The 51,516-nt window shown below is 36.3% G+C and overlaps 2 protein-coding genes across 11 annotated transcripts; one reads left to right on the plus strand and one right to left on the minus strand.

Annotated features, from left to right (window-relative positions):
- The first annotated feature begins 2,082 nt into the window (after positions 1 to 2,082).
- Positions 2,083 to 27,749, plus strand: LOC102686469 (ras-GEF domain-containing family member 1A). 5 transcript variants are annotated; one of them, XM_015347512.2, is made up of 13 exons: positions 2,083 to 2,189; positions 13,722 to 13,901; positions 15,499 to 15,627; positions 18,152 to 18,289; positions 19,650 to 19,871; positions 20,559 to 20,633; positions 21,246 to 21,335; positions 21,971 to 22,073; positions 22,586 to 22,665; positions 22,928 to 23,119; positions 23,718 to 23,841; positions 24,644 to 24,716; positions 26,120 to 27,749. In XM_015347512.2, exons 2-13 carry the CDS (start codon positions 13,728 to 13,730, stop codon positions 26,139 to 26,141), a joined length of 1,422 nt encoding a protein of 473 aa, XP_015202998.1. In that variant the 5' UTR covers positions 2,083 to 2,189; positions 13,722 to 13,727; the 3' UTR covers positions 26,142 to 27,749. The 5 variants fall into 5 exon arrangements, with proteins under 5 accessions (XP_015202998.1, XP_015202996.1, XP_015202999.1 ...); XM_015347510.2 differs by lacking the exon at positions 2,083 to 2,189 and adding an exon at positions 5,488 to 5,772; XM_015347513.2 differs by lacking the exon at positions 2,083 to 2,189 and adding an exon at positions 5,959 to 6,099.
- Positions 27,750 to 30,311: 2,562 nt separating this feature from the next.
- On the minus strand, positions 30,312 to 51,268 carry csgalnact2 (chondroitin sulfate N-acetylgalactosaminyltransferase 2). 6 transcript variants are annotated; one of them, XM_015347507.2, is made up of 11 exons: positions 51,115 to 51,268; positions 49,358 to 49,486; positions 47,844 to 47,989; positions 46,395 to 46,533; positions 45,061 to 46,355; positions 40,467 to 40,683; positions 40,071 to 40,172; positions 39,345 to 39,523; positions 38,379 to 38,473; positions 37,742 to 37,823; positions 30,312 to 35,460 (listed from the first exon to the last, which is right to left on the minus strand). In XM_015347507.2, exons 5-11 carry the CDS (start codon positions 45,710 to 45,712, stop codon positions 35,168 to 35,170), a joined length of 1,620 nt encoding a protein of 539 aa, XP_015202993.1. In that variant the 5' UTR covers positions 45,713 to 46,355; positions 46,395 to 46,533; positions 47,844 to 47,989; positions 49,358 to 49,486; positions 51,115 to 51,268; the 3' UTR covers positions 30,312 to 35,167. The 6 variants fall into 6 exon arrangements, with proteins under 6 accessions (XP_015202993.1, XP_015202990.1, XP_069045217.1 ...); XM_015347504.2 differs by having other exon boundaries at positions 45,061 to 46,533; XM_069189116.1 differs by having other exon boundaries at positions 45,061 to 46,533; positions 47,427 to 47,989.
- Positions 51,269 to 51,516: the final 248 nt, after the last annotated feature.

Genomic DNA, 51,516 nt, shown 5'->3' on the forward strand with positions numbered 1-51,516 from the left:
TCAGTTATATCTATGTTCAGCCTCTGATTGAAAAGAATATCCAAAGTTGTCTTATTCCATCCATTTTTAAACGACTTTATTCCAGGGTTTCTGGAGAGCCAGAGCCTGTACTGGCAAGCAATGAGTGCAGATTTCAGTCTACACTCTGGACTTGACACCAGCCCATCTTTGGGTACACACAGGAAAAAACACACATACACACTCACAACAAGAGCCAATTAATTTACCAGTATGTCTTTGACTGTGGGGGAAAACCCAAACACAAAGGGAGAGAACATACAACCTTCATTCAGGTAGCACCCCAGGAAATGGACCCAAGGACCCAACACTGCATGGCAGTGGCGCTAACTACTGTACCACCCTCTTTTCTTTTTCATTAAATTACATCTAGGTTTAGTCTGGTCTCGTCATAAATCAGTGTACTCTGCAAATGGCTAAATTTGTCAAATGTAATCAGGGTTGAATGATTACCATCTAGACAACCATATTAAAAAGGATTTCTGGGTGTGAGTTCTGGTTAATTCATACAATGACCTTCGTCAAACTATAAAACATTATTTGGTTAAAAAAAAACCACCCGATGAGCACATTTCAAACTTCATCTGATCAGCCGTAACTGAGATTAGATTTACAGGTCAAGTACATCTTGAAATTTGGTGGAGCAGAAAGAACCAGAAGGGATGGAAAATCAATAATGCACAGGAATGGAATAATTTAAAGACCTCAACATGTCTGGAGATCGCAGGGTTCAAAAGTAAAGTAGGTGGGTTTTACATAAGGCAAAGTATGAAAGGGGCTTATACATTTAAATAGATCATTTAATTCAGATTTAAGGTGATTGAGTAAGTCAACACTATTAAATACTGTATTCCTAGTCTTTCATCAGACTAAATAATTTGGTAGCCTGTAAAGTGTTCACTCAGTTTGTGGGTTGCTAAGGTTCAATCCCTGATCGTTTTGATACAAAATAAAGAAAGCCTCCTTGTTAGATAGCTGGGTGTAATGGATTGGTGCTGGGGTAATTGTTCGTCTCTTGTGGGTGGCAGATTGTCAGGTCTCTGGACTCCATTGACACTTGATTCCATGATATGAGCCTACCTGGATCAGATTCTGATATATGACTAGCTGTTGTAAAGAACACATGAACAGTGACGAAATAAGATGAGACCCACCTAGATTGTTTGGTGGTTAGAATCTCAAATGTCATGCTAGACTAGTTCCTGGGAAAACAAATGTAATATAGCATACTTAATGTACACTATTTTAAGTTACGAAAGAGGAAGCTTTCAGTGAGTATTTACCTGAAACATACACTACATGCAGACCAAAAATGAAGTATTGCCAAACAGCCCTGTGGCCCAGGGGAAATTAATATGCAGGTAGAACCTTTGTACCAGAAGGTACAGAGTGGCATCAGTGGATGAAAGAGGCAAAAAAAACATTTTCTGGTTTAGGTTTAGCACATGTCCTCTTTAGACTAGGTTACAGTTTCAATTCTGGTCTACTTGTTTACAGCACCCAGATACGTATTTTTACTACCCTGGGAGATTGGGGGGGGGGGGGGGGATGTTAATACATAAAGGTCCACTCTCACCTTACTCCAGTAAAGCACATCAGTTTCAGTTTTTCAGTTCAGTTTCAGTTTCAGAATACATGAATATCAGCCCTCAAAAGGAAACTGTAAGAATACTGTACCACTCTGCTTTGATCGAGTACTTTCCATTACACACATTGTATGTGAGTCGGGTATTCCATATTGCTGTAATGAGAACTCTTTCCTTTCTCCATTCAGTACTTTTAATGTGATGGTACTGTACATTCTCTAACTTTTATACTTATTTCTGCACAAACAATAAGGGTAAGGGATAATGTTTAATCGGCCCTCAAAATGCTTCTTTAGCCATGTAATAAGTAATTATTTCAGACCCCACAGCCCACAGAAACTTTCAAAACTTTCAACATTAAATTTGATACGTGATATATATCAACCAGGAAATGTGTGGTTGACAGACCTTCCGTTACTGTTGCACAAGGCAATGACACAGTTTGTACGCTTTAAGGATGGTATAAATAAACGTGCTTGAAAACATCTGTCATGTAACAAGAAACAACTAAAGTTTGTAAAACACTAGCAGCAGCTTGGCTTGGATTATTGCATACTGCAGTGGCAAAGAGCTATAGAGAGTGGGGTGAGTAATTTAAGCATTTTAAAAGACATTTTAAAATAGATTATGGAAAATAATGGATTTCAGCTATTAAGGTGACAGTCTGACGTTTCCCACTTGCAAGGCTCTTGACAACTGCCATCCTCTGTAAAAAATAATTAAAAAATCTGGAAAGTGCTCTGCAAATTATTTCATTCATTTATATGTACTTTGCAGCAGGTGCTGTCTGTTCTTAATAATAGGAAATCAATAAAGTATTACTGTATCTTAAGAATGTAATTTTAATCTTTGATATTAGTGTTTGTAGTACATGACAGAAATGTATCTCTTTCATTTTCTACTTTATTTTCTTGGTTGTGTTTTTGAAAAAAAGCCATACCTGATAGAAAGTAAACCTTGTGTAAAAGGCAAAAAGACTTGATCATATTCTTGGTCATTCAGTTGCAGTACATTGAGTAAATGAAAAAAAGGAAGTTGGTATTAAAAGTTTCCTCCTCTGTTTTTTTTTTCTCTTAGTATGTTGTTATATTCCATTTGGGTAAATTAGTGATGTCTTGGTTGGTAATAACAAGTAACAGTAAAATTACATTGTGGTGCTAAAACTGCATTTTTATATGGATTAAAAATATATACAACATTGATATATTCTTAAATTCAATCTGAAAAGCTATTAACTTTTCTGGTCATCCTAGCAATTATCTGTATTCCCAAAACTGAAGTTAAAGAACTTTGAAGCAGGAGGACATTGTTCAGTAGTAATGGCAATTGGTAGCTCCATCACTAGCTGTGATGCTGGTTTTGAACCATTGGTATTTCATAATCCAAAGGACAGCACCTGTTTACAGTATAGTGTCCCTGTCACTATACTGGGGCATTAGGACCCACAGGGACTGCAGGGTGAGCACCTCCTGCTGGAGCCACTAACACCTCTTCCAGCAGCAACCTTAGTTTTTCCCAGGAGGTCTCCCATCCAGGTACTGACCAGGCTCACACCTACTGAGCTTCAGTGGGTTGCCAATTGTGAGTTGCAGGGTGACATGGCTGCTGGCATCCCCAGGTGCCAAACTGTTGCCATGATTTGTTGAATCTGGAACAACCCTGCTTCGAAACAGTTTGTGCCCCCATCACATCAACAGCTCAGACTATGTTCTATACTATACCAAATTATTGTTTTCATGCAATTAAAAATTAAATGTATACTGCACCTGCCAAAACAGGCACATTTCTGAGAGCAAACAGACTGTGCCACCCTTCCACGCTTACTTATTTTCTCAGATACTGTATGTTTTCTTTGGTTTTTAGGTCTAGTACTGTTAACGATGCTGTTTTTTTCTTAGTATAGTGGCCTTACATTTAAGGTTGGCTATGTATAAGACATCTGTTGTTAGATCTAGTAATGTTTTATATACTACAAGTGAGTCACTGAGTATGTTATTCTTTTTTAATAGAGAGTTGCATTAGGTTTTGTTAGGCTGAAATCAAAATCCTTAATGTATTTTACGTACTGAATGCATCCTTCTTGCCATTTCCTGTTAATTTGGAGCAATTTGGAAATACTCTTTAATCTGGCATCTTATTTAACAAGCAGAATGTATTTTGAAGATGGGGAGGCAGAACATAGGGTTAAATACAGAATCTGATTTCTGTGATGCTTTTTGAGTTCCGCCATAGTGAAACTGAAGATTAGAGGTTTGATTGTAATGAGAGACAGACAGCCTCTTAAAAAGTATTGGTGATTGTATCCATTACAAACCTAGAAGTCTGGTTTTAATGCAAAAGCAGGCCTGTGCCACATTGAAGAAGTGGGTATATTTTGGACCCTTAGAAAATAACATTGAGGAAATCACAGCAAAATCAAAGATCAAAATTAGTAACAGTTCATATACAGTATGTACAGTATCAGAGCACAGATCACACTTCTACCACAATGTATCCATGTGTTGCATACGTATGACACACCGGTGCATTGAAACAACTGTATTTAGAAAACTATGCACCACAGCAGTGGAATTTGGGAAGTCACACTTCCTCATCTGCAATCAATGTCTGAGTGTCAGACCAAATATGACATCCTCAGATGCAACAGTATCTGCTGATTACAGGCCTTCAGCAGAGTTTCTGGTTCTAATAGTTATCATAGTTGCTTTATTGAACTCATACGTTGCAGAATAATGGACATGGTTATGAATAAAAATGATTAGATGTGGTGGTGGCGCAATTAACTAAGGTCCTGGCTTTCTTTCAAGCTGGTAGTGCATGACATACTGTATAGGTTAATTGGCATCAGTAAGCTGTTCTCCTTACATTTTGTGAGTGCCCTGTGATGGACTGGCATCCTGATCAGAGTGTGTCCTGCCTTGTGCCCACACTCTGCTGGGTTAGGCACCAGCTCATCCTGATCCTGTATAGTATTAAATAGGAAGTACATTATAATTTAGACCATGCTACGATCAGTGTAATAAACAGGTATTTCTGTTCATTGTTTCCTGAACAGGGAAGTCGTTTTCATTTTACACTTCACTTAAGATTAAACCAGTACAATTTACTATTGTCTTTTTCTCCACTGGTGTGTCTGCTTCTTCAACTTTGTCATGGTTTTGAAATAAAAGACTTGTGATTCATTAAAGCTGAGCTGTTATTTTTAGTGGGTAGGTTGTGACCCCGTCACAATAACAACTGGTGCTGTCTACCTGTTACCAAAAGAGTTGACAGTTCTTCATGGCCTGGCCTTTTCGGCTTACTAGTAGCAAATCATGTATAACTTGTTTTTCCGGTGTGGTAAATTCAGTGTGGAATTTGTACAGGTGACATCACGTGGTTAAAATATCCATCAGTCTCTTGCTGTAAAAGTATGCTTGATTCTCTGAATGTTTTTTTTTTTAAATTTTCAAACGTTTGCTAATGTATTTGGGTGAATTTCGTCTCGCTTGTCAGAGAAAAAGTCCACTTTCCCAAAATTCTCTTTAATGATCACTTTCAATGTTATTGTCTTTTTCATGATTCATTGTTTTTCTTTTTAATATTTTATACATTCTTCGCGTGATTTTTTACGATATTCATACCTTTCCCGTATTTTTTGCAAATTGCTTTTTTACTTTAGTATTAAACTGGGATGTTTTTTTTTCTTCTAATTGGACATTCATAATCTTCAAACAATCCAATCTGCGTAGTGATAAGAATCTGTCTTTAAAATGAGGGTGAGGAACATTTTGTGTATATATACAGTCAGTAGCATAGAGTATTTCCAAGCTAAATGGCACTCTTGGCTTCGAGTGAATTATTTTCCCACGCACAGCTCGTTTAAAGTCGCAGAGGTGCGGAGGCGTAGGTTAGCTAGCCTTGTTGATGTTGTGTGTCAATGCTGTACCTTTTAGGTAGATAATTCACCTGAAATAAAGACGGCGAAGTATTAATGCATGTTACATAGCTCGAGCAAGCAGTATGTTTTGCACCTCCTTTTTTTAGCATAGCCGAATGGTTTGCAGCGCGTATTTTCTTCTGAGAGACAGATTAAACTAGGAACAGTACAGACGGATGCCTCGAAAAATTGAAATGAAAGTAAATGAGTGCGCCGATGGATTTAGATTTTATTCCGCAAATCCCGAAGGTGAGATAACGACGCTTTGGGGTGGGGGGTGATGGCAAGAAATATCCTTAACGGGGATTTCTGGTAGAAAGGGATTTGAGAAGGTAGGGATCCTATTAGAGAAGATTACTGGGGCCTTGATAACAGCGAACAAGAGAAAGGGAATGAATGAAAAAAATCGTGCACAGTCTCCCTGAGTGCGGTCCGGCTGTGGTGATAGCAAGCAGCACCTCAACTCCTCTAAAATCCCACGGATCATCATGGGGCCATTAAAATGATTGCTAATTCGGGTGTACTTCTCGAAAGAGCTGTTCTTAATGGTTTTCTTAGGACCGTAGTGAAGATAAGGTAAGACCCAGCTCTCTCAACTTCAGGCACTTCACAAGAAAGCCCATAATCGGACTTCAGTACCGGTGTTTTGATAAATGAAGGTAAAATAATGCAAGCGAGTGACCTGATTAAGGATTTTTGAAACGCAATTTCCATGGAGATTAAAAGCAACTGTTCTATCAATCAGGGAAGATTACAAATAGCAACGTATTTTTGTTTAAATTATCAGTTGAGTGTTAAGAAGAAAATCTTTTAATTATTATTCAGACTTTTTGTACCTGTAGCGATTCTTCTTTTGATTTGACAATGTGATTATTTTCATGAGGATTAGTGTTAGTAATATTCGAGCATTTGAATCTCAACACACTCGTCTATATGTGCAAAAAAAGAATTACATTTAGAAACTTTTAATTATTCAGGAATAATGAAACCGTTCCCCATCACTTCATGAACATTGCATAGCTTTGACCATTTTCATTTGTGTGTTTGTAATATATGTTTGAAAAGAATGGAAACTTGTTACCACTTTCAGGTCTGAAAGCCTAACCATGAAAGTAATACTCTTAAATCGCAGCAAAAATAGAATATCCAGAAATAGTCCTGTTCCATTTTTACCTATCGAAAGCTGAAGTGTCGCGCCTTCCGTAGTCAACGGTTGCATGTTAATCACGCAAGTACCTTGAAATTGAGGCCCCTTTTAAGTATAAATATTTTAGTGAGGCAGTCAAATGCAGAGATAGTATTAATTTACATGTTGTCAGTTTGGTCAGGATAGTGCCCTCTTGTTGTGTCTTTCGGTTGGTTTGTCTGGTTTTACTCCAGCAAGCGGGGATACGAACTTGATACGAACTTGATCATGGAAGCTGAAGAAAACCAGTGAGGAAAAAAAACAAATAACAGAGAAGTTGGTTCACTGTGAATGTGGCAGCAACTTGCCATTGGGTCCGAATAGAAATTTGTATCTTGTCACTTTACAAACGCACCTTGTTCTGAACTTGACTTGAAAGCAATCTGGCAACAGTTATCTCCTCTCCTGCTTCTCACTATCATCTAGTATGTCTCTGGATTTGAAATACATTTAGCACGTTAGAAGCTCACTTTTTTAGGGTGACATTTAAGAGCTGCACTGCTGTTTACTACAACAGTAAAATTGTTAGAAACAACATCTACTGTGTAAGAACAATAATAACAAATTCTCTGCAGCTGGGTTTGTAAAAATAACCATATTTGGAAACTAGATACATTTATTTCTGCTTATAAAATAAAATATCTAAACCTAGTTATATACTGTTTATATTGTATTCATAAAAAACGTAACTCTGATTACACAACAGGTTTGTAATAGGCTAGTTCTGAACTAGCCGTTCTCATCCATGGTGCTATCATGGACCAATGCCACACTAACCACCTCACGTTATGCCAGTATTCTGAGCCTGTGACGCCTTCGACATGCATATATCCTACTGGTAAAGGATATAAACTTTATCAGTAAGATATATATAGTACTGTACTTAGAATATCTATTTATGTTTATGCATAGACATTTTTTTTTACCTTATCTGTAATTGAGTCATGCAGCCAGGAGAGGTCAGTTTAATCTCCACAGTATGCAAAGTATTTGCAAATCATCGAAGTGTCAGACTTTTATTCTCACTTAATAAAATGTATAATTTATAAATTAATAAAAAAAATTCAAATTCATTTTTTTTAATTCCTGGCCTTTTTGCAAGTCTATTTAACAAACAAATTTACTTTACCGTGATATTTTAAACTTTAAATGGATCTATTATAGTAAATACTGTATGTGTTTATGTTCTTCAAGAAGGTCGTGAGAATTTGGCTACCAGAAGATAATAACTCATTTTATAGCACGTTTCCTCTAGTTTTAGATTTTACACAGTTTTGTTTTTGTTTAGAATAAGATAGATGAATTAATTCGTGAAATGAACGTTGCATTTTAAAAAGTTTGTCCCTCCAATAGGAAGCCAGACTAAACATTAGAAATCGGAAGTTTCTGATATGAAAGTAAACCGGTTCATTTTTTTTAACAGTGACTGATTTCCATTTATTTCCCAAAGTTGCTTACTGCTTACTTCAACAGTTTTTCGCTGTTTCTTAAAAACTGAATAATTTTAAGAAAAGGAACCAAATTATTTTCATCCTCCTGTTTTACAGAAAGGGGAATATTGTCTTATGACAGCCAAGGCGTAGGGGTGGTTCCATTCAGTGCACGCTTGGGGAATGTAGCCATACAGAAATTCAATACTGGTGGGCTGGACTTAGCTTCTTTAAAACTTTTGCTTGCTTTCTACTTGTTAGCGGGAAGCAGCCTGAACTACAAGCGTGGAGGATCGCGTCTTTATTTTTAGTTAAGCAGATTATTAGGATAAAAGCTTCGCAGTAAGATTTTATTTTGTGCACGGAAAGAAAATGAGGGTAAGTTTCAGTTGTGTGCTTTCTTTTTAGCCAAATGCGAGCTACAGTTCTCATCATTGTGGAATTACAAGTACATAAAGTAATTAAAAGCGTAAGACCGTAAACCTACAAATGAAGATTGAAGGATTTCATTAAATTAAAATAAGGTTTTCGCAGAAGTATAATTTCATATTAAGTGCCAGATTGATTTCTGTTGCTTGAGATTTTACCTTTTTTTCTTTGTTTAGAAACGTGAATCCTATTTTCAGTCCCTGGTCGAAATGCGCTGCACTACGGAAGCTTTTGGCATTACCTTTAGTTTTTTATTACAATGTCTCATTCAGTGGTTATCATAAGCTTCAAAATTAACTTCTTCATAGATGGTTATAAACATTTTTAAAAGCTAAGTATCTCCTACCTGATCCTGTAATTAAGCTTGCATAGGTTATGAAAACAACATCCCGAACAGGATACATATGTGCAGAACAATAACAATGACGGTAGCGATAGTGAATGAGTCAGTGATTGTTCTCTGAAAGTCTGGAAATATTGTTGTGACTTTAGCGTTGTTTGTCTGCACTTATAATTAATCTTAACCAAAATCCAGTGCAAAAACACTAAACCAAGTACAATGTCTGATTTTTTATTTGTGCTCCGCATCGTCGCTTGTGCTTACCTGATACTTTTCTATGTTTTCTGAGGTCTTCGTTGTCAAATGTAGTCCAACGGCTAAATGCATTTCACTTAAATAGGTTATTTGATCCACGGTTCACATGGACAGTTTAATAGTATTCCTAACATGATTTTAACAGAGTGAAAATATATAAAATTAGATCTGACATTACTGACAAAGACAACATACTGTAGAAGTTAATGATTTTTTTAAGTTTGGGGGGGGGGTTGTACTTTGTCATGAAAAAACAAGTGGAAAGATAAAATGGCAAACATGAATGAAATGAAAAACAAATTCATAATGGAATTATCTTCACATCTCAGAGAATTATTTTAGGATAACATAGCCCATATCTTTTCTCTATCCATTTAATTTAATTGCTGGTGTTTGTTTAGAGCTTCTCATCCCAAAGGATCCTAAAGTGCTTTGCAGATAATACGGGAATCACTTCATTCACCTCTGAGTTACAGCACCCACCTGGGTGGCATAGCCAGCACTACACAGGAGTTATATCACAGGTGGAGAGGTCAGAAGCTATTTCACCAGCTCAGTTAAAGTGCAGATTTATGGAAGCCAGATTGTGCAAAAATGAAGTTGAATTTAGCTAGGATTCTGGGGCTAACATCCCTACTCTTAAAAACTGTGCAATGTTTCTTAAATGACTAAGTAGGTACAGTAGTAACTTTATTAGACATCTGTTGTGAGCTATAGCACCTCCTACAGCATAGTGTCTCTTATCCCCCTACTTGGCCAGTGGTTTGGAAATACTCTTCTTTCTTGTCCAGAGTTTCCTAATGGTCCACAAACACCACTTGCCAAATCCTTTGTTTTCATAGTTTCTGGAAGAAGATAGTATCTTCCACAGAACAAAGGAGAAGGTTAGATATGAGCTAAAGTTTCTATGAGGAATTTTGTTCTGTGTAGACTGAAAACTGTCTTAAATCATCCCACTGGAAAAGGTCAGGAAGGGACACACTAGCCTAGTAACTGGTGTGATTTCTGATTCACATGGCTTCTCAAAACGTGGTGTTTGGAAAGTCCATCTGTCAGAAATATCCAACTGGGGACTTCCTTCCACCCAGAGAGCAGAATCTGCTGAAGTAAGCAGTGCTGGTGCAGTAACATTAAAGTGTTCCATTACTGATGATAGGACTAGTTCTTCTGTTGGTTCCACCAGGTCACAGTTATCAACAGTGCTTTTACAAATGGTAGATATGGTACTTGTCTCAGGTTCGTTTTGAACAGAGCAAGACTGAAACTAAAAGATGTTTTGTACCGGTAGCTACACTGCTTGCTTTGTGATCTATTTTGCTTTTGACTTTTCCTCCCCAAAAAAATAGCACTTAAGCAATTTGGTTACAAACAAAACCCTCTGAACTGGACATTTTTGAGCATGCGAAAACTGACTTTATTTCTCTTATGCTAGTATGAGGAATCTGGTAATAGAGGCTCGAAAACCTTAAAAGTGACAATTCTTAAAATACGAGGAGGTATAAAAATTAATGCTAGCAAGTTATGAAAAGCGGCCTGTTTAGCCAATTTGGCCTTAGCTGGAATTGTGGTTTTCTTTTATAAAATGACGTTCTCTCATGATATATCTTCATATGTGATGCAGTGTCATATGTCACTAGATATATACTGTATGTACAGTACTGTATACATATGTATGTATGTTGTGACTATTACTACTTGCAGACATTCCTTTTCTATGACTGGAACTATTGTTTTAACAAACATGGTTTTCATTTGTTTAACAAATATGCTGGAGTAAACAGGATTTTTGTGGGCACTTCCTTTGTATGTTTTTCTCTTATTCTGAATGCCCAATTACAAATTCACTCCAGAAGTAAGTGCTGAGGATTGAACATATTGGAGTGTCTGAAAAGCCATAAGCAGGCCAGGAAATGTTTACTCCTGTGGCGCATACAGTATATGACCAATGGCTTTGGCAAATCTGTTGAGATCAGGAGGACTTTGGTCAAATGGGTGTAGCTGTTTTCTTCACTGGGCATGATTTCTCAGTAAGAGTGAGTAACACGAGTTGACACTAATCATTCCAAGCCGCTTCTCTCTCTCTAACCTGATTCATTAACAAAGCCAACTTAGAACATCCCCAGAGGCCCCACTGCCAGGATGTTATTCCACTACTTGAAACTCAAACCGGGAAAGTCTTGGACATAAAGCATTACCAGTGCATCAGATCATTCCATGGTTATGGAGGCTGGCCTTTTTGGGGCCCTGCGAGTGTTTACTTTCTCAGTTCTTGTCAGAGTGACTGCATGTGTGGGAAAGCTAGATGGTATTAATTATCTGCAATAACTTAAGAGCATTAAAAGACATACTGTACTCTGAGGTTTGTAAGAAGATGGCTCAGATGGCTTAGCTATTTTCATTTCTTTTTATTTATGCCTGCACTAGCAACATCAATGATCATGGGGCACTTTCATAACTTCCAACTGGAATTTAATATTTCTAAACCAAGGTCATTGGTGATATATAAGGTACAGTATTTGATATTTGTGTTCCATAACAATGCATCTATTCTCATTGTTTGAAAAGGGTGTGCGAATGTTTCCCCTGAACTACATTTACATTATGCAAACCTTTTCTTTCCACTCAATGTGGAGTACATAATCTGAGTAAATACTCGCAGCCTGTTTTGAACAAGGACATTCATATTTTCTCTCATATGGAACACACTGTAGCTAAAATGAATGTGGTGGAATGTCTGCAATTTGGGAAAGGGCGTGGGATGTCATTTTGCCAGTGGTACAGAAGGTTAGTGAACTGCAAAGGCAATACTGACCGAATGCCAAAATTAAGTACTAAGCGCTCACAGCTGTAGGGAGATAAAAACTGTACATTTTGTCAGTGCCAAAAAACTTGCAAAATGTCTGAAATGCACGTAACTGCTCTGAAACATTTTGTTCCAAGTGTTTTCAGAATGTTAACTGGTCATTTCAGAGTTCAGTTTAGTTAGCCTGTACTTTGCGATTTTAGACTGGGGCGAGCTTGTTTGTTCTCAAGCAAGGGGTGTCGCAATAGAATTTGACAAACCTTTTGGTTCACCAACCACTGTGCCTCACTCATTGTACAAATTAGAAAATGGAATTTATTCATAAAACTCTGTTCCATTACTATTTTTAAATATAAAATGTTGACTATTGACTTGCCTGTAAGAGAACAAACACATCTTTGGTGAAGGTAGTAGTCTAGAACTGTAATTAAACAGACTATGATTATATTCAAAATATGAACAATGTGAAATAAATATAGTCAGTGTAATGTTTGGTCTACAGTTAACTGTACAACTAATGTTTGCAACAAGTGTGTTTTTCTTCACCATATTGATACAGTATCTACAGTATAAACATGGAGGCAAGTTAATAGGTTTAGTATGTCAACGTGTTTTCACTATCACTCATCAGAACATACTTCCTGTTCAGAGGCGTGAATTAATGAAAACTAGTGCTTGAAATGTGAGCCGTGTGTTTTGGTTTTAGTGTGTTCTGACTGGTGTAGCTGGAAACTCTGAAATGGCTTCAGGAATGGGTTCAGTCACCTGACACAGAACAAAACTCCTATGATCTGCAGCATGACAAAATGGCTTTCCTTTAATTCACTTATCTGTGCTAAATGTGTTTATCAGTAGGACTTCTTCACATTTTCATGGTTTTTCACTAATGTGAAAAAAAAACATTTTTTGTGAAACACATTCATGGCTCTCGCTTCAAACTGAGTTCTCTGGAGTGTGTGTAGGTGTACAATCTCTGTTTGAACAGAAACAACCAGGAAAAAAAGGAATTAAAATTACAGAAGTATCATGTAATACTCAAATGTCTTTGTGGCTGGGAGAAATGTTGGCATTTTGTATTTTTTGGGGATTTCCATTGGCATATACTGGAGATTCAAATGGGTTTCAACCTGTGTATGGGAAAAATAAATGTTAGTTACTTCTGCAAAGCTGTGGTGATATCAGTTTCGTAATAACGTTCCCGATCATGTGATTTAATTAAATGCTGCAGACGTATCTTTTGAACTGACATTGGAATTTCATATAAAGAACAAACTCTTAAGTGTAAATATTGTTAGCTTGTTGGTGTGCTGTTTTTGTCAATGATACCTGGAAATTCCTAACCTGTGGGGACATTTCATAGTTGATTTTGTATTTTGATATAAAGGGGAGACACTTAAAATACATGCTGAATTCTCTGAAGAACACATCATATTGTATATGGTTAAGTAGTGGGTTTATGTTTTTAATGCAGACTAATCCTCACACCAGTATTTCTTCATGATGGGTTTTTACCTTTGTATCTACATTATGACATAAAACAGTGTTAAATAGTAAATCGTATTAGGTTAATAGCTTTGAATGAAAACTGAAGATGAAAATAATTTTAAAATCAAATTCAAAATAATGATTAAAATAAGAAGACTAACATAAGCTGTTTTCTGGTTTATTAGTAATGGCCGGTCTTTGGCTCTTGGAAGTTTTAAGTTTATTATTGGTATCCTTAATGGCTTTTTATTTTTCCTTTATGTTCCACAGGAGACGATGCCCCAGACAGCACTCTTTCCAAGTATGCTTGGTTCAGAGTGCAGTGGACAAGTGCCAGTTGATATGAGGGAGAGGTCTGTTGATCTTATTTTCCAAGATGGGTCTCTGGTTTCTGGGTCCCTGGAGGCTCTAATTGAGCGACTGGTGCCAACCTTGGACTATTACCCTGATGTAAGTGTTTATCCCTCTGTCTTTATCATGTTGGTGTCAATGAAGGTGACATCAGAGGTCTGTAGCCGTCTGCCCCTGACTTAAAGATTGAAACTGCTGTCAGTTCTTCAGCAGTGTTACGGGTCTGTAGCTCTTGTGGGTACAAGTAGTCATCTTCCCTTATCTGAATGTGTTAAATTCTTTGTGGAAAGATTTTGAATGGCTTGCTGTTCCTCTTTCAGCTAGATTACAGCAGCCTAATGGTTTTCAATCTAGGTCATTGGGTATATTCTTGGGAAAACAATGTTTAATCTGTTTTTCTTTTTAGTATTATTAAGCATTTTTGTTGACTTACTGTGTGCTGTATTCATGCTCAATTTATGGCACTGCAGATGGAAGAGTTAAGTACAGTAACTCGTCTTTGTTTTAGGGTGGAGGGGCAGCAATGTGTTATCCATGGTAAATTACTACCTATTACTGTACCCTGTTTTTGTCCTTATACCACTCCTAACTTTTTTTGTGAAAGAATGTGACTAAAGTATAATGTTTATGCAAAATAAGAATTTTGTTCTCTTCTCCACCTTCTTTAGTCATGTATTTGTCAATGAACCTGGGGTGAAAACTGATGTATTGATTTTGTTGCAGACAGTTGTATTTATACTTAATATACCTACTATTTATTGTTAGCACTTAGAGTCTTAGTGTCACAGCAAACCACTCAACCAACTAACAAAAACATCAGTAATTGCATTTTTGCTTACTAGACAGACAGTTTTCCTGTATAGTTACCGTTAAAGCTCAAACACCAATGTACTTTATTGTGTGCAATGTGAGACCTCTACTGAATCATCAGAATTTGATATGTTCTTTAGCTGAATTATATCTTTGTCTGTTATGTTAAATATGACTTTGAAAACGTCAAACGTCACACCTAAACAGGTTTTGGCAGATGCTTCGGAGAGATTATTTGAAAAAAACCCCAACAAATTAGGCCCCGTCATTCTTTTGAAGCAGTACAAATTCATTTGAAGGTTGCAGTGAGTAGGATTTGTTTAGTTCATCTTAACATTTTGACATTCTGATTTTTAGAGTCAGCCCTTGGTAATTATATACTGTATTTACAATGAATGTACTGTACATGATGTGAGGAAATGTATTTGAAAGTGAGAACAGAAGACTTGTTTGCAATGAGTTGTGGGAGTCTGGAAGACGCTACCCAGCTATGCCGTTGAAGCTGGTACCATGGTGTATTTCAAGAAACGGCTGAATGAGATCTTTGGGTCAGTAAGCTTTTAACAGAACACAGCTACTGTAAATGAGCTGCAAGGCCTCGTGTCATTTGCAGCCTTTCTAATGTCCACATATTTTATAATGGTGTTGTACAGCCCTCTCTGCCTTCTTTATACATGTTTTTATGACATGATGACCCAGATCTCTTCATTTTATCCAGTCATTTACTATGCCTCATCACAGTAAAATAATAAAGGATTTTAGACTCCACAGGATTGATCCTTCTCAGACCCAATTAAGACTGCCTTCTCAGTGCTGCAGGGCTCTATGTTCAGTAGACTCCTTGCTTCATGGTGGGAGGCTTAAAAACCATCTTTTCTCTCTCCAGCGGACATATATCTTTACATTCCTGCTGACCACCAGGATCTTCATTCATCCATCAGAGCTTCTGGCCAGAGTGGGTCAAATCTGCCTGAAACAGAAGCAGCAGCTGGAAATGGGCCCTGAGATGGACAAGGTGAGGTCCAGCATGTCTCTGCAGTTCAGTTTGTGCAACAAGTGCTGGTCGTATCTGTTCAGTAGATAAAAAAGCAGCCTGAAGGAAACTTGTTTTTCAATAATTAAGAAACATGTTTTCAGGGCATGTTGTTTTTATCTCCATGACTCATTCTTTTTCTAGTCATTAAAGATTTTACAGTTATTGTGTTTGCATTAAATTACATTATTCTCATGTTTGTGAATACCGTGGTTATCAATGGCTTGTTACTAATATTAGTGCTAAAACGGTCATTTTGACAGGTCAGAGAAGTACTTGGGTTAAAAAAAAATTGCTTGTGGAGAATATAACTATATGTCTAGCTTACAAAGCATTTGTTAGCATTTGTTAGCACTGCTATGCTTCTAAAGCTAACCTGTTGTTTTTAATTGAAATGTAGTCCCAGAAGCAATACTGCTTTGGTAATGATCTGTTATTTCCTTGTTAATCTGCCAGACGTTTTTTTTGGTATGTGGATATTCAAATTCCTTAACATAGAGAAACCTGCTTTGCATCTTCTCCTGCAACAGCTCTGCCTTTTCCCTTGAAAATTTGCAACTGTTTTCCTGACCAGTTGCCAGCAGTTAAACATATGATGAGAGATTTTATGGCGCGTACTGTATAATTCTGACAAACGGAGCTCATAAGCAGAGGAGCCAATATGAACTGGCCGAGTAGCACAGGGTGAGGTCACTCCTTGAGCTAAACTGCACTTCTTGCTGACGTCAGACACCTCAGTAGAAGCCATTTCTGAAACCCAAATGAAAAACATATGCTGTTTTGACAATATTGTAGCCATGTTTGTCATGTCGGAGGGCTCCATTGCATAACCATGCATACTTTACATTTTAAATGCACTTTTTTCCCTGGCTATTCTAGGAACCTTGCCAAAACAGTCCACATTTTATACACAGCAAATAATAAATAACAAGGCACATCAGCAGTGGAATGCATGAGCTCTCAATAACCTATGAAAAGTAGTTATTTTAGTTGTGTAAAACAATGTATCTACTGTAGTTTAAGAATTTTAAAAACATTAAATATAACAATAGGTTATCCTGTAATGTTATAGATATAATACAACACGTTAGAAAAAGCTGTAGCTTTTAAGTGGTACAGTATTTCCAAGTTATGTAGCATTTCTTTGAAACACTGTTTTACAATAATATTAACTGTCAGGGAAGAAACATTTGAGCAATCACAGATTGAAAACACCTGAGAAGTGTCATAACTAAGTCTATTTTAATTCTGGAAAATCAATATTATTGAAGTTATTCTGTGTTGCATTAATGTCATTGCTTTGCAAAATGTGCTAAAGCACAAACATGTATTCGAACCGTTTTGCTGCTTAGTAACCACATAGTCTGCTGCACAAAAATTAACCAGGCGCATTCCACCAGAGATATTTCTTGGTATTTTGATGAAAGTACAGGCAGGAGGTGTTTGATGTATGTGTCGATGTTTTAACACTTAGTGTTTAGACTTCCGCAGGATATGTAGAAGGTACAAATGCAGACATTTCTTAAAATGCTCTCGTTCAACAGATGGTTTTGGCTGTCAGAATAGCCTTGGTGTATAATTAAACAGAACTAAAACTATTTTGTGAATGTAGATTACATCATTCCTGAGGTATTCGGTGTTCTAGGGGTTTCAGGAGGTCTGAAGTTCATGTAGCTGTTATACTAAAACATGATACCTGTAATCACACCTGTGATTTATCAGTGACAGTGTAGTGAGAGATCAGCTTTCACTACAACAAGCTGATTTTTGTAAAGCTCTGACTGTACTTATCGTGATCTGTTTTGTTGCGCGTAACCATAATTTCTCACAAGTGTGGCACTGCTCTCTCGTTGTGTTGCTAGGATACTAAACATCCATTCTTTACTCCAGTGAAACGCATAGTGTCTTGGCACTGTCTTGCACCCACTAGCAAAATAATCCCTTTGTTTTTTTAACACAATTTATAAAACAGTTTGTTAATTTGTTAGATCAGGGTCCCCATAATCATAGCTCAAAAGTTGTGGTCCAGCAGGTATTGTACTTCTTTAAGTCATGAACAATTTGAGACCTGTAGAGAAGGGGTGGATTGGAATAAAGAAGCCTTATTTAGCCCAGTAAGACAAAGACATTGTTCTTAGCTTTCAATTGGTGGATGATTTCAACTTGAGAGACATAGCAAGCTTACTGATTTGCTGCTATTGAAGACTTATGTTTTGGGACCTGTGTGTAACTCATGTGAGTGAGGTGTGTAAATTAAAAAGTAATACCATATTGATATCATGGAAGGTTTCATTAATCCAGCCTGCTGCTTGATTAATCACCTTCTGCCCATAGGTAAATGGCTGTTTTCTGAACACACAGCTCTTTTTATGCAAATTAAGTACAATATTTAGTAATGAAATGTTTTTAAATGAACCACCAAGCAAGCCTCCAAGCAGAGTTAAGTTTTTAACTCTGAAACTGAAAGCTGAAACAGAGCACTAAACCTGGCTTGATTTTTTTTCAGGTGAAGTTGAAACTATTTTCAGCCAAAATTGTTCAGCTCCTCCGAGAATGGACTGAAACCTTTCCGTGTGACTTTGAGGACAGAGTGGCTAGGAAAGAACTGAAAGAAATTGTGTGGAAGATCTGCCACTGTGATGAGGTAAGGAAGAATTGTACTGTCGTAGAACAATGTGAGCTATACTCTCCTTTACGTGCCTGGCATTCAAGTGATAAATCTTGGTAACAGTGGGCATATTTTGTAGCAAAATTCTAAAGTCCCGGAAGACAATCAGGGTGCTTCCACCTCTTCATATTTTAACGTGGTTAGAGTTCACAGTATTAAATGCAAAATTAAACTTGTTTGCAGTGTTTAGTTCAAGGTAGCGTGTATTGCTTTCACTACAACAAGCTGATTTTTGTTTATGGCAACAGTTAACCATTTAGGGAAGTGAGCTACACGCAATCACTGACTATTGCATACTGCATGTAGCCAGTGTTATGTAATGGATAGTAAGAACGCAAGATCAGCATTTGTTGTTTTTTTTACATTTTGGGCTCACGCTTCCATACAGCAGTTCAAATAATTGCACTAATTATTTGTAGTCAAGATAATAAACAATAATTATTGATGCTCGTTCTTCATACCCTAAGTACCAATAAGGCCTGAGGCCAGTGTATTCAGAACCTCCTTTTCTTTCAAAGTGAGATGTTATCATCTGTTTTTGCTTGTACTTCCAACTGGACATTTGTACATTTTCTTTTCCACTTTAACAGTTTGGAGTATGCCAAGAAGAGTATATTATGTGGGAAATGTTTTCTGATTTCTTTTAGTCACCTGCCTTCTTTCATTCTTTAAATTGTCTGTAGTTGCAAAAATATATATGTATAACATACTAAATATATAAAACATTTTGTTTGACAGTTATTATTGTAAGTGCAAATGTAAAACTAAGAATTTTTAAGTTACTATATTTCCTAATGACTAATACCTTTAATGTAAAGGGCACTGAAAATGGAAGGGTGTGCAAACCTTTTCATATGACCAAGGTATTTTTTCATCCAAAAATATAAATTTGCAATTGTTTATTCAAGTATTGTAGTATTTTTGAAAGCTTACCTGCAGCACTATATAATGTACTAGAAGTCTGCCTTTTATTTTGATTCTTAGCTTGTTAAAGGAGAATGACTGATGGGAAACACTGAAGGGACACGTCAAACAGGAGCTCTGTGGGCATACCTTAAAGACGTTGTGTGTGCTGTGTAATTACAAAACTGTCAAAAATGCACTTTTCTCAAGGAGAAATGTAATTAAAAATGCACAACAGCATTCTGTGATCAGCTTCTTTGCATAGCTTCAAGCTGAGGTTTGAAATTTTCACTTTGAGTCCCGTTTAGCTATATTTCAGCACTTAACAGGTCTGGACTTGAAAATGTGACACCTGATATGTGGTCTTCTGTAGTTATTTACCTACTGTATAGAATAACCCTGCACATGTGGTGTGTTCTGTTTTTTTTTCCAGGGGAATTCCACCATTAAGAAGAGCTTGAATCACATGATGGAGAGTCTGGATGAGGCCCTGTCCACCCGTGACCAACACAAGGAAGTGCGGGGCAAGATCACTCCAGGCCTCTCTGAGAAGGGCACGCTTCTAAAGGTCAAGTCCCAGTCGACCCACAAGGACATCCTCAGTGTGTGCAGCGACGCCCTGGTCTTCGCCCAGCAGCTCACTCACATTGAGCTGGTGAGTGATGGCGTGAGAAACGCCTTATCCTTTTCCTGTGGCAGTGCTCTCGGGCTGTAGGAAGATGCCTGCAGTTTCACTCCCAGCACAAAAGTTTCATTCCCACCCTAACTGATGAGATCTGGATGACCTGATGTTTCCAAAGTACAAGGAATAGTACCCCACCCTTGCTTAGAACTGCGTAATAAAAGTACAGCTTTTATCTGACCACCGTTAGCTACCGTGTGCAGTTTTAAAACAACAAAAGACCGTCTTTTTAAACATTGTTTTTAAGAACTTTCACTGCCATTCAATATACATTCTTTGTATGATGAGGTTGTATCCTTAATTAGTCTTATAGCTATCTCCAGACAGCTGATTTGTAACTTAATCTTAATTTAAAGACAACATAATCTAGAATTTGTCTCTTTTAACAAATTACAGAATACTGGTGTTTAATATGTGTATAAAGATAAATGCTTTGCATAACAGGAAAAGTGGTCTTTTTTAATGTAGTTTTTATTGTAATATAATAGTTTTAATAACGCTTTATTGATTAATGCTTTGAACAACGTTTTGTTCAGACAAAAGAAAATCAATAGAGCAAATCAGTCTTTAATGAGCTAAGAAGCAGGAAATTTCTTTCTTCTCTAGTGCACTCAAATATGTTGAATGTACTAGCAAATGCTAACAATAATTTTCTCATAGGAAAAAATACGGAATATTCAACCTGAGGATGTAATACATCTGTGCATTCAAACAGGAAACATACCAAATCACAAGGTAAACCACAATTCCATTGCAGTTTTATGGATAAATTGAACCTTTATGACTTTCTCTTGAAATTGCTTGCCTTGATAAATGGATTTCATTAAGTAAGTGACCAGGATTCTGCAGGGAAAGGTGAAATTCAAACTTGCTCTGTGAGCAGTGTGTAGTTTTGAAAATCCAGTCCTTTTCCATCTTCCAAATCTATTAATCTAATCAATTAATGCATGCCAGTGGCAGAAACATTTGAAATAAAAAATGTAATTAAAATAATGAGATAGGGTAGTAACTTCTTTTTGTAGAAAGATCTTTTTTATTCTAAACCATAGCTTAATCACCATTATATAATACATTTGTATTCTTTGTGGTTCCAAGCTGTAGGTGAAATACAAAATAATGCTAAACCTCTCTGAGGTTACCTCAAGTTCCCTTTTCAAATGGTTTGTTTGCTAAATATGCTAAAATCTTAAATTTTAAAACTATATTTCTCCTACCACAATCTCTTCAGAATATACAATGCATTTGATTTAACAAATTATTTAATAAAGTATTTTTTATTTGCACTGCAGAAGTAAATGCTACAAATGATTGCTAGAAACTCAAAACTCCTTTTCTTCTGGTTTTCAGTGCTGTGATAGCAAGAAGACCCAGAATGTGGAAGCTTATGAAAACTGGTTTAATCAGCTGAGCACACTTGTGGCTACAGAAATTTGTCGGGTGAGTAAAAGAGAATGCCAGTACACATGAAGTAATTTATTCATACAACTATCTCTGATTTGGATGCAAATCCAAAGCCAAAGCCACTCTTCCCTTCATAACTATTCCTTTAGCCTGTTAGAAAATGAAATCTAAATATTTTTAGATTTTAAAATACCTTTTGTGCACGCTCTTGTGCAAATCATTTGGTGTGAAATTTTTATTTAACACCCATTTATCAGACTACAGGAGCTGTATGCATTACAAACCATTCTTCAGGAAAAAGGCTGTGAAGAGGGAGGCTGTTTTAGTGAGATTCTTATATAATAGCTCACTGGAGCCCAGAAGAGTGGGCTACAGGAACATCTTGTGCTTTCAATTTCTCTGCCTGGAACAAGATATAGCTTAGCTTTCAAGATGTTTGCTTATACTGTAGATGCAGAATCTAGGTAAAGTTTTTCAGCGGCCTCTTAAACTCTACTTTGTCTTGCATGTAAAGTATGAAAATTGTTCTCTACTACAGTATGTTTTACATGATTATCTGTAGTTTGTTTTTGCAAGGTTTTACATATCTTAAAAGAGAGAGGCCATTTCACATGCCATTACTTTTGGATTGTTTTAACCTTTGACCTTATAACAATATCCTTGTCCCACAGGTTGTTAAAAAGAAGCAGAGGACTCGAATTGTGGAATTTTTCATTGATGTGGCAAGAGAGTGCTTTAACATTGGCAACTTTAACTCCCTTATGGCTATCATCTGTAAGTAAACCTTTACATTTCGAATAGTTTTGTCCACTCTGACATGTCAAATGTGACTACTAACCCCAATGAAGCATTGAAGAGCACAAAAGAGGTGCCAAGTGAAAAAGAGAGTGTTACTTACTAAGTTAAACTTAATTTGACTCAGCCATATGTCTGCAAAATGTGATATACATTCGTGTTTGTGAAATGAGGCAAACTAAAGGGGCACTTTAGATATTATTTCAGTGGAACTCAGAACACTGAATTTAGTAGTCATTGCACAAGCTCGCTGTGAGAAAAGTGACAGTGAGACTTTGAACTCATAGCTTTAATATTCTGTCTCCTCTTACTTGTGTGTGGGATTTAGCTGTAGAGTGAATGTGAGAACAAGGTTTTAATTTGGGGAAAAAAAAGGGATGAAAAAATTTGTATATCAAAGGAAAGTCTATTTTGTGTATGCCGAAAAATGTACTTTATTTTTCAAACAGTTTTTTTTACATCAGTCATAAATGTGTTTTTCTGTTTTTCAGCTGGGATGAACCTTAGTCCAGTTGCACGCTTAAAGAAAACATGGTCCAAAGTGAAAACAGCCAAGTTTGACATTTTGGAGGTAAAATTTGTTCTCTATAATATTTTCTGCTGTGTTATACAAGACTATACAATGAATGTTATATAAAGGGGTACAACGATTTCCAGATATTAAATGGAACTACCCATTTCATCAGTGATTGTCAGAAAAAAAAGTGTTGGGTCATTAAATGGCTTTTAAATAGATTGTAACTTTGGAGCTTGGCAAATGTCAGTTTTTTTCAGAAATGTTGCCTGGACATTTTTAAGGCTGACAACTTTTAACTCTACTTATTTTCTTGCAGCACTACATGGATCCTTCCAGCAATTTTTGTAATTACCGTACAGCCCTACAGGGGGCAGCACAGCGCTCCAGGACAGCTCACACTAACTGTGAGAAGATTGTAATTCCAGTCTACAGCCTGTTTGTCAAAGACATCTACTTCCTGAATAAGATGCACTCTGACACATTGCCCAATGGACATATTAACTTCAAGGTGAGTGCTGAATGATGGGAATTCAACAGAAATTACATTATTGTTTGCTAGAAATCATTTGGAACCCATTTGAAAAGCATGAAAGAAATTAGCCAACTTCTGTAACATTAATAAAAGACAAGATATTTCAATTCGTTTTCCAGAAACTTTACTTTGAGCATTTTCAGCCACTATTTTTTATGTTATGGTTTTGTGTATAATTAAGAAAAATATGTACAGTATACAGTTCCTAAAGTACGTTCTGGGAAATAACAGTTTATGAACAGTGATGTCTTTTTTTTTGTGTCAAAAATCTGACAAGCTTCAGAGTTCATTCTTTTTTTAAACTCCAATAGAGCCGAAACAACTCTCACTCATTCTGTCTCAGATATACTTGCCCTGTCTCCATATACACACGTGCTGAGGATGTTGTCCTTTACATTCTTAAACATTTCAGAATGTACTGTAATTTTCTGCACTTGCCTTGCTGCTGAAACCAGTGTGTAAGAGTTACAGACAGGGGACTAAAGGCACAACAGTCCTCAAAACTCATTCATTGGAGGCTTTATAATTTAGGCTTTTTTCCTAATTGTCCCCCTCTGGTCTTTTTGCTCCACAGAAATATTGGGAGATCTCACGACAAATCAGTGACTTCATGATATGGAGGGCTGTGGAGTGCCCATTTGAGATCAGCAAGAGAATACAGAACTATCTTCTTACTGCACCCATTTACACAGAGGAAGGTAGAGAAAACCTTTTTGTTGTTAAATCAAGACCTAGTCACCTTGCAATAGAGTCCTTAAGGTAGTTTTAGTAGACAGCATTACAGACGTGAATACTTTCTGTGCATGTTGAAAAAATAGCAACATTGGTTTAAACAACTTGAGAGTTTTATGTAAACCATTAAAACTGCCCATAAGACTTTATGCTGTAGAGCCTTAAATGTTTTTTAAACAGTTATTATCAATTATCATGCAGAAACAGTGACTTTTTCTCTGTGCCATAGACTCATTTGTGCTAAATATAATTTAAAAAGCACATAAAATGACTCTAGAAGGATAGAAAATTATTCCGTAGGTTATCCTAAAAATAATATATAAGCAGATTTTTAGTTTCTTAGCATTTTTTTAGTTGTTTTTAAGGGATTACTGCTCAAAAATTGTCCTTCAGTCAAACCTTTACTTAGGAGCAAATGTTGTGAAATGAATCAATATTTTACCAGGTAAAAAATTGTTTTTCCTTGCTCAGTTGCAGGTCTTGAATTAGTACCAAGTATTTGAGATATACTCTGAACTTCGTACACTTGCATAATTTGTTGTCCTACATTGTTGAAGTACTGTTTTTTTTTTAGTAGTTGTCAGTGATTGGAAATTAGTATACAGTACATATTGGTGTTATTCAAATGAAAACAATTCTTTTTATACAGTCTTGAGCAGAATTTGCCGTGGTTTTCTTTTTGTGATTTAATGAGTATTTAAATTCTTGCTTTCCATTTTTTATTACATCAGCTGTATTTGAACTCCATGGGTTTCTTATTTATTTCAGCTCTCTATATTGCCTCATTTGAGAGTGAAGGACCAGAAAATCACAGGGAAAAGGATAGCTTGAAAACCCTCAGGTAGGAGGCCTTAAATCTTTAATAAAATCAGAATTGGATATATTTTCCATGCAGAAAATGCCTGCTATTGGCTATTTATTTATTTTGTCCTTCCTGTTAGCTTTGATTAGCATAGAATATGCTTGAAGCAACCAAGTATCTCATGCGTGTTTGTTTACATGATTTCATGTATTAATGGTAATAGGATCGGGTGTGTAATTTTGATATTAGGTGTATCTCCACATATAAAATACTCCACAGTATTTTTTGTTCCTTTTGTTTCTCATGCCCCCCGTCAAGAAAATGATTGTCTCGCAGTACTTTAAGTGAAAAACATAACCTTTAACTAGAGAAACAAAGATGTAACTATGCTACCAGTTAGGGATAAAATTAACATTGACATTTAAGACTGTTTAAAATGACCTTTAACTTTAAAAAAAGTTGCAGAAGGAAACATTTACATTAACGTTTAGACTATGCAACAGTCTTAGAAACTGATTGTTCCCTATTTTTTCTTTGTCCTGTAGTGCAGTTTTCTTTTAGCTACCCTGTTATGTAAAAATTATATAAACATACTGTATGTACTGTAGATACTGTAACATGCAGTTATTTTGATGTTTCTCTGAGGACCTCCAGATAAGGAAATAGCTGTGAAATGTCTCCATCTCTAATCATAAAATTAAAATATGTTCAGTTATTAAATTTTTAGTCTTGCAACTGATATATGGATGGAAGTAAGATCTTTGAATCGTTATTCTTAGATTTCATAGGTTTCCTGTGCAAAGTTGCTAGGCAACAATTCAAACTCCCCTACATACGTTTCAGATATACTGTATAACTAAAAAGAGGAAAACCAATCACACAGCCTTGCTATAAAACCTGGTGTGGGTGAGCGCCTTTTATCTGCTTTACTTGAAACCTAGCATCTGGGGTGCATTACATATTTACCACCAATAGAAAAACATCAGATTAATTTGATTACATGTCGTAAAAGCTAATGCATCCCTGTTTTGTTTTTATTTTTTTTTCTGGCAGAACTATAATTCAACTGCAAAGGATGAAAACTAATTTGTTTGCACTGCTAAACCTTTCAGTTTCAGTACCCAGAGGCTGTTTGTGTTTATGTGGTTTCACAGAACCACTTAAAAGCTCCCAAGTTCCTCTTGGTCCAGCATCCCTCTTTAATCTTCAGAGCCTGTTGCTGACAGTTCGTTTAAATTCTATGGGTTTCTAAATTTACTTGTGAAAAAAAAATCAAACTCATGTCACTAACGTACAGTGTTTTCTTCCATGGTAATGCGCAGTTTATTCTCAACAAGAATACTTTATTGGTTTTGTAGAAAATTCAAATGATTCACCATGAGGGAATAGAACATTTTGTAGAAGTACTAAACCCTTTTCTCTTTTTGTTCTTTATTTTTCAGAGCAATGTTGAACAGGGCCTGAGCACAGAAGAAACATTCAGTTTTGCAGTAAATTATTTTGTATGCAGAAATGGAATTTTGATCTCACTGGTTGGGATTTTTTGTATATTGTGAAATTTGTATATATTTTTGCTTGGCCAGAGAAAAGCTCTTACAACAGAGGATTGCTCTGTTTAAACGTGCAAGGGGCAGGGCCCTGTTCATGAAGACAGAGGCAGTTTTGCACTTGGCTTGCGAGGGAGGTGACTCATTCTTACAGTAGTACCAAATCTCCACCTATGTTTAGAGAAAAAAATAAAAATTGTAATGTGGTTAAGATGTTTTAATGTTCTCAGATATTGATTTCTTTCTGGTTTTATGTTCCTTTGTTAAAAGGTGAGCAGATCTGCCTTTCATTGCTTTGGTTTCTTTCAAGTCTCCTCAGTTAAGACACTTCTGCTTTTCTCTAAAGATATTTTTATTTGAATACCTTTACCACAATGCAATAACAATGTCATCGAATTAAGTATTATGTAATGGTCTGAATTTAAAAGACTCAGTTGTCCATTACAAATAAAAACAAAAATAAATTTAGAATTAATGTACCTTGTATACAAGCACATTTTCCCATCACATTTATACAATGCTGTTGAGCTGATATCCCTGAAAATCATTGGCTGATTTAGAGTGAAAATTCCATATCTTCAGCTGTGAGAGATCCCAGGGGACATTTAGCTACTGTATGTTGGAAACAAATGGTTCCCTGAGCTGAAGTATAACCATAGCAATTTTCAATCAAATCTCACGGTATCTTACAAAATTGGTTGTAATGCAATTAGTTAATTGGTTTACATAAAATGATGGTTACAGTCTTCTGTAGTTATGGCTCATTTAAGTTTTTATTTTGGGACCAATGTTATTAGTTTCAAAGCAGCAAAAAACACAAATGAACGGAAGCTGTCCAGCAACTGAAAGGGTTGTGATGCTTACATTTCATGTTTGCTATTACTACAGTACACATGTTTACATGATTACATGCAACATTAAACAGGAAGATGTTACTTTAAAAATGAGTACTTGTTCTTGACCATTGAATATCTATATTTTACTTTCACCAAGTGGTATCATAAATTGCTGAGCTAGTCCAGGAAGTGTTTGGTTACCTGAGGAATACAGTATTTTTGCCTCATTGCAAGAAGTGTGCTGTTGATTGATTTCTCATTTACTAGTTACTACCAGCTTATATATTTGTTCCCATTCTGCTAATACCTTTCCCAGATATCAGCAAGCAGCTAGCCCTGCAGAAGTCTGTAAATGGAACAATTGTAAACAAGCACATGACTGGACAACAATACCCCAGTTGTTTATAAGTTGTTTCTTGTTTCTAAGCCACTCAGAGCTTTGCTGACATTACCAAGTGATTGAGATTACAAGTGATTTCTCATAATTGAGTGTCCACTGGATTTAATTGCTCTGGTTTCTGAAAGTTTCTAAATATGCGATTTTTTTTCCCAGTGAAGTGAGCAGCAAACACCATAATACCATGTGTTTGTCTTAGAATTTTTCAGTTCTGTACCTAAGATATATGTACAAGTAGCAGGGGAGCTTTTGATAACATATAGTTTGTCAATTAAAGGAGCCTGGGAAACTATACAGGTGTGACTGATTTCTGAAGAGTACGTCTGTGATTGCTTGTCCACTGAAGTCATTTACACTGAGGAGATTCTGCATGTACACGAGTGCAATGACTCCAATAAACTGCAGAAACATTATCTTTTTTTAAGGTTTGCTAATTGTTTTTTTTCTTTTCACATTAATTTAAAGAAAATCTTGCTGTGTGACATTTAATGGTTCAATGGAAAACTAGGGTCAACAATCCACAATAGAAAGAAACCAATACTTAAAGAAAAATCACATTTTTTACACTATTCAAAGATTTAGGTAAAATGGGGACACCAATTAATGTAAAAATTGACATTGCCTGTCTTGCTTGTATCTTCTTTTGTATCTGTAGTATTTTTTTTACTGAAATACTTCAATATTATAATGTAGGACCACATAGATAGTAGATACTGTAAATACAGTATTTAATAATTTGAACATTCTATAAAAACTAAGATATTACATTTAAAATAGCAGAATTTTAGATCTGTGCTGATTAATGAGCTATTTTTATAAATGAGCAAAAATGATAACATCATAATTGTCCTAAATGATTATGCTACTTATTTTAAGGCAAATATTTTTATTAACACCCTTTAAAGCAGTGAATGATGACTCCCAGAACTAGGGAAACATGAGATTAAGGTTAAAAATATTTTTTCTCACTGGACAGATTAATGTCCTATAAATGTAAATATACTGTCGGTGGAAAGTTAGTCTACATCAACAGACTTTCACTATTTTGCAGTATTAAAGCATTGCACTTATCCCCTAAAAATAAACTAAAACAAAGTGAAATGACTTGAAAACTCATTTTTCTTCTTCACTCTTTGGGTGTGCTTTGATGATCACCAATCCTTTGCTTTGGGCTGTTTTGTAATGCTCAAAATTTTGCTGGCTGTTCATGTTCTTCTTCTAAGTGGAATCTCAAGTGTTTTTGTGCAAAGTATCCCTGCTCAGGGATACACAAGGAAGTCAAAAACACAGATTCAGTATCCCTCCAGACACAAACATGCATTTCATGCATTCAGGTAATACATCATTATGAAAGAGCCAATATTGTCATTATTGCATTGTCAGCTAAGGGGAATTTGAATACAAAACAGACAAAGTTACAGTAAAAAGTTTAAAGTGGTCACAAATCAAATCTCTGTCCAAAATTACAAGCTCAATATAACCTAATCTGCACAGAAGGGCAGGGTCCTTTTCAGGTACACCTCTCTGCCATTCATTTTCAGGAACCACAGTATTATGGAGAGCCTATCCCGGTAACCACAAAACAGAACTCACTAAACTAATAAAGCATATCTGCACAGCAAAGAGTAGTTGAAGAACTTGCAAATCCACAAAGACCTAGACAGTTTCAAATCCAGGACTGGAATGAGAGCCACTGGACCACAATGCCACCCAGACATGGCTTGTTTTAATCGGAATTTATATGTTGTCGTCTCAAGTCTAATATCCTTCCCATGTTTTCCATCTTAGAATTGCACCACAAGGTCTTTTTCAAATTCAAACAATTTGTACAGAATTATTAATATTCATCATTTAACACTGATATAGCTGGTGGGTCTAACAACCTAACTCTCCTTTGTGAGGATGAGGATTAAGACACTTGAAAATTACATCACACTGAAAAGATTAGTGCCATTAAGTGACCTACATTATATGTATTTTTCCTAAATTAGTTTTAAGTGGTCTTGCAGCCTTTATTGCAGCACATTAACCATTCTGTCTAAAAAAACATTCTTTGGTCTAGAAACAAGCAATAAGTTTATTCCATGCTGAAAAGAGAAGAAAGAAAACGCAACGTTTTGGCTGTGGAGCCTTCTTCGGGCATGAGCTTTGGTTTAGTTCATTGTGTAATTTGTAATTTTTTTTAACAATTTTATTTTCCATGGTCTTGTCATCTTTCAGCTCTCCAGTTAGACCCATGTATATTGTGGGTGATCAGTCCACTGGTTTGAGCATTTTCCTGCCACTTCACCTCATGAAAACTCAACATAGAGCAATCCCACAACTTTGTCAGTTTAAGCGTAGTAAACACTGACCTCTAGTGTTAGCCTTGAAAACTCCTTACATAACTTAGAATTCTTGGGTGCTCATTAGAACGAAGAAAGACATTTCTATGCTCTCTTTCTTCAGCTATGTGATTACAGATGTGTTTTAAGATCAGTGCAAACCCCTCCTCATCACTAAATTAACTAACAGTTTCATGAACTGGACACCTTTACAGTACTGCATAAAGTTAAACTTTTAACAGGTATATGCTAAGATAGTAGGACATTGTTCCATCATGTAATCTCCAGTTTCAGTATTCCATAACAAACCAAAAATACACGAAGAGGCCATATAGCTTGAAACCACCAGTAGGGGTCACAGTTAGAACATTTTCAAAGACCAATGGCTTTGGATCATGAATATATTCACAAAATTCCAAATCTACCTCCAGGTTATAAAATTAAAAACTACACAACAAATGTCAAACAGTAGAACCAAAGATATGTAAACCTTTTTGTAAGCAAGCACTGAAGTCATGGTGATCCTTAAATTTCTATGGTATTATAAACATTGTACCTTGGTAATTTTATTAACATACTTACACTGGAAACTGATTACATGAGTACATGAAAAGAAAGCCTAGAGACATCTGTCTTCTAAACCAATTATAGAAAAACAGCCATTGCACACTTTTACCTGTTGATCACACAGCATTCATTATAACTCAAGAGCAGGGACAGCTGAAGTTGGGTAGTTTTGAATCTCAGGAATGAGCACAGAAGCAAGTTTACTCTTTTTACAACTCTTTTTTACACCACATCAGAGCTTAGCTGAAATTAAAAACAATGACACAGTGGTTTCCCAGGACAGTAGCAGGGAAATACAATTATATCCAATAGTTCATTGTGATTTAAAGCTACTATATCTATACAGGATTCTGGGCATTGCTGTAAGATTAATTTAAACTTTATACAACTGAGAATGAAAGTCATAAAGTACTGTAATCCTCGAGGATTGACTTAACATTTTTTCTTCATTTAATTGTTTTAGACTTGCATCTTCCAGTAGGGCATCAAGGTTACTCATTTTCTCTGCAGTTTCAAACGTACATTTACAACTTTGAAAATGCAAAAAAAAAGGAGTAACCTTGATGCCCCAAAAATAATGAAAAACACCTCAAAATGAAATCAGTGATACACTCAAGAAAAAAATAAGGACAATTCTTCAATATCTTCAGTGAAAGCAATAAAAGTCAAAACAACATTTTTGGAGCAATGTTACACTTTTATTCAAAACATAACTACTAAAAAAACTACATAAAAAATTAAATTCAGCCATTTGCTTTCAAGATATCTCAGGAGTTCAGTAAGTACGATATTAACGGTGTTTGCACTACTCTAACCTTTATTGCATTTCTGCTGATATACTGTACACTATTTGTATATTGTAAACTCTGAAAGACTATTCCATTGACATGCTGCAATAGTAATGTTATAAAATGTAATTATAGCACAAAGACCTTTTAAAGATCATGATTACTGAATGATCGCAACATAAAAAAAAGAATGCATCTTTAGCAGAGCTTCCACTTTGTGACAGGAAAAAATAGTAGGTGCATATTTATTTTAAGATTCCTTTAAGGTAAACATTCACCACAGAATATACAGTAGCTCCTTGTGTTCTGTGGGAATACCTTTCTTTAAACAAGTTTCCAAAGCTACTTAGTTCTAACAACAGAAGGAAGTCTTAATGTTTTCTCTAGTGTGTCCTGTATTGACATTTCTTTTCTGGAAAAGTGGCACTTTTTTAAGAAGAAGCAAATGGCACAGTTTGGCTTCAATTCCCTTTTAGGCAACAAGAGGAGACTGGGAAATCCCTTTTTTTCCTGAATAGGCAAGAATATAAGAGGACCACCCTGAGATTATCATATTGGATGTGGCAACACCTACTGTAAGTGGGGAAAAAATGAATCCACTTCAGAGAGAATACAGTCAGCTGTCTAATCTAAAATAAAATTACTGAAAAAATTCACATTGATTTTTATCTTTACTTCCTTGCAGCAAAGCAAAACAAATCACAATACTAATTAAAAAACAAGCCACTACTGATTTGTATTCCCTTTTGTTTATCCTAAGGTAGTGCTTTTAAGAATTCTGAAATGGAAAAAATAAGCAAAGCATTCTTTGCAACATGCAGTCCTTAAAGAGGACAGACTGAACCACACAGTACATACTGCATGTACGCACACTTTCTGTTTTCTTGTGGTGTTTCACATACATCTTAAAACCTTCCCTTTTGGGGTAAGTTCCCCATCTTTAGGAAACTGACCTAACAAAAGTCGGCATATAACATGTTTAATTAACTAATTTAATTAAACGGTTCCACAAAATAAAAATTGGTTACGAGGGCTGTAAGATTTGCATCCTCTTTTAAAAAGATGACTGTGTGGGTTTTTGTTTGAAAAACAAATGCAAAATTATTTTCGTCTGCAAACGGTAAAATAATTTCCAACTACACCCACTGAACAAGCTTTTCAGTCTTGAGCAAAATCTAAAGATGTATGTATGACACTTAAACTGGACCATGTATATCATAAAATCTTTTTTCAGAAAAAAGAAAGATAAATTACAAAATGTTTGTAAATGGAAAACAAAATGCTACACCACAAAGAAAAAAGTTCTGTTCTGTTTGTTTTATAAAAACATGCCTCTATATGAATTACTGAAGTGGAAGTACAGTACAGTGGCATCTCACATTGAAAAGAAAATGGTAATTTCAAACTGGGGTACAGAAAAGGTAAGAAATTTGCTGGTATTTTCAGCTCAGCTTATAACACAAACTGCAGCATTAGTTGAAAAACATTATCTGTAAATCCAAGCAAAGGGAAATACCAGGTATTTTATTGAGGATAAAGTGTGGTAGTAGTATTTTTAAACATGGTGTGCATAATATTCCATCATCCCTATATTTAAACTTAGCACCTACAAACCAAGGTAACCTATTTTCATTTTTATATACTGTACAGTAGAAAGTGTGCCATCAAGTAACACTGAAATACTGTACATACCTTAACAACTTCCTAGTAATTTTGAATAAATCTCTTGGCCACAGTATTAAAAGATGTTATAAACAATTTTCTTGTAAAAATAAGAAATAGTAAAAAGAAACTGCTAAAAGTTAAAAGCAACAAGCAATGTGAATGAGACACTGTCCAATTTTAAAGAACCCAGTTTGGAGTTACCATTCACAATCATTTACTTCATGATTTCCTCAGATTTGTTGAGATACTGGAGAAAAGATTAAGAAACAAGGGAAGATACAATGAATTATACCCCTGATTGTTTATAGGAACTGCTCTCAAATGTAGTTGCAGTAAATGATTTAATCTTTATCAACTCAATCAAGATCACTGAAATTTATGTTGATTATTCAACACAGTGCTAAATAGCCTTCAGTTCAGCCCACAATTTTTAAAGTATTTTCATTCTGTTCATTTTCCATATTATAACCTTGACAAGATACTAACAGTAAATGCTTGTTTTTGTGAGTGTATTCAAAAAAGGAATGCACTTATAAGCAAAAAAATGTAAAAGCAAAGCCACAATTTCAGCTAGCTCACAGATGAAATGGAACAAATTTTTCTTCAGGTATGTTGCGAAAACAATAATAGCAATGGTAATTCTGCTAATTTCAATATCATTAGCAGGTATCTACAGTATTAACATACACAGTTGTAATAAAAAATGAAAGACAACAATTCATTATTTTTAATAGCTGACTTGGTCCAAACATCCCTGTTTATCTGGAATAGTTAAAAACTATTTATATTTTATAAATAGTTTTATAAAATGTAAAAAAAAAACATTTTAAATGCAAATTACACTATTTTAACTGGGTGGAAAACTCAAATCTGAGGATCAGTATTGGTTTAAGCCAGGGTTCTACAAACCTGGCCCTGGAGAGCCCTGCTTTGTATTGTACAATTCAGAAGATCAGTCACATTTTGTCCTTGGTGGCTGAAAGGCAATAATACTTCCTAGATTTTAACCCCTAAGGATCCCAAAATCCTTCAAAATCCTCCACATTGAAGTGCAGCACTCACTGGGTGAAACGCAGAAGACATTATGCATTTGTAGCCCCACTAACAGCACACCAGGTGGAGATGTAAAAAACATGTTCACCAGTTGAATTAAATGTGAGTTTAAGATCAATCGAGGCAAGTGCACAGCCTCAGCATTGTTGACAATAGAGTTCACTGTCACCATACTGGAGCATTAATTTTGAAATTCTGGTCCACAGTGCCACCTACTGGTCTTCCCTTTACAGTATTTACAGTACAGACTAGGCCCTGCCTCACTTAGCTTGACATCTGACGAGATCAGGCTTCACAATGGAAATGCTGCAGTCATGGGGCTGAGAGATTTGTTCAAAATTATCCCTAAGTTATTTACTTTAACAAAACTCCTGTTTAACTGATCAAAATCAAACTGTTAGAAAACTAGATCTGTTGAAGCCCCTTGACTGGAATTCTCCAGAAATTGATGAGTGCCCAATAGTGGATTCATTGTGAACTACTGTTTCAGCTGTGGAGCAGTTACCGATAGTTCATTTTGTACTGCAACACTTACAAGTAACGACCCTGTGACGGGTCTCTGACACCGATTACGTCACACAACTAATCAAGCACTTAAGGATCTTTCAGAGGAGTGGATCACTGAAGCCATTCTGTCCCTCATTGCCACAAATCTGCATAATCTAAGATCACTGAGAAGTGCAGTAGAGGGCTGTGTGAATCTTAATTTATACGTTCTTCCAGCTATTTTAAACTGTGGTCACAGCACAATGTGTTAGCCTAAAACCAAATACACTGCTGGAATTCAGAATATAATTACTGTTCTTACAAAAGCATGACGTATAATACTTCCTTCATCCATGCTACACTGTTGCCTACTGGTCCTCCAGGAACCTTTCTTACAGTACCTGATTTTACACAGCAGTGTCTCAAATACGAAGCAGGCCTTACTTAATTTCGAGGATCAACTGGCCACATCACTTTAGATCATTGGAAAGAGACTTAAAATGCTAGCACTGCTGTTTTACAAAACTGTTTTTTACTAATGCTTTTTTTCCACTACTGTCTGTAGCCAATGCCCTTAAAATCCCAAAGTGACTGGAAATGTAAGTCAGTTTCTGTTTTTGAGTTTGGTGCCCGATCCAGTATTTCTTTCAGTAGAGAACAAGCAGCCAAATGTGACCAGGATTTGGTCTGGCCTGATAAATTTTCTATATTTCATGGGAAGGCTTCACGAAAAGCTGAGTCAAGAAGGGACTGTAGAACATATTCGTCTTCCAAATCTTCACGGTACATGTGTGACAGCTGGGACTCTTGACTGTGTCCGTGGTCCTTCAATCAGCTGGTTTGCTGTGGGTTTGAAAGGCTTGCTTACGGAGATGGGATTCAATCTCTTCCCGGAACACCAGCATTCCCAGGTGAGAGTGAGAGGCTTCATTCATGGCCTTGGACTGAATGCACATGCGGTACTGCTCTGGTGTCAGCTCATCAGCACACTGCTTCTCATGCCACAAGTGGAACAGCCCAGACACTGGAGTGCGCACCACGATGAGGTCACTGCGCAGGTACTTCCTATATAAATGAACATCCTCGACACCCCAGCCTTTCACTTCCAGGTCAAAGCCTCCTAATAGAAAAAAAACAATCCGACCAATGAAATGAAATAGGATCTATAAACATTAGTCTTTAATTAACTTGCATACTAACTGATCAGTTTTTTCTTCACTAATTTATTCAGTTCCCATACAAAAGTAAGAAAGACTGCAGTGAGAAAGTCAGTGGGAGTTAATCTTGTTACAATTTATGAAGTTGCAATGCTTTAAATAACCAAACTCAGTCAATTACCAGAACAGTTTTAGTTTTGTACAATAATTTGTTTAGCTTTGTTGTTTTTACATCACAGTCAAATGAAACTGTTTTGAAGGCCTCCCGGCAAGCCACTACCTAGTAGTTTTCACAGTTTACGTGAACCACGATTGAACTAAGACCAAACTAAAAAGATACTTATCAAATCTGGAATTCCTTGGCTAAACAGGTTTTGAATAAGAGCAGTTAGCGAAGCTGCTTATCTTGTTGTGTAGGTGACTACCTGTTGTAGGCGTATAAAGCACTCCTGCAATCTGGACATCTCCAATTCAATATGGACATCACTGTCTGCTGACAGACAATGGTAATTCGGGTTTTGTGAACGAAATTTTGTTCAGTCCTGTGGTTTATACATGATCCCCATATGTTAACTGCATTGTTAATATAATGATACCTAGCAAGGTTAGTGTTAAATGGCCTAATAGTCCTTGAATATAAGCAGTTTTTGTAATAGGCTGCATTTCACCCAGTTGATTGCTCAACGTGGGCAGGAAAATTATCATAGTAACTTCTGAGGTGTAAAGCAGAAGCAGCTTTGATTACTCAAAAAATCTGTCCAGTTTTGAATTAATTGGTACAGTGGTTCCCCAGATGGATGCGATCAGACATATGGACTGAGGACAAAAAGGCAGTCATGCATTGATATTTGTATATTCAGGAAAGAGTGTAAATCATAAATCAGTATGCTCACTATAATGATGCTTAATAGTTTGCAGTTAACTAGACAAACTTTTTAATAAACAGCAGGATTTGGTGTTATAGGCTGCTTGTTCACAACAAAGAGAAACAAATGGCAGTCTGGTAGCCAGCCCAGATGACAAAGGAACCATATTTTTATACATATCCATTACTTTGGAACTAGAATTAAACCCATATAGCCTTAGGTTAATTGGCTAAACAGTTTTCTTAAAGGGTAAAAAAAAATAATTTTCCATATATCAAAGGGGGACTTGTATATTTTATCAAATATCCTTCTCAATAGTTCTGAGAAAAAGCAATTAATATTTCACTCCCTTTCAATTTCAGTTTTGGATTTCCTTAAGAAAACCACATCATTTTTATGAACCACATTCTAATGTGCCTTCAAATAATAATGAAAAAAGCATATTGCAGTTAGAGCTGACTTAGCAGTTATATAAGGAATTTGTAAATCCACAGTATTTTAAGAGATGTGCAAAAAAAGGTTTATGACTGCAGTAATCTGTGATGCTCCATTTCATGCAAATTTGGAATAACTAAAGAAAAAAACAAAATGAGAAAACAAATGAGAGATACTTTGAGATGAAAGACTGTTGGCTTCTTTTCACAATGTGAACCAAAACAGAATCCAATCCAAGTGGAAGACGGCTATGGATTGCACTGACACTATTCTGTCTTACATGTGGCTGGAGCCGGGCAGCCATAGGAGTCCTGTGGAGACCTAACAATCACCTGCCAGCTCTAACCAGATCTTCCGTCACTGATCTGGGTATTTCTATGAAAGATGCTGAGGTCCATTCAATGCAATCAACACAAATCCTGAACACAGAGCCATTTACTAACTGTTTTGATTCAAATGTGAATCTACATGCCCATGCATCTGGATAAAGGGACAGGGTCTGCTCAAAATCCCTTTCTTTAGCCCTTTGTGATTTTAATCTGAATGCCCCATCTTGTAACTGGTATGAATATGATTTTCAACATTTTCATTTTTGTTGTAGACAAGATTTTTTAATTACTTTTGTATATAAAAGTTTGAAAACGTATGCTTTATTTAAATGAATTCCATTTGTAGGTTTTGCAAATGGACTTAATACTGTACATACGCTCTTGTGCTTATGCCTGTGGCTCTGCAGATGTATTTACACAAAAAGCCCTGTGTACACTAATGATACACTGTGTTGGACAAATAATAAGGTGATTTAGTTACCACCAAAAACAGTTCCCAGTTCAGCCTTAGAAAACTTCTATTCAAGTTCCCCGTCATTATAGAATGAACGCTGCAACTCCCCACTTAAACGATCGATAATTATGACTCAAAATTTAGTCAAGGCTTAACTTACCAATGTTGAGAAAGTCAGAACGATACTGACAAGTCATTCCAAAACCAAAATCCCTCCAGAAGCCAGCATCTTTTTTATGAACCTAAAAAAAATACAGAATAAATCTGGTAAACAGTAATTCTCATTGTGCTGCCCATAATAACAGCCATTTACCAACATCAATGCACACAGCAGCAACCAGTTGCAAAAACCTCAAATTATTTAGAGAGCCATATTGCCACAATAAATATGGTTTTCTGACTCTTTGCCTCGAGGTTGGTCTAATTTACTGTGTTAGAAAAGCAGCCACAAGAACAGGGGTGTACGATAGTCTCTACGAGAGGGATCTTCGGTAACAGATCTTATGTGCTTAATTTGCTTTCTTTACAGTTTCCTTGTTTTGGTGCAATAACATATATAGAATTGAAAATACTTGTATGTAGTGTTACTTTTCAAGCACAAACACTTTCTTAAAACACATCTCACAGTCTATTACCCAGATATTTTCAGGGAAAGCAAATTAGTACTCTACCTTTTTCCCCAGTGTTATTGCAAAGCATTTTGACAATGCCAGAAGTTAAAAATATACAAATTATATTTCATTTTGATCTTGTGTTATGTTTAAATTAAAAAAATCATCAGTCATGAAGCTACTCACAAGTTGCTGTTCAACTGGAGGAGACAGCTCAAGATTTCCATATACAATGGCAGGATTGTACAAACTGAACACAACTGGATAAAATACTCTTTTGTCTGAAATAGACAACACATAAGTCAATGCAAAGACTTCCAAATCAATTTTAAGCAAATAATTAATGTTGCCTTAAAATTAAGAACATCAATTAAATGTATCAAACAATTCTGTTTTTTAACGGTTCTATACAAATAACATGTTGGATGGCACAAGTTTTAAATTGTGCTTAAAACATTGTCAGAATTTAAAGTAGTTTAGGATGTACCAACAGTAAGGTCTTCAGGACAATTACTAACTAGGCTTGTTAAACAGTTTTTACAAATTTTATAAAAGACTGCTCTAGTTTAGATGTGAAAGCACCAGGCCTAAACCAGGAATTAGCTCATTTGCAAAAACAGCAGTTTGAAAAGGAGAACTCTTATTGACTGTACGAATCGGTTGGGAAAGTTTAACATCTCATGTCAAGGACAGAAAGTATTTTCATTGCTTCCCTATGTATTTAGAAGGAAGAACTAACAGGAACTTATATGCTCTGACACACCTGTGACTCACTGCAATGAGACAAGGCAGGGGGCAATAATACTGGCTGAGGTCCGTTTTCTTAAAATCCTAAACCACATTCCCCATAATTAGATTTCTTGACCTTTGCATCCATTAGGCTAAAAACATTGAATACCAGAAAACAAAACAGTTCAGAATACACTATAATAGTTTTTGCTATAATCTAGGCTCCAAGAAAAATGTCTTATATTAAAACAATCATCAAAAAAATGACAGAAGGATACATGCTCATTACATCCCATTTAATAATTACAAGTTACTGACTGTCTTACTGACATTTAACCCCAGAAAGAATAAAGCTCGACATTTCTAAACTGTATCGCCTTCCTAAAACAGAGCAGGCAGGATTCATACATGTACACAACCTACTTGGATATGTGTTAAGGCGGCAGGTGTTAAGAAACTCCAATGTAAAATAAATATCAACATCACAGAAGAACATGAGAACGTCGCCCTTCTTCCAAGCATGGGCTCCTATATCCAGCCCTCTTCCCCGTGAGAACTCCTCATTCACAGGGATTAGAGTATAGTTGGAGAAATTTTCTTCCCTGGAGATTTAAGGAGAATTAAAAAAAGTCTAAAATATTAAATTGCAAAAGCACAAAGCCTTAAGGTTGTGTACTGAAATAATAAAAATTCAGGGTTTCTATTTAACTAAAAAAAAAATAGTCCCAATGCCATAAACTGATTCTAACACTGTCTTTAATGTTATTAATGCTGAACTTGCCTCTCCTAATACACACATAGTATATGGGTGGAATATAAGTATTTTTAAAATCATATGTACTGTAATGCTTGAAATGATCAAATCTTTTTTGTAGAGGATTAGTTATCTGTAAACATCATAAAACATGTTAAACTGGGTCTCTTACCCAAAGCAAATGATTTAGCAGTACAAATACATTTTCTTTAGCCTATGGCAATTCAGATACACTGTAGTTATCTCATCCTCTAATACAGTACTAAACCCTTTTCTGAAACAGAATCCTATACCAATTTCAAAATTATAGGGCCTGATTAACATTTTAAGTCAGAAATGTCATACGTCATTTTGAACTTCAAGAATTGTCTTTTCCCCCAGTTTTAGTTACCAACCTGGCTACTTTTTCCAAGACAGTTTTCACTTCCAGCAGGCCTTCCTGCCCAAAATACACCACGGTGAGATGGACCTGTCTGTCATGCTGCATACACACCTCTCTGTAATTATAACCAACAACACTGATCATTTCCTGCATTTTTTCCTCACTCTGCAAGACACGGTAGTGCTGTTAAATGAAAAGCAACCTCTGATTCTTATCTATGCGTAACAGGCTTATTATTGTAAGAAAGGTTTTTCAGCATGTAGAGAGCAAACCTATACACAAATGTCGATAGCTTGACTCAGAAATTCTAAATGCATTAACGAGCCAGATAACATTAACCCAAACATTTGCCAACATCAATCAGGGCTTTGTAGAGACTCCAAAAACATAAAGCAGAGCTACCACTTACCTAAAGTTGTGTAGAAACTGAGAGAAGGCTTCTGCTCTCCCAGACAGTGGTACAATGATATTAATAATGCTGCTGGCAGCTTCTATGGAAGTACTTCTCACTTTCATCAGAGGGCCGAAAGGACGAAACAAGGTAACGTGTCGGAAATCATCAGCGTCTTCCTTCCGATAGAACAGCTCATACAGCGTGCCCTTATCTCGCTCTGTGCGGTAAAGCCCTAGCGACAAGGACACATGCAAGAAGACTAATCGGCCAAAGCAAAGTGAAGATCAATACCTTTAGTGGTAATATGGTGCATGTTTTGTATTGGCTTACAGTGTCAATAAGAGAACTTGAACTAAAACAAAAAATATAATTTGAAAACATTCGAGCATGTACCTACCCTTTCATTTTCACAGTGTGAGAGAAGTGCAAGTAAACTAATTGGGAAGAATAACAATAAAAAGAATCTTTATTTTATATAGCGCCTTTAAAGGTGGCTTCTCAAAGTGCTTTGCAGAATGACAACAACAATAAATAAAAAGAATACACAAGATAAAACACAATTACAATATATAGAGGAGACCGTGGATGGTGGTACTAAGAAAAGCAGAGGGTGAAGAATGGAACCAGTTAAGTAAAGGCTTTTCCAAAGAAGAGGGTTTTGAGTCTGGATTTGAAGGAGTTTAGAGAAGGTGACTCTCTGATATCCTTGGAGAGAGAGTTCCAGAGCTTGGGGGCATAACAGGAGAAGGCTCTGTCACCCATACAATGTAGACAGGCTTGGGAGACAGTTAGGAGACCAGAATTAGAAGAGCGAAGGGTGCAAGGTGGGGAGTAGGGCGATAATAGTTCAGACAGGTACTGAGGTGCCAGGCCATGCAGAGCCTTATAGGTGAGCATGAGGATTTTAAAGTCTACACGGAATGTGACCAGAAGCCAGTGCAAGGACTCCAGGATAGGAGTAATGTGATCATTTGCACTAGACCTGGTCAGGATTCTGGCTGCTGAATTTTGGATATATTGCAGTTTGTTCAAAGTAGGTTTAGATACCCCAGCGAGTAGAGCATTACAGTAGTCAATTCGAGAGAACACAGATGTGTTGATCAGCTTTACAGCCACAGTTAGTGATAGCATAGGGTGTAGTCTAGTGATATTTGTGAAAGATCTAGCCTAGTGAAAAAAAGATGTTTTGACAATATGCTGCACATGTGGGTCGAATGTTAAGCTAGAATCAAATATAAACCCAAGGTTTTTCAATTTAAATTGAGGCTCAAGTACAGAACCATCTACAGATACGGTTACAGGACTGGGTTTACGAAGTTGATGGGGGGTGCCAATAAGCATGACTTCAGTCTTCTCGCAGTTAAGATGAAGGAAATTTTGAGTCATCCAAATTTTTATGTCAGAGATGCAATTAGATAGAATAGAGACAGCCACATTAGTGTCAGGTTTGGTATGGATTTATATTTGAGTATCGTCAGAAATGAAAGCTGAGGCCATGTGATCTTAAAAGCTGACCAAGTGGAAACATGTAAATGCTAAAGAGCAAGGGGCCCGGTACTGAGCCCTGAGGAACACAAGACTTAACAAGGCCAATTTTAGACCTGTACCCATTAAGAGAGACAAAGTGACAGAGATCAGTGAGGTAAGATTTGAACCATTTGAGAGCAGTGTCAGAAACTCCAAACACAGTCTCAAGATGAGAAAGTAAGATGTTATGGTCAACAGTGTCAAAAGCAGCACTGAGATCAAGAAGGATGAGTATAGAAAGAGAACCAGAATCAGAAGCTATTAGAAGATCGTTAGTGACTTTGACCAGGGCAGTTTCTGTGCTGTGAAGCCAGATTGGAGGGGGTCGAAAAGGTTGTTTGTCATGAGGTGGTTATGTAACTGAAGTGTGACAGCACGTTCTAGAATTTTTGCAAGTTGGGAAACAACAGATAGCTAAAAGGTTGGGAATTCTTTTTTGTGATGTGTTTCTCCGTGCACATGATGACAGTGTAGGTGTATGAAGTATTGCTACAAGCTGTGAGATCCTAGTTAATGGATTAAACAATTTTTTGTGTATTTTGGATGACCATATTTGCAGGCTTAAGAAATTACATGCCAATTATAAAAAGAAAAACTGCTGATTAAATCTGTTTTACTTCAATTGGTGCAACCAATTGTAAAAAAATTCTGAAAGGCTCATCATGGTTGTGGTAGTTTTTTTTTTAATTAATGACTTATCTATCCCAGTAGACCTACTTGATATGAAGTTGCAATGATGCCCAATGTTCAAACATGAGCAATTTTTAAAGTAGGAAGAAAATTAAGTTACACTGTAGGCTTCTACTACTTGGAAGCCTAAAAATAATTTCACTTATCAGGCCATCACAGTACCTCCTGCCTCAACTGCTGTGAAGGTGGTGAGTTAAATATTTTTACTGCTGTTTTCAGTCTGCAGAAATGAAACAGACATGCCATCACAGGTTGTGGGGTAAGTATATAATCATAATGACCACGACAGGAAAAGTTGACACAAATGAAAAGGTATTTGGTCATACCCTACGGACATTCAAGGCCAAAACTTTTTTTCTTCTCATGCAATTCAGTAACAGCTGAAGCTTTTAAAAACTTTGTGATTGCAACCCCAAATACATTTTTCAAAGTCATTTGCCAAAATGTGACCACAGTCCTATTTCACCACCACACAGGTTTAACATTATGTTTTCTTGCAAACTAGAAGAGAGAAAAAATGTATTAAAAATGTGTTTCATTTCAAACTGAAGCACACTGTAAAATGTCAAATTGTCAACAGAAGAAAAAATTACTACTGCATGCTTTTCAAATAAGTATCTTCTGAATTACTGCTGATGTGCTCATCGCATATGACCAAAATTGTTTTTTCAGCATTACAGATTCATTTTAAACTTTTCATTTAATAAACATAATGAACAATAAAGTTCCCTAACCTAATCAACCCATTCAACCCAAGAAGACAGGGTTTAGGTTCAGGTAATTTTTCCATACATGTACTCAGCTGTGGTCAGGGGAGAATGATAAGATGCACAATAGACCCAGACTGTTGAATTTCTGTCTGCTCCTGCCTTGTACCAGCCAAAAAGTTTTAAAGTTGAGACACAAAGTTTATAAAAGCATAACACAAAATCTCAATGTGGACAGATACAAGCAAAATAGTACCACAGTGGGATTGCTGGTAAGCCAGATTGTACAAAGTTAATTAAGGTTGTCTTTTTCTCATTTTTATATAAGGGAAATTCAAGTCACTAATAAAAGAAGACAAAGGTTTTCCCTTTTAAACATGTTTCCCACTAATCTTCTTGCAATAAAGTTGGATTGTGCAGTGATAGTAAAACTATTCATACTAAAACACATAAGTAAAATAAGCAAAATGAACAAAATATTTCAATTCATGAATGCCAAATACAATACAGGAAAAAATATCATTTTTTAAAATAAATGTAACCAATACTGAAATAGAAATGACCTGAAAACATATTTGGCTAATAATGTGCACCCATAGTGTATGCTAGTGTATGAATTAAGATTCATCAAATAATTAAGACCTGTGGTAGAATACAAGAGTACCACACAATGCATCTGACTAGTAGTAATTTAAATGCCCACAAATTATTATATCTAACCTAGAAACAAATCTGTCCCTCTGATATTCAAAATAAATAAACACATGCAGATATGAAATATTATTTCTGTGCCAATTGTCAGCATGTAAGATGGTAGGCATTGCAAATGTATACAAAAGACTATTTGAAACTTTAAGAAACAGCTATCTGCATTAACATATCCTTTAGATCAATACTCAAAGAAACACTTTCAGATCTTTCGTCTGTAGGTTGTATCTGCAGAAATACCTCCATACTGTAGAATAAATATTTTCAACTTCTATGTGCCTGTACTGTGGAGCCCTATCCAGGTGTAGAATTTCACTACAATGTGGAAACCTCCCTGTGAAATGTAAATGTCTCACCTAGTTGTCTGACAAGTTATGCGGTTCCTCAGTCCTTGAAAACGATGGCCTTTCTTAGGAGTTAAGAGAAAATACAGCTCTAAGTATTTCCTAAGTAAAGAATAACTAAGTGATCTAGAAAATTCACAAAGCTAAGAAGAGCAAAGCTCGGGTGAGGCAACAAAAGAATGGTCCACAGAGTATATGTTCGTATATTTAATGATACAGCAAATGAAGATCTGAACAATGTTTAGGCATTTTATTAAAATATTTAGCACACAAATTCCCATTACTCCCACTGTACTTAATATCCAAAAGTACCAGGCAGTTAAGAGATTACAGGTTTACACAACACAGAATTTGGATAATCTTCCAAATTCAAATAGATTTCTGGTGTTATTGACTCTTTGGTTTTTTATCAGGCCGAAGAAAGAACATTTAGACATTATGCATGAAAAGGGTTTTAAATTAGAAACTTTTTACATCTTCTCAAATTGCCACAATACAAATTGCTATAAGGCCAGAATGAAGAGGCTAAAAAAACAACAGGAAAGATTAAAGACATAGCATGAGGATCTCTGCTGCATGGTTTGCAGGATACTGTGTGGTATGGAAATGTTATAAGAGGAGCAATACACTTACCTTCTACAAAGTCACTTTCTGTGTAGGCTTGCTTCTGCACAGGCATGCCATCTTCTTCCTGTCCATCTTCCTCATCCGGGTTGTTGATGACCTCAAGGCCCGCCTCGATGACCTCCTGCAGTTCGTCCCGACGGTCCTTGCGCACTGGTTTCTCCTCCGGGTGCCTGGTCAAGCCCATCTCCAGCTGGTAGACCTTGGTGGCAGTGAAGCTCTCGAAGGGGATAGCAGCATACTCGCTGGGCAATCTGGCTCCCGTGCTAACCTCGGCCTTGTCAATCTGTGAGTGGAGGTATTCCAGGAGGTCATTGGGCTCCTGGTCTTTGTTCCCTGTGTGGCCTTGGCCCCCTGTGCCTTTCTTATCCTGCAGGGACTTAAGCTTCTCGCTCATTTCCTGGAGCTCCTGCTTCAGCTGAGCGATCTGCCTCTTGAGACTGGCTGCTCTATTGAGATGGCGCTCCTCTTGTTCCTGAAGCAAGGCCTGGTAGTACTCTTTGCCATAGGGCTCGGCCCCGAGACCTGGCAGGGCTGAGCTGACATCTGGAGGGGGGGCGCATTCCAGAAAATAGGTGAGCAGCATCAGGCTGAACAGGAGAACAATCCCCATTAGCAGCCAGCGCATTCGGCCCTGCAGGGTCAAGCCTCTTCTAGGCATGGTAAATAGGTCTTAATTGTATGGATTAGCAACTAACATCATCTCCATGGGATGCCAGCTACCTGCACAATGGCAAAATTCTACTGGACTAGTGGACTTCTGAAGTGCTTCTGCAGCCACAGAGACTGAGAATCACTATGAAGTCACACCATCAAATGGTGAATAAAAAGGGATTGGAATCCGAGGTCAATCACAGCACTTCACTCAGCTAAAGAATGTTCTGTTCATTTTATCCAACTGTGGTAAACTCCAAGATTAATCATTTCTTATATAGAGAAGAAGAACTGAGCTCATTAGAACATAGGTAAGGATACAAATTAGAGGAAGGCTGTTGGAATCGTATAAAGGTAGTGTGGTAGTCCATTTGCAATACAATGAAATACTATAAAAATGCAAAAGCAACTGAGCCACATGTGGACAGCTTTTCCATATTTATAAGGTAATTATATTAAAATAGCTTTATTTTAAAATGAAAGACCGTGATTTCACGTTCAATTCTGCACACTTTATCACTCCAAAAATATATTTTTTGATAACACGTAACAGAAATTGTGCAATTTAAAAAATATTGCCTATAAAGGCATTAGGTTCTTTCAAATACAACCCAATATTGTTTCAGTTGCATAATGGAAAGAGTAAAAGCCTCAGAGCTGGCAGAGGAAACTATCAGATTCCAAATGACCTCATTTGAATTCTGTTCCTGAAAACAGTTTAGGGTGCTTAGAATTTGTGACAGTTTTATTGCAGCAGTCACTGAGCAACAGTAACATTATGAAGTCCATGCAGTCCTACGTCCTCAGGCAGAAAATCAAAGATGCAACCTAAGAACAAAAAAGTGTAGATTAACATTTTGGATTTTTAAGTTTTCAAACATTTCCAACAATATACAATACCACACTGTTCCACCTCCTGAACTTCCATGACACTTGCAAAATGTTGCACAATATATTAAAAAAAGGTTATCCTAAAGTCTTGACTCTGTTTTAATATAGTTTTATTATACATTGTACAATGTACTTTTAACATTATATATTTAATGTACAAATAGAGAGGATACATAAAGTCTGGCCTTAATCTAAGGTGCTGAATATGGACTTCCTTCCTTTATTATAATAAGACATGTTATTTCAACAGTAGAAGGAAAAATGGCAACATTCCTGTTACTATTAATGTCAAATTATGTGAGCCATCATGTATTAGGGGAAGCTGTAGCTCAAAAGTTGCTTATATCACTACATGATCATGTTTTTTGGTCGCTACTCTACTACTGCACTAGCCTTAATATTTTGAAATATGCTACAGTGCATCAGGCAAACTAATTCGGAAGAATCTAAAAAAAACTAATTACATCAAAATTGCAACAGAATAATTTTTAGCACATAAGGGTTATTTTGGATCTGCTACCAAGCCTTTAAAATAGGACTTTAATACTTTATTAGTTGGTAGTGATATAACACTAAGGAGAAATGTGTTTTTCATATGATTCAGAAAGCAAAAAGGCTCACAAACCGAAAGGTATCATCAGTATCATAAAGAAACAAACATCAAAATACTCCTGTATAACATATAAAGACCATGCTTTCCAACCGATGCTAAGGTCTGACCACTTAGATCAATTCCTTTGGCTTACATTACACATTAGTCTTTACACTGTACCCATTTTTCTATACAAAACTAAAACTGTGGCATCATTAACCCCCTTTGCCTACAGTACCTGTTGAGATGGGCAACTGATGTCCACATCTCAGTCATTAATTCAACATTGCGGAAAGCACCTGTCTGGTATGTCTCAGTCCTAAGACCTAGAAGACGATACCTCAGCTGGATTGGCACATTTTCTTCAGACTCTTACATACAAAGTTCTTCGCTGCCAAAGGCTTCTGGCTTAGCAAGTCCCACATAGGAAAAGTTGTGAATTGCTGTCTTCATTAGCCTGGTCTTGCCAAACACTGTCTTTTGTGAATAAACCTGATGACAGCAACGTTTGCTGAAGAACTAGAACTAGAACAGTTATGGGCACACAAACAGTGGACAAGTGTGTAATGGCATACTGAAAGATAATGTGAAAATGAACATTAGAAATTAGTTTTTTTTCCCCAAAAAAAGCATTAGACGTCAAAGTCCACCTCACTTTGCTTTGGCATGATGCCTCTGAGCAGCTTAATTTCACAGTCCATGGTTTTTGAAGCTTCTGTTATTTCCAGTCTTGGCATTTCGAGACAGTGAAAGAAGATTTTCCTTTTCTTCTAAACTGCAGAAACTATTCTGTGGCAGGTGCTAGTGGGTTTAAAAACACATGAAAAATCCATTATCCAGTTGTAGCACGTCTTGGCAGTGTTGTAAAATGTAATTTTATGCTCAATTCTCCTTTTGTTCTACAACAGCCATAATTACTGTCGCTCTAAGAATAGGGCTGGAAAAAGTCATTTTAGCCATGTCATTGAAAAGTGTTTAATGAAATGAACAAAATGTTTAAAACAACATAAGGCAATATAAATCATAAGAAACCAGTAAAAGTGCAGTGCTTTCTGCAGTATTCTTTTTCACTGCTGTCCAGGTGTTAACAAGGGCAGATAATTCATTGTGTAGTAGTACATCTATGTTGTATGACTTGTTTCTTCATGCCAGTAACAATTAACTAGAAAAGGCCAGGTTTAGGTCCAATTATTTCTCTTTTGTAAATTGTTTAATGATCTTGAAACATATTCATTTCACCCACAGACCTCTAGGCATTTAAATATACTATATAAACATGCATACTTGAAAAGAATGTCACCATTGTTATTATACCTCGTTACTGTGAAAACCCACAGCCCCACTCAACAACTCTTCCAGCTGTGACAGTATAGAAAACAAATTGAAGACATTCTTACAACAAAAATCAGATGTGTACCTTACAGAAAAAAAAAGTGGCAGAATGGGGGTGGCTATGCCACAAACAGACACACCCGAGATTGAGGAAGATATTTCTTGTAATAGAGATTCACAGACATGAGAACTTAGACATGCAAACTCTCTGTACATGGTCAATCAGCCAGTTCATCCCAGGATGTTGTTGTTGGGACTGAGTGGGCAGCACTGAGGAGTAGTAGTCAGGGCTCCAGATTGGAGGATCTCTGGTGGATTGCTGCTGAGGAAGATTCCTCATTCACTAATTGCTCCAACAAATACACTGATATGTTTCAGGTTGACATTGTAAATTAATATTTATTCTTAATGGACATACCTTGGTAAAACGATTTGTAAAAAAAAAGGCTTGCAGACTCATTAAGACTTCATGGTGGAGAATCCTTCTTCTATTATAAACCAGATACGTTTGCTACCTTGATAAAAATCTAATTTCATCCCTGTAATGGACCCCACCTTCACTTGACTGATACCACTATGGTCTGAGCCTGTTATATTTAAATGCAATTTTCTACATGTGAGTGTATATCCTGTGCTGTGTCTGAAGAATGGTGTTAAGTAGTTCTTTGGAAGGACTTCTCAATATGCAGATACGTCAAGTTCAATGAAGGGCATTGTTATTCTGAGACATCCTTTGGTAACTGAGGGAATTCTCTGCCATGCATATTGTACTACTGAGACAATGGGAGCCAAGAGAAAAGAGTACTTAAAGTTTTTTAACAGAGCTTTTTTTCTTACCCGATACATAATTTACAAAATGTATCTCTGGAAACTAATCCTTGGAGTACAATATTGACATGTTTTGGAATTTCCAGTCTTTGTTAAATCCAAGATGGAGTGCACATTTGCTGGAAACATCACTGGAAACTGAAATACACATTGCAAATGTTCAGATTACAGTGTTGGAACCTGCATATATCAGCAAGATGCTTTTTTGTTTAGTTGAACAGCAAATTAGTAATGCATCTATCATGTTCCTAGAGCTTAGATCAGGATCTCCCCCCCCCAAAAAAAAAAAAATCTACAAATAAATGCAATGAGCAGTTGTATAGTCTACCTTCAGAACTCTGGAAAGAACACCAATCTGAGTTTAGCAGATTCATGCCCATTAACTTTGACAACTGGGACAAACTGCAACAGCCTCAAGTCTCTTTGGTGAATAAGAGCCTGTTAGTATATTATAAGAGTATAGCACTGCTACAGTATACTCCAAAGTTCATAAAATGGTTCTTTCAATTTTCTTCATCTACTAGAAACCCAGTTTTTGATATATGTTTTGGTGTTATTTAGACAGTGTCATCATAGCAATGCAGACAAAACATTTTTTTTAATTCTTACTAAATAGCATTCGTATAAATGAATCAACTGTATGTTTAAAAACCATCATTAATAATATACTGTATGTGACTTTCTTTTTAGACTAAGTCACTATAAATACAGCATAAAAAAACATTACTTTATTCCCTAACTAGTTGGTTCTTCTACCCACAGGTATCTTGCTGGTGGTTTCAGCAATTTTCAATCGCCACCTCCAGATTTAACACTTTCATTTTAAAGTAAAAGGACAGGGTGGGAGGATGCGGGCTCTGCTCTCGGGATAAAAGAATTTATCGAACAAGAAGAGAAAAACAAAAGTAAAACATGTATTTTGATTTAACAGGGCTGATCATTAAAATTAAATTAAAATGTCCACTCTACCCTTTCTCCGGAGAACCATAGAATTCAACTGTTAGTTCCTCTACTGGTTTCTCTTATTATTTCAATTCTATGCACTACATAATTGTACATTACAAATAGCAAGTTAAAATCGTAACAATCACTAGACACTCTACAAGAGATCCAAGCTATCGGTGCTTGAAACTTAGATAAACAATTTCGTGGTGTGCATTATTAGAGTTGATCCTACTTGCTTTCCAGAGATTCACTTTAACTTATTCAAAAACTGTTTAGTTTGTGTGGTCAGAGGATGCGGTACCAGTGGCTAACTAATCCCTTTCCTGAACCACGCACCTTGACACTATTCTGACGTGGTCAACAATACCATTCCAAAGTTTGCAATGGTGTTTGTTTTTTACTTCCACTTAATGTTTTAAAAAACAAGTTTTCTACAAGAAAGTCAGATAGCTATTTATTTATATACGTAGTCATTTAATTAACTGCTGTAATAAAGTATCTATTTCACTAAATAGGACCATAGGAATATTAGTGTCGTTTCGGACATGAAATATTTCAGCGGAATTAAAAGTAAAAAACAACGAAACATTACTTCCCCTTATGCCCGTACTAACATATTAAGTACAGGCATCTGCCGTTACTCTATAACGTACAACCTTTTATCGTGACTCAAGACTTTATAGAAGTGAATGTGAACTAATCCTCCCAAGCACCGCTGACTGCTGATCCTCCCAGTAAAAACGTTTTTCTGTCTTTAATCTCGACAGAGGCATTAGCTAAAAAACGCATCAGAAAATGGCGATACACCACTCACTACTTACCCAAAATCAAGAACTGGTCGCTAAGCAGAAATATTTTGCAGCCAGTGCTGATGACAGTAAAATTAAAGTCTTCATAAAATCTGATACTGAAGCCGAATACTGTGAAAATAGCGTCTCTGCAAACAGCATACACTAGAAATACAGGCTAAGTACTTCCTGTCTGTATCTGGAAATGAGTCAGAGAAGCTCTTAAAGGAACAACGTATTCGATACAACGTCGCTTAGTTTCTTTTCTGGCTGACTGTTACACAAATATAGCAATACATATATAACTGTTTACCTGAAAATTTCCGCAGCATGGAAATCACATATTGGTTTATTTTTATTTTAGCAAACGAGGAAAAGCAATATAACGCTTCAATTGAGAACGACCCATCTTTCATTTAAGACAAAAAATAAGCT

Source organism: Lepisosteus oculatus, chromosome 4, assembly GCF_040954835.1.
Source record: "Lepisosteus oculatus isolate fLepOcu1 chromosome 4, fLepOcu1.hap2, whole genome shotgun sequence".
NCBI classification, from domain to species: Eukaryota; Metazoa; Chordata; class Actinopteri; order Semionotiformes; family Lepisosteidae; genus Lepisosteus; species Lepisosteus oculatus.

Excerpts from the sequence above, each read along its gene's own strand:
- LOC102686469 (XM_015347509.2), top strand. The coding sequence starts at position 11,596 with ATGATCATGGGGCACTTTCATAACTTCCAACTGGAATTTAATATTTCT. Across the intron at positions 22,074-22,585 it reads CTCCCTTATGGCTATCATCT|CTGGGATGAACCTTAGTCCA; the intron begins GTAAGTAAACCT and ends TCTGTTTTTCAG. Across the intron at positions 24,717-26,119 it reads GATAGCTTGAAAACCCTCAG|AGCAATGTTGAACAGGGCCT; the intron begins GTAGGAGGCCTT and ends TTTATTTTTCAG.
- csgalnact2 (XM_006630737.3), bottom strand. The coding sequence starts at position 45,712 with ATGCCTAGAAGAGGCTTGACCCTGCAGGGCCGAATGCGCTGGCTGCTA. Across the intron at positions 39,524-40,070 it reads GTCTTGGAAAAAGTAGCCAG|GGAAGAAAATTTCTCCAACT; the intron begins GTTGGTAACTAA and ends TTAAATCTCCAG. Across the intron at positions 38,474-39,344 it reads CCGCCTTAACACATATCCAA|ACAAAAGAGTATTTTATCCA; the intron begins GTAGGTTGTGTA and ends TGTCTATTTCAG.